Consider the following 72,089-nt stretch of genomic DNA (forward strand, 5'->3'; position numbering starts at 1 on the left):
CATTTTCTGTTTATTACTGATTTTAAACAATTTTAGTACAGTGTGCCTTTATGTAGCTTTTTGTATGTTATCAAGCTTGGGTTTATTAGACTTCTTAGACCTGCTAGTTTACAGTGATTATCAAAAATGAAATAAACTTTTAAAAAGGTATGGATTAATGGGAACAGTTTCCCTGAACTTGTGTGTAGACACTCAAATTTGGAGCCTCCCTCCCTCTCTCCCTCCTTTCCTTCCTTCCTTCCTTCCTTCCTTCCTTCCTTCCTTCCTTCCTTCCTTCCCTCCCTCCCTCCCTCCCTCCCTTTCTTTCCTCCCTCCCTTCTTTCTTTCTTTCTTTCTTTCTTTCTTTCTTTCTTTCTTTCTTTCTTTCTTTCTTTCTTTCTTTCTTTCTTTTCCCTCTTTATTCCTCTCTCTGTCTCTCTTACTGAAGTGTAGTTGATTTACAATACTGCATTAGTTTCAGGTGTACAGAATAGTGATTCAGTTAATTTTTTATTTTTATTTTTTGAAGATTATATTTCATTATAGGTTATTACAAGATAATGAATATAATTCCCAAGTCTTTTTAAAGGTTTCTTTTAAAAACAATGTAGTTTGTTTTCTTAATAGAGTTTTGTTAGTTTCTTATTAAGTTTTCCTTTAGGTGTTTTATACTGCAACCATGATGCAACAAATTAACTCTTTTTTCCCTAATAGGTTGCTGCTGGTATTAGAAACTTTCAGTTTTGTTATTTAATATCAGCTGCCACTGAATTATTATAATTCTAATTGTTTTTATTTGGCTATGCTTTTCCCTAGGAAAACAAAAGTATCAGAGGTATAATAAGTATGAATTTATGTTATTTATAATGCTCATTTTTTCCTCAAAATTTTTTTAAAAATTGAAAAAAAAAATTTGGCTATTTCTTCAAATATTTTTTTCTGTATGCTGTGTCACTTCTTCTTCAGGGACTGCAATTACAGGTAAATCAGAAGTTTGAAGGTCACTGATGCTTGGTTTTTTCTTTTCTTTTTTTTCCTGTCTTTTTCTCTGTTGCTATGTTTTCAAGTTCACTAATCTTTTCTTTCATTGAGTCTAATCTACTTTTAATCTTATCCAGTGTACTTTTCATCTCTCACATTGTAGTTTTATCTCTAGAGGTACAGTTTGGGTCTTTTAATATCTTCCTTGTTTTTGTTTAACATTCATGATCTCTTCTACCTACTTGAACAACTAGAAAATAGTCATAATAACTGTTAATATCCTTGTCTACTAATTCCATCATTCATGTCATTTATACATCTCTTTTCATTGACTGATTTTTCTCGTCAGTATGGGCTTTATTTTTTATCTTCTTTACATGTCTCAGAATTGTTGGTTAGATGACAGCAATTTTGCATTTTACCTTTTTGGAATTCTGTGTATTTTCATATTTCTATAAATATTCTTGAGCTGTGTTCTGGGACATAGTTAAGTTACTTGAAAACCATTTGATCTTTTTGAGTTATATTTTTAAGCTCTGTTAGGTGGCACCAAAGAAGCTGTTATCTAAGGATGACTTTTCCTCCATTACTGCAGCAATACCCATGTGAATTAAAAGGTTTTTCTACTATAGTGGTGGGAATGTGAATTACTTGTGGCCATGTGTGAGCTCTCAGAATTTTCCTCTCTATTCCTTTTGGGTGTGTCTTTCCCCAGCCTTGGGTAATTTCTTTACATGCATACTCTGATTAGTACTCAGCTAAAGACTTGAGGCAGACCCTTTGTAGTTCTCTTTCAGTGAAGATTTCTTCTATTCAGTACATTGCCTTTTGAACTCTGGTCACATTGGCCTTCCTAGTTTCCCATCTGAATCTCCTCAACTCAAGGAAATTCCTGGGCTTGGTCTTGGTTTCCCCTCCCTTGCCCTGCATCTTGGAAGCTCTCTCCAGGCAATAAGGTAGAACAATTGTAGTTCTCCCCTCATTTTTTTCCCTTTTCTCATGATCATTATCTTCTACTGCCTGATATCCTATAGCTTGAAAGCCATTGTTTTATATATTTTGTGCATTTTTTAGTTGTTTCAGGTAAGAGGGTGAATTCATCTTATATTACTTCATATTGGCTCATATGGATGTATATTTTGATATAATTTCAAATGTACAGAAAAGTTTTAAAAATATTGTCAGGTAGTCTCAGATACCTTTTACTCATTTCCACCAAACATTTATATTTTATCGATTTTCTTGATCTCTCTCTCACTGTATATGTTTGTTCCTGGAAAAAGTTTTTGAACAAGATCAAAACATCATGTTCTTTTATACTTAAATATGTCAGTGTGCATATACTAAGAAAAATGGCATTGTCTTACATAAACAGATTAGAGTTATAAAAACCAGGAAATTTGATATTAATACAATACTGTCATCTTATCCTTTTTATCAATTGTCCTAATAATGTCCTGAATAGCAATTGATTGCTTCTAGTCCAGGATTAAATCTAGGGTCCTGCATTACATTTAGTTGTCACATCTCTTTAGTGTCTAATTTGGAATCGTTCTTCAGCCTTTATTTGTGCTTTTTGACCTTGATATTTTTGAAGACTTTAAGCCATCTGCTTTGTAGAATGTTCCTCAATTTTGATTTCTCTGATGTTTCCTCACGATTAGATTCAGGATATGCATTTTTGGCAAGAAAACTACTGAAGTGATAGTGTATTCTCCTCAGTGAATCTTATTAGGAGGCACATAATGTCAGTATGCTCCCAAATTGGCTGTGTTAGCTTTGATGACTTGGATAAAATGGTGTTTTCTAAGTTTCTCTACTTAAAAAACTTCCTCTTTGTAATTAATAAATAAGTTTGGTGAAATATTTTAAAAATATATGAATATACAGCTATCTTCAAACTTTTACCTGCAGTTTTAGCATATAATGATAATTTCCTAACTCCATCAGTCTTCCTATATTTTTTAGTTGCATTTTACCATAAGGAAAAAATTGTTTTTGATGGTAAAAAAAAAAAATTATGATGGTAGACCCAATTTTTTTGGTTTTATTAATGGATCACAATACATTATTATCATTATTTATTTTGATACTAAAATTGTCCTAGGTTTAAAAAAAATTAAAAACCATAGAATTATTTATTAATGTCATCATTTGATTAGCTTTATCTTCTTGTTTTGTCTTCCTCTCCTCCAAAATGCTCTCCACCTCCCTGTATCTAGTCAAACTTCATCCATAATTGAAGGTGCATAGCTCAGGCTCCATCTTACCCATGTAGCATTCTTTCTCTGATCATTAAAATTGTCCCAGATTTGACCATTGGAGAATCCCTCTATCTGCTCCTGTGATCTTTTGATATATCTTCATGTTTCTTTGAGTATTTTCTTAGTTTCTGGTACAATGAGGTACTCTGGGGTTTGTTTGTACTTTCCCTGCATTAGCCCTGGAATCATCATTTCTCTAAGAGGTTTTTGGTTTATAGTGAGGATAATAGTATTTAGAAACAAAAATTGGGCACAGTGTGTGCTTATTGTTACTGATGTGTCATCACTTCTAGGCACTCCAGGTAAACATAGACTGGGATTGTACATACACTCCAGAAAAAACTGAGAAGGTTCTAAGCCTTTAGCTCTGGTCTTTTGGATCCTTTATAAGCAGAAAGTGAAGGTTAAAGCAGAGATGTAAACTATGTGGTTGAGTGTCAAAGGCATGTCCTAACACTTTCAAAGAGCCCATCTGTAAGCCTGGGAGGTTTTTTCAGGTAACACACATTTGAGGAGAACTCTGTCTAATCACTGTATGGCCACTATGCTAATGGAACAGAGACTTCAGTGGCCACACATGAAGAATACAGACTTTACAAAATTAGTTCAGAAAAGTCACTAAACAAGCGACCAAGAACAAATACAACAAACAGCAATGGCAAGAAGGGGGAGAATCTGATTTTCATAGTTGCTATATCATATTAAAAATGTCCAGTTTTCAGGCTTCCCTGGTGGCACAGTGGTTGAGAATCTGCCTGCCAATGCAGGGGACACGGGTTCGACCCCTGGTCCGGGAAGATCCCACATGCCATGGAGCAGCTGGGCCCATGAGCCACAATTACTGAGCCTGCGCATCTGGAGCCTGTACTCCGCAACAGGAGATGCCACGATAGTGAGAGGCCTGCGCACTGTGATGAAGGGTGGCTCCCGCTTGCCACGACTGGAAAAAGCCCTCACACAGAAACAAAGACCCAACACAGCCATAAATAAAAATAAATAAATAAATAATTAAAAAAAAAAAAGTCCAGTTTTCAACAACTACAGGGTATGCAAAGAGAAAGTCTTACCCATGCACAAGAAAAGAAAAGCAATCACTGAGAACCGTCTCTGAGGAAGTACAGACATTGACCATACTAGACAAAGACTTTAAATTAGCTATTTTAAATAGGTTCAAAAAGCTAAGGGGAACCAATATGTAAAGAATTAAAGGGAACCATAAGAATGATACATCAAATAGAGTACATCAGTAAAGAGACAGAAATGTAAAAAAAAGAACCAAATGGAGATTCTGGTATTGAAAAGTACAACTGAAATGAAAAATTCACTGGAGAGACTCAACAGCACATTTTAGTAGCATAAAAAAAGAATCAGTGTACTTGAAGATAGGTTCGTTGATATTATCCAGTTTGAGGAATAGAAAAAAATAATGAAGAAAAATGACCAAAGCCTCAGAGACTTATGGGATATTATCTAGCATACTAATTTATGCATAATGGGAGGACTAGAAGGAGAGGAGAGAGAGAAAAGAGGAAGAAAGGACATTTGAAAAAAATGGCTGAAATCATCCTAGCCTTGATGAAAAGTCCAAACTTTACATCCAAGATACTCAGTGAACTCCAAATAAAATAAAATAGATCCACACTGATACACATTATAATTAGCCCGTTGAAAGACAAAGAGAGAATGTTGAAAGCAGCAAGAAAGAAGCAACTGATCATAAACAAAGAGTTCTCAATAAGATTATCAATTGATTTCTCATCAGAAACCATGGAGGCTAGAAGGCAGTGGTATGATGTGTTCAAAGTGCTTAAAGAAAAAAAAAAACCTGACAGCCAAGAATTTTATCTGGTAAAACTATCTTTCAAAAATGAAAGAGGTGTTAAAATATCCTAAGATAAACAAACACCAGGAGAGTTCATCACTAACATGTAGTAACTTGAATACACACACAAAAATAAAGACCACCAGTAATGGTAAGTACATCTGAAAATGTAAAAGTTGTTTAATGTATTTTTTTATGTTTCCCCTTTTTCACAAACTTATTTAAAAGACAGCTGAATAATATAATTTAAAATCTATGTTGATAATTGCACAATGTATAAAGATGTAATTTTTGACAATAATAACATAAGGACGGGGGGCAGACCATATAGGAGGAAAGTGTTTGTATACTATTGAAAGTGAATAGGTATTAAATTAGGAATTAAGATTATAATAAATTAAGTTGTTACAAATTAAGATTGTTGTAAATTAAGATATTATAATCAGGACATCTACTAAAATAATAACTCAGTACTGTATAGTAAAAGAAATGGAAAGGAAATAAAATGATACACTAGAAAATACTATTTAACATTAAAGAAGACAATAATGAAAAAATTTGAGGAACATAACTAATACGGTATATAGGAAACAAATAGCAAAATGATAGAAGAAAGTCCCTTTTTATTAGTAATTATGTGAAATGTAAATGGATTATACTCTCCAATTAAAAAGCAAAGATAAGTAAAATGGATTTTTTAAAAAAGCATGGTACAACTATATGCTGTCTGCAAGAGACTCACTTCAGATTATGTTTGAAAATAAAAGGATGGATAGTGATAGTCATAAAACAGTATACAAAAGAAAGCTGGAGTGCATACATTAATGTTATACCCAATGGCCTTATGGAAAAGTTGAGAGACAAAGAAGCACATTATATAATGGTAAAGGGTCAATTCATCAAGAAGACATAGCAATTATAAACATAAATGCACCTAACAACAGAGCTACAAATATATGAAGCAAAAACAAACAGCATTGAAGGGAGACATAGTTTAAAGATAATAGTTGGAGGCTTCAATACTCCACTTTCAATAATGGGTAGGACAAATTGACAGGAAGTCAGCAAGCAAAGAGTCAGCAAGGAAATTGTACTGTACTATAAACCAACTAGACCTAACATTCATCTATAGAATAACATTTCACCCAGCAAAAGCAGAATACACATTCCTCTCAAGTGCACGTGGAGCTTTGTATACAACCAAGAGAATTGAACACATATGTTTACATAAAAACTTGTACTTGAATAGTCATAGCAGTATTATTTACAATAGCCAAAGTGTGGAACTACCCAAATATATCCATCAATTGATCAATGGATAAGCAAATAGTAGTACTTTAGCATGAAGTACTAATACATGCTGTAACATGGATGAATCTTGAAAACGTTATACTGAGTGAAATAATCCAGACACAAAAGTCTGTATATTATATGATTCCATTTATATGAAGTGTCCTGAATAGGCAAATACATAGAGACAGGAGATTAGTTGCTGCTACAGACTAGTGTAAGGATGAAATGGGGATGGCTACGTCATAGGTACAGGGTTTCTTTTTGGTGTGATGAAAATATTCTGCAAATATACAGTGGTGACAGTTGAATAACATTGTGAATATACTAAAACCCACCAAAGTTTACACTCTAAAATGCCTAAGTTGTGAATATTATATTCTGTAAAATTTATTTCAATAAAAATAAAATATTGAGTAAAGGAAAAATAAAATCTTTTCTATTTACAATTTTGTTTTGTTTGTTTGTTTGTTTGTTTGTTTTGGCCACACTGTGTGGCTTATGGGATCTTAGTTCATTGACCAGGGATCAAATCCAGGCCCTTGGCAGTGTGGAGCCCTAACCACTGGACCACCAGGGAATTCCCTCTATTTACATTTTTGATGGTCCTCATTTCTTTGTGTAGATCTGTTTTTCCATCTGCTGTCATTTCCCTTCATTCTGAGGAACCTCTTTTATTGTTTTCTCTAGTATAGTTCTGCTAGATATGATTTATCTCAAAATTTTTTTTCTTTTTGAATATTTTGCCACATATTTGAAGGACATTTTCCTTGGATTTAAGATTCTTGGATGTCAATTTTTTTCAGCACTTTAAGATTTTATCTGAGCTTTAGTCTTTCTAATGTGAAACTAGATGTAGTTTATTTTATTGTATTCCTGCATATTCCTTTTCCTATTGTATTCCTGCATATTCCTTTTTTCCCTTAGTCTGATTTTAAGATTATGTCTTTGTCTTTTGTCTTCACTAGTACGATTATGATATGCCTAGATGAGATTCTGTTTGTGAGAGTCTATATTGGCATTTGTGGAGATTCTTGATTCTGTCACTTGATATTTTTCCTTAAACTTGAGAAATTTTCAGCTATTATTTTTCAAGTACATCTTCTTTACATTTTATATATCTTTTCTTTCTGAGATTCCAATGACAAGAGTATTAAGCAGATTAATATTTCCCTACATGTCACATTGTCTCTATTTATGTCAATTTTTTTCTTTCTGTTCTTCCTACTAGATTATTTGTATTGATATATCTTCAAATTAACTGCCTATTTTTCCTTTCTCTCAAATATTCTGGTAAGAATTTCCATTAAATTTTCATTTTAGTGATTGCACATTTTAATTCTGGTATTTTAAATATTTTTACAATTTCCACTTTTTTTGCTGATATTCCTCATATGATCATTGATAATTATCACAAATTCTTTTTAGTCCTGAACACATTTAAAGTAACTGATTTAAAATTCTTATTGCTATTTCTACCATTTGATTCTTTTGGGTATCAGTTTCTATTGAATTCTTCCTCTCTTGGCTTTGGGCATATTTCTCTGATTTTTTTTTTAAGTCTAGTAATTTTTTTTCTAAACTGGACACTGTTTCCATGATAAGTTGTAGAGAATTGAATTCTGCCATTTTCTTCTCTTGAGTGTTGATTTTCTTTCTAGCCAGAAGTTAATTTGGCTGGATTTAAACTCTAAACAGTATCTTTCCTATGGTGGTCAGCAGCTGAACTATTCTCTCATACCTTTCAACTTCTGTTTTCACCAGGCAACCTGAAGTTTTCCCCAAGAATGTGTATTTCAGTAAACAGCCAAGCACTGGACAAAATTTATTTTAAGATATAGGGGCTTAGCCTACCACCCACCCTGCCCCAGGGCCTCATTCTTCATACTGTTTTTCTTCTAACCCTCCAGGTGCTTTGCCAGTCCTATTTTCTTCCTCAAGCCAGTAAGACCACAACTTTCTTCTACTCCTCACCGTACATACTAGGAAGTGGCCTTGGATGAAAAGCCATGTTTATATAAATCTAACATAGTGGACTTTGCTCTTTCAAGGGTCCTTTCCTCTAAATTTTCTGCCTGATCTTGGTCACTATATCAGTTTTCTAGAGCAGTTGTAAGAAAGTACCACAAACTGGGTGACTTAAAAAATAGAAATTTATTGTCTCACAGTCCTGGAGACTAGAAGTTTAAGGTCAATGTGTTAGAAGAGTTGGTTCCTTCTGAGGGCTGTGAGGGAAAATCTGTCTCATTATGGTTTGCTGGCAATCTTTGGCATTGCTTGACTTATAGGTGTATCACCCATATTCTGTCTTTGTCTTCACATGGTGTTGTCCCTTAGTGATTGTGTCCAAGTTTCCTGTTTTTATAAGGACACCTGTCCTATTAGATTAAGGCCACTCTAATAACCTCATTTTAACGTGATTACCTCTGTAAACACCTTCTTTTCACATAAAGTTACATCCTGGGATACTGGAGGTGAGCACATCAAATGATCTTTTCTGATCAATTCAGCCTGTAGCAACCACTCTCCATTGCCTTTGAATAATTGTTTTAGAAATATCTTGTCCAGGTTTTATAATTTTTATTTGTGGATATTCTGCCATTATTGGAAGTAGGAATTGAATGAAAATTTTTGATGGTTGGTAGGCATTTTAGGTAATATGTAGAGGATAGTCTGCTTTACTTTGTCTTCCTTTATACAGTGTTAATTTTGTCCTGGCAGACAGTTAACTGCTGGATCTCCTTTTTGAAACTTTCAGACATTGTTTTATACATTTCTGGGGTAGGACTCTTTCTAATTTTTCCATAATTTGGATCATGGGCCTAAATCTAGGCCAAGAGTCTGCAAACTATGACTCATGGGCTTAACCTGACTTGCAAACTGTTTTTGTATAGCCCAAAGTTAAAAATGACTTTTCTTAAAGAATAGGAAGAGGAGGAGGGAGAGGAGGGAGAAAGATGACTATATGTGGCCTGCAATCTCTAAAATGTTTACTATCTGATTCTTTACAGAAAATATTTGAGACCCCTGCTCTGGGGCTTGGTCCTTGCTTCTAAAGTGTACTCCTTTTTGGAGTCACAAATGAATAAAGAGGTGCTGAGTGAGGTCTCTCCACCCTGGCTGGGCTGGCACTTCAACATCTCCCAGCACTGCATGACTTTTGGTTTCTTCATTCAACTTTTCCCCCTGTTGCAGCCACTCTCTGATAGGCTTCATGGAATTTTACCTTGTGCAAACTCAGTCCAGCCCTTGACCAGGAACTGAAGGGGAACCTCCCTGCAGATCTTGGGATCCTAATATCTGTGTAGGTTTTCCTCTTTTATAACATGGTCTACAAACTTCAGCTACCTCAACTGCCATAAATTCTGATCTCAGCCTCCTCAGCAGTAAGACCTTTCCTCTGCTTCAACTGCACCACTCTGCATCACGGTTCCCCCTGCAGAGCTGTTGTGAACACAGGCTCAATTAAAGCATTCCCTTCTTTCACAGTTCTTCTCTATTATTTGTGCCTATAAACAGTTGTCTCATGTATTTTGTCGAGTTTCATAGTTATTTGGGTTGGGATGGTTAGGTCAATCCTAGTTACTCTAACTTGACCTAATGTGAAAGCCCGTGTTTTAACTGTTAATATTCACGCCAGTTAAAAAGATGAAGCCTTGGACCTAAGAGAGGTAAACACTTAGAACTAACAGCAACACTTCCCCAACACACATGTACACATATAAGTTGAAAGCCTTAAAATACTATAGCCTCAATGAAAATGTAAATTTTAAAAACAACCTCCCTAGGATCACAGGGAGATTACAAGGACATCTGTATGTCTCAGACTGGCTTCTGGGTGGAAAAAAGGCTTTCCTGATTTATTTCAAGCCTAGGTCTATGAATCACAGGGGTAGTGTTTTGAATTTACACTAGCTTCTTGTCCTGAGAGATGCAAAATTGAGAAATTAACATAAAATTCAGTCCCATGCTGCTGATATTTTGACTGACAGATACAAATATAAAACCATTCTTGAGAAATAAAGCCTCAACCTTGGCTGCACTGACTTTCCACAGATAAAAGTGTATTAAAGATTAAATAAAAAGTTAAATTAAATAATACAGGGAAACATTCTATGATATGCAGGAGTCAGCAGATACTACAAACATCAGGGAATTGGGTTGTTAAGAATTTCAGATTATTGAACAATGTGAGAGGTATGTCTGAAATGATTAAATACATGAAAGAAATAAGAAATTAAAAATAAAGAAGAGCAAGATGCTACAAAAAGACTAAGCAGTTTCTAAAAGGCATTAGTTAAAACTTACAAATAAAACTAGTTATATAAGATAAAACTTAATTGTTTGGTTAAAACAGCATATCATGTTCAGCCAAAGAAATAATAATAATCATTATTATTTTTAATTGAAGTGTTGTTGATTTACAATGTTGTGTTAGTTTCAGGGGTACAGCAAAGTGATTTAGATCTATCTGTCTATATCTATCTATCTATCTATCTATCAACTATCTATCTATCTATCTATCTATCTATCTATCTATCTATCTATCTATCTATCTATCCTTTTTCAGATTCTTTTCCATTATAGGTTATTACAAGATATTGAATATAGTTCCCTGTTGCTATACAGTAGGTCCTTGTTGTTTATCTATTTTATATATGGTAGTGTGTGTCTCTTAATCCCAAACTCCTAATTTATCCCTCCCACATCCCCTTTCCCCTTTGGTAACCATAAGTTTGCTTTCTATGTCTGTGAGTCTATTTCTGTTTTGTAAATAAGTTTATTTGTATCATTTTTTTTTGATTCTACATGTAAGTGATATTGTAGGATATTTATATTTCTGTGTCTGTCTTACTTCATTTACTATGATAATCTCTAAGTCCATCCATGTTGGTGCAAAAGACATTATTTCATTCTTTTTTTATGGCTGAGTTATATTCCATTGTGTAGGTACCACATTTTCTTTATTCATTCATCTGTTGAGGGGAATTTATGTTGCTTCCATGTCTTGGCTATTGTAAATAGTGCTGCTCTAAACACTGGGGTGCATGTATCTTTCTGAATTAGACTTTTTGTCTTTTATCAATATATGCCAAGGAGTGGAGTTGCTGGATCATATTGTTAACTCTGTTTTTAGTTTTTAAAGGAACCTCCATACTGTTTTCCATAGTGACTGTACCAATTTACATTCCCCCCAACAGTGTAAGAGGGTTCTTTTTCTCCACACTATCTCCAGCATTTATTATTTGTAGATTTTTTGATGATGGCCATTCTGACTGGGGCAAGGTGATACCTCGTTGTAGTTTTGATTTGCATTTCTCTAGTAATTAGTGATGTTGAACATCTTTTCATGTGTCTTTTGGCCATGTGTGTGTCTTTTTTGGAGAAATGTCTACTTAGATCTTCTACCCATTTTTTGATTTGGTTGATTTTCTGTGACATTGAGCTGTATGAGCTGTTTGTATATCTTGGAAATTAAGCACTTGTCAGTCGCATCATTTGCAAATATTTTCTCCCAGTAAGTAGGTTGTGTTTTCATTTTGTTTATGGTTTCCTTTGTTATGCAAAACCTTTTAAATTTAATTAAGTCCCATTTGTTTATTTTGCTTTTGGTTCCATTACTTTAGGAGATTGATCTAAAAAAATATTGCTGCAACTTATTTCAAAGAGTGTTCTGCCTATGTTTTCCTCTAGTTTTATTGTATCCAATCTTACATTTAGGTCCCTAATCCATTTTGAGTTTATTTTGGTTTATATATGGTCTTAGAGATGTTCTAATTTCATTCTTTTACATGCAGCTCTCCAGATTTCCTAACACCACTTATTAAAGAGACTGTCTTTTCTCCATTGTATATTCTTGCCTCCCGTATTGTAGGTTAATTGACCATAAGTGCGTGGGATTATTTCTGGGCTTTGTATCCTGTTGCATTGATCTATATGTCTGTTTTTATGCCAGTATCATACTGTCTTGATGACTGTAGCTTTGTAGTATAGTCTGAAGTCAGGGAGCATGATTCCTCCAGCTCTGTTCTTCTTTCTCAAGATTCTTTTGGCTGTTTGGGATCTTGTATTTCCATATAAGTTTTAAAATGTTTCGTTCCAGTTCTCTGAAACACGCCATTGGTAATTTGATAGGGATTGCATTGAATCTGTAGATTGCCTTGGGCAGTATGCAGTGGTCCCCAACCTTTTTGGCACCAGGGACCAGTTTTGTGGAAGACAGTTTTTCCATGAACTGGCATGGGGCGGATGGTTTCGGATGATTCAAGCGCATTACATTTATTGTGTACTTTATTTCTATTATTATTACAGTGTAATATATAATGAAATAATTATACAACTCACCATAATGCAGAATTAGTGGGAGCCCTGAGCTTGTTTTCCTGCAACTAGATGGTCCCATCTGGGGGTGATGGGAGACGGTGACACCTGAAGTGTGTTGCTTATGTCCAGTCTACTCCGTAATCTCATTTTGGTGGCTGTCACTGCAGAAAACCCTGCTTCACAAAGATAGGATGTTGGAAATGGAAGCAGGCTTTTCAGTACTTTTGTGGCAGTCTCAGGATATTCTGCCTTGGCTTTAATCCAGAATGTATGGAGATTTGAAGTTGTCTCAAACATACTTTTAAGGCCACTGCCTTAAAAGTTAAAAGCAGTTGATCCTCTTCTAGCACAGACAAAGTTGATTCACCTGGCTTATTCACAAATGGGTCGCAGATCCATTCCTTTCCAGTTCTGGGGTATTTTGTGGTTGGGAAGTAATGCTCAAACTCTTTTGAAAGCTGAGATAGGTGATCATGTACCAGCTAAGAGAAAGAAGGTCCTGGCTCAGTCTCTTTCAAAATCTCTGCTAATGTTTGAAACATGTCAAAAATCCCAATGTTCACTCATTGCTCCCATAATTCCAGTTTGGCTTTGAATGCAGCCACTTTATCTGCCGACTTGAACACCGTTGTCATTCTCCCCTGAAGTGACAGATTGAGTTTGCTGAGCAGGTTGAATATGTCACACAAGTAAGCAAGTTTTGTGACCCAGTCTGTGTCACTGAAATATGCTGCCAGTGGTGACAGTTTTTCTAGAAGAAATCTCTGGAGCAGCTCTTGTAACTCAAAAACTCTGGCCAGTGATCTACCTTTAGAAAGCCATCTCACTTCTGTGTATAAGAGAAGACGTGTGTGCTCTATGTCCATCTCTTCACAGAGCTGTGTGAACAGACGTGAGTTAAGGACATGTACTTTAATGTGGTTGATAATATTAATCACATCCTGCAAAATGTTGTTAAGTTCAGGTGACATTTTTCAGCTAGCCAGCATTTCTCTATGGATGACACTGTGCATAGACTTACATTCAGAAGTGACCTCTTTGACCTGAGTAGTGAAACCAGAAAGCTGTCCAATCATGTCAGCTGCTCTGTCCATGCATATACTGACACAAAATGACCAATTCAGTTTTCCTGATATGTAATCATTCAAAGACTTGAATAGTTCTGCAGCTGTGGTGTTGGTCGGCAACAAAAGTGCACATAACATATCCTTACGCACATCCTCCTGAAAAATATATCACACAAAAACAAGCATTGTCGCCTTGTTGTCAACATTGGTAGACTCGTCAACCTGGGTTGTGTACCACAGTGACTCATTAATCGTCTCTGACAATTGTGCCTCAGTAGCCTCTGCTATTTCATCAATTAGTCTAGTTATGGTGCTAGCCAAAAGAGGAACACGTGCCACCTTTTGAACTGCAGCCTCTCCTAAAAGTTCATGACAAATATCCTTAGCAGCAGGCAGGATCAACTCTTCACAAATTGTAAAGGGCTTCTTAGATTTAGCAAAGTGGTTAGCCACTAAGAATGCTGCTCTCAGTACCAACACATTTGATGAAGTGGTGGCCTTCAATAATTGCTTCTGTTCTTCATGTTCATGTTTTTTTTTCTTTTGAAAAACTCCAAAGGCATATTTTTTAACGCAGAGTGCTTGGTCTCCATGTGGCAAAGCAGTTTTGAAGGTTTCATGGCTTCCTTGGATTGCCGGTCACCACATATTGTACAGAGCGGGCTTGTAGAATGTGAATCACCTGTTGCAATGAAGTAGGACTCTCAGTATTTTCTTTTAAATGCAGCTTTCTTTTTTGTTGGCAGTCTTAGAGTCTTCTGCTGTCTCATCATTGGGTCTTTCTCCCTTTTTAAAAAAACTCTCCAGCGACATTTGTTTTTTACTCATTTTGGTTAGGGTTAGCTTGTGGACTTAACAAAACTGTGACTGAGACAAGTGTGCAGTGTGGGAAAGAGCCATGGATGGAAGTGATAAATAAAATAATGGACAGGTCATGCACAGACTGAAATAAGTGTTGGATTCTGACTTAAAGCCTGCCACTAGATGCAGTTGTTCAACTGAAGTACATCAACTCACTTGCCACTATAAAGCCTGCCACCAGATGCAGCTTAATTGTCACTTGCCACTCACTGACAGGGTTTTGGTATGAGTCTGCAAGCAATTGATTTATTATGGTCTCTATGCTGTCAAACCTCTCTGATAATGATAATCTGTATTTGCAGACACTCCCCAGTACTAGCATCACCAACTCAGCTCCACCTCAGATCATCAGGCATTAGATTCTCATAAGGAGGGTGCAACCTAGATCCCTCACATGCACAGTTCACAGTAGGGTTCGCACTCCTATGAGAATCTAGTGCTGCCACTAATCTGACAGGAGGCGGAGCTCAGGCGGTAATGTGAGCAATGGGGAGTGGCTGTAAATACAGATGAAACTTCGCTCGCTTGCCCACCACTCACCTCCTGCTTTGCGACCCGGTTCCTAACAGGCCACGGACTGGTATCAATCCATGGCCCAGGTGTTGCGTACCCCTTCAGTATGGTCTTTTTGACAATATTGATTCTTCCAATCCAAGAACATGGTATATCTTTCCATTTTTTGTGTGTCACTTTCAATTTCTTTCTTCAGCATCTTGTAGTTTTCAGAGTACATGTCTTTTATCTTCTTGGGTAGGTTTATTCCTAGGTATTTTATTCTTTTCAATACAATGGTAAATAGGATTGTTTTCTTAATTTCTCTTTCTGATAGTTCATTGTTAGTATATAGAAATGCAATAGATTTCTGTATATTAATCTTGTGTCCTGCAACTTTACCAAATTTGTTGATGAGCTCTAGTAGTTTTCTGGTGGTGTCTTTAGGATTTTCTATGTATGGTATCATGTCATCTGCAAACAGTGACAGTTTTACTTCTTCTTCCTTTCAATTTGGATCCCTTTTATTATTTTTTTTTCTTTGCTGTGGCTAAGACTTTCAAAACTATGTTGAATAAAAGTGATTAGAGTGATCATCCTTGTCTTGTTCTTGATCTTAGAGGAAGTGCTTTCAGCTTCTCACCACTGAGTATGATATTAGCTGTGGGTTTGTATTATATGTCCTTTGTTATGTTGAGGTATGTTCCCTCTATACCCACTTTCTGAAGAGTTTTTATCATAGTTGATGTTGAATTTTATCAAAAGCTTTTTCTGCATCTATTGGGATGATCATATTGTTTTTATACTTCAATTTGTTAATGTGGTGTATCACGTTGATTGATTTGCAGACATTGAAAAATCCTTGCATCCCTGGGATAAATCCTACTTGATCATGATGTATGATCCTTTTAATGTATTTTTGCATTCAGTTTGCTAGTATTTTCTTGAGGAATTTTGCATCTATGTTCATTAGTGATACAGACCTGTAATTTTTTTGTGATATCTTTGTCTGGTATTGGTATCAGGATGATGATGCCCTCATAGAATTAATTCAGAACTGTTCCTTTCTCTGCAAATTTTGGAATAGTTTGAGAAGGATAGGTGCTAAATATTCTCTAAATGTTTGGTAGAATTCACTTGTGAAGTCATGGTCCTGGACTTTTGTTTGTTGGGTGTTTTAAAATTACTGTTTCAATTTGATTACTGGTAATTGGTCTGCTCATATTTTCTCTTTTTTCTGATTCAGCCTTGGGAGATTGTGCCTTTCTAAGATTCATTTCTTCTAGGTTGTCCATTTTATTGGCATATAGTTGCTCTTAGAGGTCTCTTTTGATCCTTTGTATTTCTGTAGTGTTGGTTATAAAATTCTCCTTTTTCATTTCTGATTTCATTGATTTGGGCCCCCTCCCTTTTTTTCTTGATGAGTCTGGGTAAAAGTTTACCAATTTTATCTTTTCAAAGAATCAGCTTTTAGTTTCATTGATCTTTTCTATTTTTTTTTTAGTCTCTATTTATTTCTTCTCTGATCTTTATGATTTATTTCCTTCTGTTAACTTTGGGTTTTATTTATTCTCTCTCTAGTTGCTTTAGGTGTAAGATTAAGTTGTTTATTTGAGATTTTTCTTGTTTCCTGAGGTAAGATTGTATGGCTATAAACTTTCTAAGAACTGCTTTTGCTGCTTCCCATATATTTTGGATTTTTGTACTTTTATTTTCATTTGTTTCTAGGTATTCTTTGATTTTCTCTTTCATTTCATCAGTGATCTATTGGTTGTTTAGTAGCATATTGTTTAGTCTCCACGTGTATGTGTTTTTTGCTTTTTTTTTTCTTGTAGTTGACTCTAATCTCAAAGCGTTGTGGTCAGAAAAGATGCTTGATATGATTTCAACTTTCTTGAATTTACCGAGGCTTTTTTTGTGGTGTAGCATGTTATCTATCCTGGGGAATGTTCCATGTGTACTTGAAAAGAATGTGTATTCTGATCCTTTCAGATAGAATGATCTATATATATCAATTAAATCCATTTTGTCTAATGTGTTATTTAAGGCCTTTGTTTACTTGATTTTCTGTCTGGATGATCCACTCATTGATATAAGTGTGGTGTTAAAATTCCCTACTATTATTGTCACTCTTGATTTCACTTTTTATGTCTGTTAATATTTGCCTTATGTATTGAAGTGCTCCTATGTTGGGTGCATAAATATTTATAATTGTTATGTCTTCTTGGATTGATCTCTTCATCATCAGGTAGTGTCCTTCTTTGTCTCTTGCAATAATCTTTATTTTAAAGTCTATTTTTCTGACATAACTATTGTTACTCCAGCTTTCTTTTGATTTCTGTTTGCTTGGAAAACCTTTTTCCATCCCCTCACTTTTAGCCTATATGTGTCTCTAGATCTGAAGTGAGTCTCTTGTAAGCAGCATATATACAGGTCTTGTTTTTGTACACATTCAGCCAGTCTACCTTTTGATAGGAGTATTTAGTCCATTTACATTTAAGGTAATTATTGATATGAGTGTTCTTATTGCCATTTTCTTAATTGTTTTGGATTTGTTTTTGTAAGTCTTTTTTTCCCCTTCTTTTGTGATTTGATGACTATTTTTAGTGTTATGTTTGGATTCCTTTTTCTTTTTTGTGTTTATATCTATTATAAATTTTTGGTTGGTTATCATGAGGTTTTTGTATTGCAGTCTATATATAAACATGATTGTTTTAAGTTGCTAATCACTTAATTTCAAATGCATTTTAAAAAACATGCATTTGTAGTCACATCCCCTCATTATTACTGTTTATCTAACTGTTTTCTGTATCCCTTAACTCCTTATTGTGGATGCAACTGTTTTTACTACTTTTGTCTTTTAACCACCCTACTAGTTTTGTGTGTGGATGATTTCCTACATGTACTATATGTTTGCCTTTACCAGTGAGCTTTTACATTTTGTAATTTTCTCATTTCTAATTGTGGCCTTTTCCTTTTTGCCTAGAAATGTTCCTTTAACATTTGTTGTAAATCAGGTTTGGTGGTGCTGAATTCCTTTAGTTTTTGCTTGTCTGTAAAGCTTTTGATTTCGCATCAAATCTGAATGAGAGCCTTGCTGGGTAGAGCATTCTTGGTTATAGGGTTTTCCCTTTCATTACTTTAAATATATCTTGCCACTCCCTTCTGGCCTGCAGTTTCTGCTGAGAAAGGGAGTTCCCTTTTATGTTATTTGTTGCTTTTCCCTTGCTGCTTTTAGTATTCTTTCTTTATCTTTCATTTTGTCATTTTGATTACAATGTGTCTTGGTGTGTTCCTTTTTTGGTTAATCCTGTATGGGACTCTCTGTGCTTCCCAGACTTGCATGCTTGTTTCTTATTCCTGGGTAGGGAAATATATCTATCTTCAAATATTTTGTATTTATATCTTCAAATATTTTCTTGGGCTCTTTCTCTTCTCTTTCTGGGACCCCTATAATGCTAATGCACTCGATGTTATCCCAGAGGTCCAAACAGATAATTATTGAAATGCACAAAAGGTTTTCAGGGGACTGAAAAATATGAAAAAGAGGTCAAGAGATACAGAGAGAATATATTCTGTTAAAAAGTATAGGTCCAACACTCTTGAAAGTAAATAAAATTCCTGTAAGTTAAATTTTAAAAAATGGCAAATCTAAAAGAACAAATAGATTTGTGGAAGAGATGATTGGTAAAAAGAAATAGCAATAAAATTTGAAAAAATGAAAAAGATAAATGAGTTTTAATTATTTTAGCACTCTAGAGAAAGGCAATGTGTAACTAAAGCAATTGGAGTAAGTCAAAAAGAAGGAAGACTATTGACACCACAGGATCTTGGAACATGTTTGGCATTGGAGGTATAGGTATGCCTGAAGGCTGAGTGGATGTCAGACTGAAACCAGGAAGAGATTGCAATATGGAAAGTCTGGACTCAGGAGTAAAAAGTGCAGATGAGGTTGGATGTGCATGCTGTACAGAACACATTGTTATTAAGTGAAAGTCAACATAGTGAATAATGAGGCTCCAACCTCAACTACCAAATTGCTAGCTGTTGGGTTCATATACTCTGTGGAAATACAGTTGATGTTCCTAGTCTGTATGCCCTCTGGCCCTCAGCTGTTTGGTCACTGAAAGGTCCTGCATGTATGTCCTGTGTATCATCTCCTAATACCCTCAGTTGTTTCAGCCTCTCCTGAAGTGAGGGTCGAGCTTTAGCACCTTTCTACATGGCAGTTGTCAGTAACTCCAACACTCAGTTCCAATACAGTCAGGCTCAGAGAGGCTCTCCACAAAGTCTCTGGCTTTTTCTTCCTCTTCTTGAATGATGATGGCTAGTAGATCAGAGTGTTCCTAGGGATGAGACAGTTGGGCAGCTTACTATGGTTTTACTCAGCTGATGAATAGAAGTTGAGTCTTGGTAAGCAGAAGGAAAAGGTAAATCAGTTTTATGAATAAAACTGCTGTGAAACATGTGGTAGCATTCTTATTTTTGGATATATGTTTTTATCTTCTGTTCTTTTGTTCTTCCTCAGAGTGGAATTTTTGGATTATAAGATGGATGTATGTTAACATTTATAAAACACTGTCAGATCTTTTCCTTAAGTGGTTATACCAGTCAGTATTCCCATCACCGTGTATAAGAATTTAGGGTTGCCAACATTGAATGTTGACTGTCTTTTTAATTTTTAACAACTCTAGTGGTTGTATGCTTTTATTTCATGGTGGTTTCAGTTGCATTTCCTTGAGGACTAATAATATTGAGCACTTTTTTGGGGGTTTATGGCCCTTTTGTACATCTTCCTTTGTGATGTGTCTGTTCAGATCTTTTGCCCGTTTCTTACTAGGTTGCTTTATTTTTCTCAGTGAGTTGTAGAAAAAATTTTGCATTAACTAAATACTAATCCTTTGTTAAATATAAGTTTTGCAAATATTTTTTCCCAGGCTGTGGCTTACCTATTTTTTAAATGGTTTCTTTGGATGAATAAAACTTTTTAATTTTGATGAAGACTGATTTATTAATCCTTTCTTTTATGGTTATTTATTTCTATGTTCAGTTTAAGAAACCATTGCTTACCTCTAAGTTACAATGATATTATCTTAATAGTTTCAGCTTTTACCTATGGAATTAGGAGTCATTGTAAAGTAATGTTTATATATTACATGAAGTAGGGGTCAAGGTTCATTATTTTCATATATGCATACCCAGTTGTTCATTTGTTAAGAAGACCTTCTTTACCACAGTGGATTGCTTTGACATTTTGCCAAAAATTAAATGACTATATAACTATGGGTATATTTCTGATCTCTTTTCCATTGCATCAATTTATTGACTCTTATGTTTGACTGACTAATCATTCTTGATTATATTGTCTTTAAGTCTAAAATCACCTGGTGAAAGTTGTGTAACATTATACTTTTTAAATAAAGTTTGTCATTATTCTTTTAAAATAAAGTTTGATGTTTAAGTCTTTTGCATTTCCATAGTTACTTTAGGGTCAGGTTATCAAATCTTTAAATACATGCTGGGATTATGACAAAAATTGCATTAGAACAATTTTGTGGAGAGTTGTGGAAACCAGTTTGTGAAGAATTGACATCTTAATAATATTTAGTCTTGCAATCCATGAACATGTCTGCTTATTTAGATCTTTAATTTCTCTGTGATGTTTTGTAGTTTTCACTTTACAGATATTCTTAAATTTGTTAGGTGTTTTATGATTTTTGATGATTTTAGAAGTAGAGTTGTTTTTTTAATTAATTTTATAATTGCTGTTACTATGTAAAATATAGTTGATTTTTATTAACTTTATATTCTACAATTTTGCTAAATACACTTATTCTATTAGATGTTTTTCAAATTCCTCAGAATTTTCTGTGTTTACAACCATATCATCTGCAAATATACATTTTTACTTCTTCTGTTCTGATTTTCATAAATTTTATTTTTTTCTTCACTTACTGCCCTGGCCCTCACCTCCAGGAAAATATTGAATAGAAATGGTGGGAATTGGGAATCTCTGCCTTCTATATAATCTTAAGAAAAAAAGTGTTTAGTCTTTAATCTTTAAATATGATGATATTTTTTGTTTTTCATAAATTAATTGAATTGGATCAATTAATGAACTAAATTAATTAATTTCTCTTCTATTCCTAGTTTAATGAGAACTTTAAAAAAATTATGAATTGGCATGGCAGTTTGTCAAATGCTTTTATTCTGCATCATTATCCTATTTATATATTACTGGATCCAAGTTAGTTAACATTTTGAAAAGTATTACTGCATTCTATTCATGACCAATATTGGTGAGTAATTATTTCTCTCTCTCTCTCTCTGTGTCTCACTCTGTAACGTCTTTTTCAGGTTCTTGTATTAGTGTTATTCTGGCCTCACAGAATTAGTTAGGAAGTGGTCTCTTTTTTCTCAAAAAGGTTGTGTAAGTTTGGTATTATTTTTTTCCTTATATGTCTGGTAGAATTCACCAGTAAAACCAACTGAGTCTGGAATTATTTTATGGAAAAGTTTTTGAAATTAAGTTGAATTTCTTTAGCAGATATATGGCTCTTCCAAATTTCTGTTCATCTTATGTCAGTTTGGTAAAGTGTATTTTTTGAGGAATTTGTCCATTTAATTTAAGCTGTTGAATTTGTTAGCATAAAGTTGTTTGATAATAGTCCACTATTATTGATGCGTGTACAGTCTTAGTAAGAATGTTCTTCTTATTCCTGATATTGGTAATTTGTGTTATCTCTCTTTTTTTTTTCCTTGTCCAGGATTTTTATCAGTTTTGCTGGTCTTATCTAATACTTACTTTTAGCCTTATTGTTCTTTTCCTATAACTTATTTTCTATTTTCAGTTCTCTTTTTTATTATTTCCCTCCATCTTAACCTTATGACCAAATTTCCCTAACTATACTGTTGTAAACATAGAAATAAATATACCTCAGAATTATAAGAGTTAAATGAGAAAATGTTTTCTCACGCATAATACTGTAAAAGTGGTATTCATTCTAATTATCATAGAGACTACCCTGGTACTTCCTGTGAGATTTCTCTAAATTTCTAGTTCAGAATAATTAATATTAAGTACTTTGTTTCTGTATTTTTACAGGAGAAATTTTAACCAAGTGGAGATCAATAGCTTAATATTTTAAGGTCCTTATTGAATAAAATCAATAACATTTATAAAGCTGTATTCCCTTCAAAATGAAAACAAAACAGGGATTTTCTCTAGCTGAGTGAAATAGTTTTCTCCTAAACTATAACTTCAGTGGCTCACTGTCTGATGAGAACATTTTCATAGAACTGCACCAAGTCAGCATTCAAGTTCCATTCATGTACTTTGAATGAGATCAGTTTGGGTTAGAAAAGAGGTAGGGATTTGTAGAACCCAGTAACTGTGGCAGCTTTGAATAACACAAAAGTGTTGTAGAGGATGAGAAGGGGGAGGTGTGATGGAATTACTTCCCATTGAAACCCAACTGTGTGACAGACCCATGCTAGACACTTTATGTACTTTATCTCTAATGCTCCTAATATTATGTGATATAGATTATCCATTTTAAGAATGAGTATATCTAAGTTTACAGTGAATTATAAGTTGGAATTCAAATTTAGGACTGTAAAATCCCAAAACCTATTTCTTAACACTGCATAAAACTTACACATAACCCTCCAAAGTAGAGAGCCATACACTGTTTCAAGCATTGGTGTAGCATCAAATAGTGGTGTCAACTGGAGTACTGATTAAGCAAACTTGTTATTACTTGTCTGAAACCCCTGGCTTTAAAATCTGCCATGATGCAAAGTGGGGGAAAACTCTACAGAAACTCAAAGATTTCTTTTTTGAAGGGGATGCAGAAGGGCTGTATACAGTAAAACATCTGTAGACTTTCCAATTTACGTCTTGTTGGAAGGTAATGAGGGCTGAGGGAGTTTTAAAAGTCCCAGGAAAGTAAAAGTTAACCTTGCTTTATGCACTAAACGCATTACATTGGATAAAAAGCTAATATTTGTATATGTAATCTCTTTTGACATAATTTGGAAGCTTATAAAAACAACTCTTAAGCGTCCTAACGTTCCCTTCAAAGGAGCATGTTGTCCATAAATATGCAGTCTTGAATGAATTTAATTCTCTGGGAATCTCCTGTGAGCAATTGGCTCAATGGGTAATCAGTCCATCTGATCTTGCCCAGTTCAATTAAAGAAAGCACAGACATTGCCTCCCACAGTGCAGATGGCAAGTGGGACTGCTAAGTGGAAGCTTCCAGCCCAGAGGTGGTATGCCCTCTTCCCCCACTTCCCCAGTGGCATGAAAGGTAAGAAAGTGGCATCGGACAGCCCATTTGCCACTTCCTCACATGCTGAGTCTTCTCTTTCTTTTAATCATGTGCTGTATTTCTCATTGCACGTTGACTCCTCAGTGGTTTTGTCTCTTCGTTTCTCTTTTACCTTCTCTCCTCCTCCCCTCTCTCCTTTTTTTCTAAGCTACCTTTGGTTCTTTTGATGAGATTTCTCAATAAATGACATTAGATATTTATTAACTATATTGGTTATAATTTTACTCTAGAACCAATTACCAAAAATCTCAGAGACTGGAAATTCTGCAAGAAGGTGCTTTATTAGGCTCTCTTTTTCAGAGACAGAATGAGCCATAATTATCATTCATTCATTCATCAAGTATTTTTTTTCATATTACACACTGTCCTAGGTTCTGAAATAGAGAAGTAAAAATAAAAGGAAAGGAAAACATACACACATTCACAGAGCTTTCATTCTTGGCAGGAGATGGAAAGACATATATAATTTTAAAAGTAAATTATACAGTATGTTGTAGGTGGTAAGCACTGTGGAAAAATAGAGGAGGGCAAGAAGGATGGGAATGCTGTAAGGCTGCAATTTTAAAAAGGGTTTTAGGGCTGGTCTTGCTGAAATGGTAACATTTGAACAAAACTTGATGGAAGAGGAGGTGAAAGAGTAAGTTTTATGTCTCTCTGGGAGGATTTGTAGAGGAAACAATTGCAAACTCCCTGAGATGGGAGTACTCAAAATATTTGATGAAAAGCAAAGAAGTCCATATAGTTAGAATGGAGCGAGCAAGTCTGAATTTTCCAGTAAAGTTGCTATTGAACTTTAAAGTGTAATTTCTCAGGTGTCCAATAATCATTTCTTGATACTAATGACTGATTAATTGATTTCAAATAGATTCCTAGATTATCTCTTACAAGATCCAAAAGTACCCAGGCTGCTAGAACCAAAAGGAGGACTTGACAGAGTGTCATAATTATCATAGAAAGTTTAAGCAAGTGAACATATCAGGCTGATCACCAGCATTTTATCAAATGTCTGCACACCAACTCATGGAAACCAAGCTGCATGTAATACCACATACCTCTAGTGGGCGAAAAGCAGACAAACTACTAGACTTATCAAGGTCAAGAACACATTTCCTATATTCCATACCTTCTCTGTTCTCTTCTTTTTCAAACTACTTTCAGCCAATACCTCCAAGCTTATTGAGAAGGTCAGAGCCATCTGACCTTAGCTTCCTTACTTTCACCTCCACTATAGCTGTTCCCAAAGGCATTTCTTCCTTCTCTCACGACCACTCAGTATGACTTCCCCCCACCAGCCTTCTTTGTGTTGCTTTCAAACTTCCCCTACTCTCCAAAGAAGCTGCAGATTTTCCCATTTGATGAAATCCCTTCTTCTGCTTTCAAATGATAGCAGGTTTTTGTTTGTTTCTTTACGTTGCTCACTATTGGATACTTAGAACTTGGCACTTTCTTGTATCAAGTAAACATTTCAGAAATATTTGTGAGTGGAAAGAATGGTAGTTTTCCCTTGTCTTAAAGTGAAAATAATTCCCTTTAATTATTTAATTATTTGTGGATGAGGAGCTCCTTTTCCTTTCTCCACCTCTCTCCTAACACCCACTTTTCTCTTTTCCTAAAAAGCAAACCTTCCTAATGCCCTAAACCTCAAAGCTGCACATGTGTCAGTTACCCGTCTTTTCTCTTCCTCAGTCAAAACCCCATTCCTTCAACTTCACTGAGAAAAAAGGAGGAAAATAATCTATTGAAGTAATTTACTTTGATGTCCCAATAATTACATCAGAGCCATCGTTGGGGTGTCTGAATGTTCATTAGAGGAAACCTGTACATCGACATGATATTTGGTCTCAGGGATGCCACGGGAAGAAAACTGTCAGTGATTTTAGAAGAAGTCAGGTATTTTGGGAAAAATATTTTCTGCTTCCCTTTATGAGAGATATCCCTTAGAATTGTTTTTTTGTGAACCTGTCTTTGCCCCTTTTAAACTTTCTAAGTGTGCTGTTTCTGGGTATCATCATGGTTATTTTCAAACATCCATTTTGAGATGCTTCTCTTGCAGCTGAGGCATTTCTGAGTGACATTTCCCATCAGGACTGCAGGTACATCTGACCGACCTCCCTGATTGTCCCACGTCAGTGCTATGAGGGTCAGACCAGGCTCTGTGATTGTTGGGTAACAGGCAATCCTGGCCAATGGGATTAGCTCTATTTCACTTAGCATGCCCTTCAGCTAAAAACTCTTGTTTTAAGGGCCAGTCAAGGGGCAAAAGACATAGATACAAAAGTGTAGCTTGGCAAATCGGCAATCCTATTATTTGGGAGAGAACCATTTTCAGTGGTTTTGGAATCAGGGAAAGATATATCTGTCCTGAAGGACCTGACATGTCTGAAGTAACTGCAGTAGCTCTCTAAATAGAGGAAACATTCACAAAATAAGGCTGGGTGGATAGAAAATATAGACACTTTCAAATTACTTTAACTTCTCTGGTTTCTTGCCAGATTGATTTCTTTCATTAGGGGAAGTTCCATCTACATACCATTCTAGCCTCAGGAGGTAAGAGACTGATTTAGTGGTATTAATTTAGGAGCATCCTGAATTTTCAGGAATTTATTGTTTAATATTTGAATGCCCATATGTGACATTTGGATTAATCGACTTGATTTGGGTATAAGTCTTTTGTGAGTTATGCCTCAAGTTGAATTTAAAACAGTTTCCAATTGGTGGTGCCACCGTCTTGGACATCCAGCCTAGAGGTAACAGATTTGAACACTATTTTCAGCACAGTCTCCATTTAAGGCCTTCAGTAGCTTCCTATTTCCTATTTTCTCTCCCTTACCCTCCCTAGCCTCACATCAGGACCCTACATCAAAGGTTTCCTGACAACTTTTCTGACCTCATCTCTCTTTATTCTCTGGCCAATGCCCTTAACAGAGGCACTACTGCTCTATCCCTTTCCCAGGAGGGAGATTTGGGAGTATGGGGGAATTTAAAAGTCACTATTACTTGGGGGTAGTACCCGCATTTGATGGGTGTGGTTTAGGGATGATAAAAGTCCTGTGATGTGTGGCAGTCCTATAAATAAAGAACTGTTCCTCTGCTCCCAATGCCAAAAGGACTCTCATTGATAAATGCCATTTGTTTGATTACTATCTCCCTCCAGCCTCCTTATAATTATCTCTCTGCCCTTGATCATATTCTTTTTCCACCTTCCTCATTTGTATTAATGTTTACCCTCTCTTTATACCTATCCCACCTGAGATATCCGCTCCGGTACTTCTATCTCTCTGAATCCTCTCTGATTCTATCCTTAAAGGCTCAGCATTATTTCTACATCTTCCTTGAAACCTTTCCCAATCATGCCACACTGAGCAACCTCTCAACACCATAACTCCCCTTCCCATCTATTTTATGCCTCACCCCTAGGAGAATTAAGCACATTCTTTTGTTTTTAAACCTTTTATGTGTGCCTATCCTCCTTCTCTAAGCTCCTTGAGAGCAGTCTTGTGTCTTACACTTTCCCATCTTTGATTTCACCTATTTCTCTAACCTCTTCTACACCAACCAATTAGGTGTACTTTCTTTCTCCCAAACATGCTGTGGCAGAGACTGCTATGTGTTCACCCCAGGCCACTGCCATGTCCTCCTGGACACATTACGTGGCCTCCCTTGCAGTTAGGTGTGGTGTTTGGACTGAGTTCTAGCCAATGGAATGAGGGTTAAATTGAGGTGTATCCATCACATCTACACCTGCCCTGTGAAAATTTTCCATATTCAATCAGTCTTCCTTACTCCTTCTCTTTCCCACCCATCAGCTAAAGGGAGGGGAACTCTACACACCTAGAGGACAGAACAACAAGATTAAAAGAGTCAGGTCCTCAAAATAACTGGGCAGATGCTCCTTCAACTCACTGGGAACATCTGAATTTGAGCCTATATGAGCAAGGAATAAATTTTAATTTTGTTTAGCCATTGAGATTGTTGCATTTTTGTTAGAGTAGCAAGCATTACTAACACACCTGCCATATACTTTCTTATCTACATGAATTCATGTGCATGGTTCCCATTGCCTGCAATGAGTTTTCTCTTCACATTTAAAAATTTTGTGCTTCGTCTGATACCTAGACCATTCCTACCCCCTCCATGAAGCTTTCCACTATTTCATCAATCCAGAGTGACTTCTTCCTCCTCAATTTCTTGAAAATCACACATACTGCTGTCCCACTCACTCAACAAATAATATGATACTGCACATATTTTTATTTAGCTTTAATGTGCATATACTGTCTTCTCTGGAAAATTTTAAGATCTTTCAAGATCTTATGCTTCACAGTATTAGGGATGTTGTAGGTGCCCAGGAAATAATTATAAAATGAGTGAATTGACTTATTTTACACAGGCCCTTTTTTTACATCTCATCCTTTTTTATTGATACATCTTACACTGTAATATCTTGCTCCTTCCATGGATGATTTTGATGTCATTTCTTGTTTCTGTGCCTGCTTCTCAGTTGGAAATGCTGTGGAAAGAAAATTATACCTTCTCCGTATTCCTTCTCTTTCACACTATTTACTTTAGCACCACTTATTTGTTTGTGTTTAATAATGCTAGTTGAGTAAATGAATCTAATTCTTTTCTCTGAATTCAGGAAAAAAATAAAGGTAAAGCATCTTAATCCTCCTGCTTTTGGAGATATCAAAACATTGTATCTTATTCCTTTATTTTCTTTGTTGTCATGGGAGTAATCACATAGGGCTGGCTGACTGTCGTGAATGAGGTCAATCATTACTCTGTTGACTTTTTGTCTAACAAAAGAAAAGCTACTTCAGTCTGTGACTATAGTGTGATCATCGCTTTTGCTGGTTTCATCTTTGAGGTAACGTATCCTCATGCATATGGTATTTTTCAAACTGGTGGGGTATTCCAGTGAGACTTTGCCTGCAGGGATTTGTTTGGGGAAAAGCCTACTGAGGCAAAGGCTTTGCCAACAAATCAAAGTTGTTGGCTTTGCTATTCTTTCTTCCCCACCGGGACTTGAGACCCCAGTCATTAGTGGCCATAAAGAGCAGACTCACAGTTCAAGTGTCCAGAGGCCTGACCTCTTATTCTAACAGCTTGATCCTCAGCAACCCACTTCTTTCTGCACAGGAAAATGGGTCGATATATTTGTCATGTCCTTTTCGAGTCAATGAGGCAGTATTAATAACCGTATAGGTAATTTCTGACTAATGGACAGATAATAGGCAAAAATTCCCATACTACATTGGTGTTAGAATCTGTTTGAATCTATACTAAAGAGATGGCTTAAGTCTCTAACTAGTCTCAGTTACTTGGATGTATCAACTGCAGCCCTAATAACAGGTCTCTGTCCTTTGCTTAGATCCCTGAGTTTCTTTTAACCCTGAAGGGAGCAGATGTTGTATGGGAGGGAGAAGGCCAGTGACTGTGAAATTCCTAAGTAGCAAAATGAGAAGGTTCTTTCAGTGAGGAAGTGACCAAGCAGCTAAACCAAGCCTCCAGTGGCTGGTCCTGTCAGGGAGAGTAGTGGGGGAAAGAGACATGTATGGCAGAAGAAAGGAACAGTGGCGAGGGCGGGGGGGGAGGGTAGGAAACATCCAGTGGCTCCAGGCAAGGTGATACAAATTTATTAACTAATTAGAGTTTTAATTTAAAGACCACCAGTACTTTCCTATCAACTGTCTCATTCACTAGGTATTTAATATGTCTACTCATCTTAAGTGCCTGCTTACTATGGGCAAGGACCAGACGTGTTTTATGTTGACAATTGTGTTCATCAGGGGACAGAGGAAATGTTTGGTACACACCTACTAGAGGATTGCTATCTGGCCTTAGTTTCTGTTTGGTTCATTCTCTTTTGTTTCAGATTGTGGGATGTACCTTCATCCCCTTATTCATTCAATAATTTTGTATTAAATGCCCAATACTATTCTAAGTGCTAGAGATATAGACAAAGTTCATACCCTCACAGAGCTTACATTCTTGTGGGAGGAGAAAGAGTGTATGTGAGTATATATATGTTACATATATGTGTGATTATATATATATTAAATCATATATTTATAATTATATTTATATATTTAAAATTTAAGAAGAGTCCTGAATGAAGTGAGTGAGGAAGCCATGCAAATTTCTAGAGGGAGATCATTCCAGGAAAAATAATTGCTTAATCCCAGAGGCAGGTATGATGTTTTTGCTGTGTTGGAGGGGCAACAAGGAGGCCAGTGTACGCAAAATGCAGTAGCACGGGGAAGAGGAATAGGAAATGAGGTCAAATAGTTAGACTGGAGCCAGATTACTTAGCACTTTTAGGCAGTGGTAAGAACTAGGATTTATTCCAGGTGAAATGAGAAGACATTGAATCGTTTTGAGCAAAGGGGAGACCTGATCTGATTTCCTTCTCACAGGGATTGTTCTGGCTGCAGCATGGAGCACAAATGGAAAAGGTCAGGGGTGCAAAGAGTCTCTTACTTTGTCCAGAGAGGAATGATGGTGGCTTAGAATAAAGTGTAGTGGTGGAGGTGGCCTTCTCCCCAATCACTGTCAGAGTAGAAAGATGATACCCTATTTTACAAGTCCGAGTGCCTGACCTACAATATGTATTGAAATTAGAGCACCCCTGATCTTGATTTTGAAATTATGATCTTGTTACTCTAGGGCATTAGACACTGATCAGAGTTGTATCTGGAACCTAGGAGTACAAAGGAAGTCAGAGCAAGAGAAGTTGGTGGAGAAGCAAAAGGTGGAGCAAGAAGAGTATGGGATATGGTTTTTGGTGTCACAGGGATCTCTGACAGTGCCCTAGTCAGACCTGAGGACACAATCCAAAATGGATGCTGAAGGCTCTGCTCTCACATCCCATTTCCTTCTCAGCCCATTGGCTTCCATGCCCACCCCTCCATTAGAAGCCTGCTTTGCCTATGTGGTCAGTGACATCTAGAAGGACATTCAACTCTGCATTTCAGTTGTCGCCTTCCTCGTCTCTCTGCAGCACTGGGCACCATGTCCTCTCTTGGTTTCCAGAGCACCACACTACTGTTCTGCCTTCCGCTCTTCTGATAGTCCTTCTCCGTCTCCTTTACAAGTTCTTCCTCTGGTAGCTCTTCAAATATTGCTGTTCCCCAGGGTTTTATTCTCTGCTCTCTTACTTTCTCACTCTTTCCACTGTTCGTGGGGCTCTCATCCAGGTCTGGGGCTTAAACTATTGTGTTTATGCAGATGTCCCCCTCCCCACTACTTGTCTGTAGCTCTAACTTCTAACTTGAGCCCCAGATTCCTGTATCAGCTGCCCACTGGGCATCGCTACCTGTTGTCCCACAGTCACCTTAAATTGAGTAGTTTCAAAACAGAGTTTGCAAGTCTCAACCTTCTCTGGGATCAATCTGCTTTTCTGTCTTTATTCTGCTTCTTGGTTTGTGGAGCCATCCTGCATTCCTCCTTCTTTCTACCCAACCCCTTACCCTATCAGTCATTCATCCAATCTTGGTGATTTTGCCTCCTAAATATATTTTAATCCCTCCTTCCCCCTCCATCCCTGCTAGCACTGCCCCAGCTAGGTTCTCCTCATCTCTTTCCTGGACTCTTACCTGATCTCCATGCCTCTCATCCATTCTCTTCGCTCTCTTAGGGATCTACCTATCCTGCAATGTGATCATGTCACTCCTTTGCCATAAACTTCAAAGGATTCCTGTCTCTTATAGTATACTGTTTGGTTCCACAGGGGATCAGGTAGGGCTGTCCCTGTGATGAACGTAGAACAGTGACTGGTGCATGGAAGACATATTCATTAATAGCTGTAATAATAATAACAATAACATTATAATGTAATAATTATAATAATTATATAATAATTAATATTATTGATAGTTCTTTTATTACGATAAAATTATTTATTATAATAATTAGCATATTATTGATGAAAAGGACCCCCCTAAGCAGTGCCTCTCTACCTAGCTGATCATTATGCAATTTTTTTTTTTGATATTCACTCTTTTGTTTTTTTACAACAATGAGTGGGAATTTATTTAGGTGCAGGATTCTCAATGCCATAATTTTTTTTTTAACATCTTTATTGGAGTATAATTGCTTTACAATGGTGTGTTAGTTTCTGCTTTGTAACAAAGTGAATCAGTTATACATATACATATGTTCCCATATCTCTTCCCTCTTGTGTCTCCCTCCCGCCCACCCTTCCTATCCCACCCCTCTAGGTGGTCACAAAGCACCGAGCTGATCTCCCTGTGCTATGCGGCTGCTTCCCACTAGCTATCTATTTTACGTTTGATAGTGTATATATGTCCATGCCACTCTCTCACTTTGTCACAGCTTACCCTTCCCCCTCCCCATAGCCTCAAGTCCATTCTCTAGTAGGTCTGTGTCTTTATTCCCATCTTACCCCTAGGTTCTTCATGACGTTTTTTTTTTTCTTCTTCTTAGATTCCATATATATGTGTTAGCATACGGTATTTGTTTTTCTCTTTCTGACTTACTTCACTCTGTATGACAGACTCTAGGTCCATCCACCTCACTACAAATAACTCAATTTTGTTTTTTTATGGCTGAGTAATATTCCATTGTATATATGTGCCTCTCTACCTAGCTGATCATTATGCAATTTTAAAGTGCTCTCACAAAGTGGACTTGCCAGAAATAATATGAGTTTCTCTACTTTGTAAGTTAGTCATAAATAGTTTTGGTCATGGGAAAACATGAACAACAGTTTGAGATAAAAAACAGAATGCATTCAGCCCCTGGCTGCAGCATAAAACTCCTGGCGCAGTAATGTGAACGGCCATAATTTTCCAATCATGTTGCACAATCTGCAGCATCACAACAAGTTAAACAGATATCAAAACAGACTGAAATTATTGACCCTGAAGGGCTCTGTGTCCTAAGAATAAAGGCAATATCATATAGCAGAAAATATTCTGGACCAAGAAAAATGTGGGAAGGGAACAGACACTTATTAAGCAGCTATTATGCACTAAATGTTTTACATATACCTGCCCATTTAACACTCACAAGTCAATGAATTAACAAACATTCTCCTGTTTACTGCTGAGGCACAGAGAGGCTTATAAGTTGTCCTGCATTATAGAGCTAATTAGTGACCCTGAGCAGACCACTTCACTTAAGTAACCAGTTAATCCCTGCTTGCCTAGTTTGTTCAAATCCTTCAAGTCTCAGTTTAAGTTATTTCCTCAGGAAATGTCCATACCTGGCCACATACACTATTATAATTGCACCCTGGGCTTTTGCCTTTTATCACTCTTCCCCTGCTCAATTTGTAAACTTCACAAGGGTCCATATCTCTCTAGTTCCCACCTTTAGGACCAAGAACTCGTACAGTCCCTGGCTTGAAGTAGGTGCTCAGTAAATGCTTGTTTAATTAGCTTTCTCATCTTTAAAAAGAGATGTCTGCAGCAGGGGACCTGTAAAGTTCCTGCCAGTTCTGTGTTTCTGGTGATAAGGTTCTGACCTGGCATAGTCAGAGACCTGAGAAGAACTTTGTGTTTCCCGGCAGCTGATGTTGTAGGAAGAGCATGAATGCAGATGCTGTGGATTTTAGTTCTTGTCAGACATTCTACCCAGGTCTTTCCATTTCTAAGCAGGAGCCAGCTGGGGCTTCTCATCCTCTCATTCCTTCCTTCCAGCAGGGCCTGGAAAAAGCCTACAGCCCTTTCTTCTTTAGCACTACTGCCACTCACTCCTCCCTGGGAACTCCTTCTCTCCCCAGACGTGGGTCGGAAGTGGGGTATAGTCTTCCTGCAGAGAGATGCATACAGCCCATTTTACTGTATAGAGTTTTACTATAAATCAACACAAAGCCACAGTTGGGGGACCAGAAACAGTAAATATGGAGAAGTTATAAGGCTTGAAATAATCCTTGTTAATTGTCAGAGACACTATTCTTGGTTTCTAGTTCCTGTCCATGACTGGCCCCTCAGGAGACCAGGCAGGGCTATTCACCATCTGGTCCTAAGGCTGCCTGGGTTCTAATCCCAGCTTTTGGAACTTCAAATATTCATGTTTAAAATGGGGGTAATGGTATCTGTTAGATTGAAACCTATAACATTGCCATTTTGGTAGGTCACACGGGTCAAATATTGACAACTTCATATAACTCAACTTAATACCTCATAGGATTGTTGTAGGTGAAATGAATAATTCATGTAGAGCACTTACCATAATGCCTGTCACAAGAGTACTCAATACATGCAAGCTGTGATGATCCTAATGATTTTTTATCTGAGATAGTAACTGAGGTCTTACTGGACTTCTGCCCTCAGTTCAATTTTTCTAAGTGGCACCAACAGAATGCCTAGCTTTATCTGACCATTGCCTAAAGGTAAAGAGCAAGCAGGCAGCCACTGGAGCCCACTCTTCTCAGTATGTTGCCTTGGATATGATACTGGACAAGAATGACAGTGGTCTCATGTCCCAAATAGATGCGTTCACGCTCCAAAGACTTCTTTACTGAGAAACCTGTTTCTGGAACCTCTCCATATACTGACTGGTCACCTTGAAGTCTTGTCCTCACACTGCCTGCTTAATATTGCTGTGACCCAAGTTGAGTCATTTAATATTTGAGTGCCAGATAATTCATTTGCATTTTCAAACAAATTTGAGTATTTGCTAGGTTTTAGACAATGACATGCTGTTTTCACCAACAAAAATTTATCCTCATAATAATGTCATTCATTTTTAATTCATTCCACACATATTTATTGAGCATCTATTAGATGTCAAGGATTATGTTCATCAATGGATAAAATGGTGGCCAAATCAAATATAGTTCATGGGAACTAAGGCAGACATTAAAAACATAACCTTATACAGGTAAATAAAAAATTGCAACTGTGGAAGTACTATGAATGATATTATGGCAACAAGAAATACAGAGCTTTGACCTAGTCTAGGAACATAGGACACAGGCTGATAACTAGCACTCACCACATCTTTGAGAGGATTACATAAAGATGTCCTAGAACATGCAGTTCTGTGCCAGAATATAGGGATTGGTGAGTGGAGTGTGGCTCACTTCCACCCATCACTTTCCCCTCAGCCAGATGCTCTTGTGTAGGGTGCAACCTGCACAAATGTACAGGAAAGCCTGGTTCAAGGGGCTTTCTGGAGGAAATAATGTTGGAACTCTTGTTATCTGAGATGGGTAGAAACTAACTGTAAATATGAGAAGATGCGTGTTTGTATTTGGTAGAGGTGAAAGTTGGGGTAGTGCTCTAGACAAAGAGAATTGTGTGTGCAAAGGCCCTGTGGCAGGAAGAAACAGAATACACTTGAAAAACAAATCCAGTGAAACTAGAGTTCATAGAGTAATGAAGGGCAAAGTGGGAAGTAAAGCTGGAGAAATAAGCAGAGATCAGAACTTGTGGACCTTGGAAGGGATTTTGGTCTCCATCATGAGAGCCATGAAGAGTCACTTAACTGTTTTAAGTAGATGACAGTAACAGAATTAAATTTTTGTTTGTCAGGATTACTTTGGATGTTAGGAGGAAAATGGATTGGAGAAAGATGACAATGGTGAATACAGGGCAACCAGTTAGGAAGTTGTTGAAGGTGAGAAATGGTGATAGTTTGTAATAGTGTGGCATCCAAGGAGATGGGGAAATGGTACATATTCGATAAATATTAAGAGGTAAACTTGACAGAGTTGCTGATGGATTGAATGTTGGGGACAAGGAGAGGAAGCAGTCACAGATATTGAAAAAGTTTCTGGCTTATGGAATGGCATGAATGGTGAAGTCATATCCTGAGATAGAGAACGCTGGATGAAGCACATGTTGGGCAGGAGAGAGGCCAAGTTGTGGTTTTATTTGTGGCATCCAAGTGTAGTTATCAGGTAAGCAGTAAGACATATCAGCAAATCAGAGGAGAGAACTGTGTCAAAGGCAGACATTTCTGAGGTGCCTTTACAAAAGTAGCAATCAAAGCCATAGGCGTGATTGAAATCACCAAAGAATAAAACATAAATAAGACAAGAAGGCTTAGGAATGAGACTTAGGAATTCCAAATTTGCTGGCCAGGTGGAGGAAGATAACAGTTCTTCTTATATTCATTTTCCAGACCAAGGTTCCAAAGATTTGAGTAATTTGTCCAAGGTAAGTAGCTAGCAAATGGTAAAAGTGGAATTTTTTTTAATTGAAGTATAGTTGATTTACAATGTTGTGTTAGTTTCAGGTATACAGCCAAGTGATTCAGTTCATATATATATATATATATATATATATATATATATATATATATATGTATGTATGTGTGTGTATATATATATATACATACATACACATACATATATATATATATATATTCTTTTCAGATTCTTTTCCATTATAGGTTATAACAAGATATTGAATATAGTTCTCTGTGTTATACAGTAGGTCCTTCTTGATTATCTATTTTATATATGGTAGTGTGTACCTGTTAATCCCAAACTCCTAATTTATCCCTTCCCCCATTTGCCCTTTGGTAACCACAAATTTGTTTTCTATGTCTGTGAGTCTATTTCTGTTTTGTAAATAAGTTCATTTGTACCGTTTTTTTAGATTCCACATTTAAGTGATATCATATGATATTTGTATTTCTCTTTCTGACTTATTTCACTTGGTAGGATAATTTCTAGGTCCAACCATGTTGCTGCAAATGGCATTATTTCATTCTTTTTTTGTGTCTGAATAATACTGTATGTGTGTATATTGTGTGCATGCATATATGTGTAATATATATATACATATATCTCACATCTTCTTTATCCATTCATCTGATTATGGTTAGATTGCTTCCATGTCTTAGCTATTGTAAATAGTGCTGCTATGCACAACTGGGTACCCGTATACATATTTTTTTTAACAACTTTATTGGGGTATTATTGCTTTACAATGGTGTGTTAGTTTCTGTTGTATAACAAAGTGAATCAGCTATACATAAACATATATCCCCATATCTCCTCCCCTTGTGTATCCCTCCCAACCTCCCTATCCCACCCCTCTAGGTGGACACAAAGCACCGAGCTGATCTCCCTGTGTTATGTGGCTGCTTCCCACTAGCTATCTATTTTACATTTGGTAGTGTATATATGTCCATGCCACTCTCTCAATTTGTCCCAACTTCCCCTTCCCCATGTCCTCAAGTCCATTCTCTACGTCTGTGTCTTTATTCCTGTCCTGCCCCTAGGTTCTTCAGAAACATTTTTTTTTTTAGATTCAATATATATGTGTTAGCATACAGCATTTGTTTTTCTCTTTCTGACTTCCTTCACTCTGTATGACCGTCTCTAGGTCCATCCACCTCACTACAAATAACTCAATTTCGTTTCTTTTTATGGCTGAGAAATATTCCATTGTATATATGTGCCACATCTTCTTTATCCATTCATCTGTCAATGGACATTTAGGTTGCTTTCATGTCCTGGCTATTGTAAATAGAGCTGCAATGAACATTGTGCTACATGACTCTTTTTGAATTATGGTTTTCACAGGGTATTTGCCCAGTAGTGGGATTACTGGGTCATATGGTACTTCTATTTTTAGTTTTCTAAGGAACCTCCTTACTGTTCTCCATAGTGGCTGTATCAATTTACATTCCCAACAGCAGTGGAAGAGGGTTCCCTTTTCTCCACACCCTCTGCAGCATTTATAGTTTGTAGATTTTTTGATGATGGCCATTCTGACTGGTGTGAGGTGATACCTCATTGTAGTTTTGATTTGCATTTCTCTAATGATTAGTGATGTTGAGCATCCTTTCATGTGTTTGTTGGCAATCTGTATATCTTCTTTGGAGAAATGTCTATTTAGGTCTTCTGCCCATTTTGGATTGGGTTGTTTGTTTTTATGATATTGAGCTGCATGAGCTGCTTGTGTATTTGGAGATTAATCCCTTTTCAGTTGCTTCATTTGCAAATATTTTCTCCCATTCCGAAGGCTGTCTTTTCATCTTGTTTATGGTTTCCTTTGCTGTGCAAAAGCTTCTAAGTTTCATTAGGTCCCATTTGTTTATTTTTGTTTTTATTTCCATTTCTCTAGGAATTGGGTCAAAAAGGATTTTGCTGTGATTTATGTCATAGAGTGTTCTGCCTATGTTTTCCTCTGAGAGTTTTATAGTGTCTGCCCTTACATTTAGGTCTTTAATCCATTTAGAGTTTTTGTGTGTGTGTATGGTGTTAGGGAGTGTCCTAATTTCATTCTTTTACATGTAGCTGTCCAGTTTTCCCAGCCCCACTTAATAAAGAGGCTGCCTTTTCTCCATTGTATATTCTTGCCTCCTTTATCAAAGATAAGCTGACCATATGTGTCTGGGTTTATCTCTGGGCTTTCTATCCTGTTCCATTGATCTATATTTCTGTTTTTGTGCCAGTACCATATTGTCTTGACTGCTGTGGCTTTGTAGTGTAGTCTGAAGTCAGAGGGCCTGATTCCACCAGCTCCATTTTTCTTTCTCAAGATTGCTTTGGCTATTTGGGCTCTTTTTTGTTTCCATACAAACTGTGAAATTTTTTGTTCTAGTTCTGTGAAAAATGCCATTGGTACTTTGATAGGGATTGCATTGAATCTGTAGATTGCTTTGGGTAGTATAGTCATTTTCACAATGTTGATTCTTTGAATCCAAGAACATGGTATATGTCTACATCTGTTTGTATCATCTTTAATTACTTTCATCAGTGTCTTATAGTTTTCATCATACAGGTCTTTTGTCTCCTTAGGTAGGTTTATTCTTAGGTATTTTCTTCTTTTTGTTGCAATGTTATATGGGAGTGTTTCCTTAATTTCTCTTTCAGATTTTCATCATTAGTGTATAGGAATGCAAGAGATTTCTGTGCATTAATTTTATATCCTGCTACTTTACCAAATTCATTGATTAGCTCTAGTAGTTTTTTGGTAGCATCTTTTGGATTATCTATGTTTAGTATCATGTCATCTGCAAACAGTGACAGCTTTGCTTCTTCTTTTCCGATTTGGATTCCTTTTATTTCTTTTTCTTCTCTGATTTCTGTGGCTTAAACTTCCAAAACTATGTTGAATAAGAGTGGTGAGAGTGGGCAACTTTATCTTGTTCCTGATCTTAGTGGAAATATTTGCAGTATTTCACCATTGAAAATGATGTTGGCTGTGTTTTTTTTTCATATATGGCCTTTATTATGTTGAGGAAATTTCCCTCTATGCCTACTTTCTGCAGGGTTTTTATCATAAAGTGGTGTTGAATTATGTCAAAAGCTTTTTCTGCATCTATTGAGATAATCATATGGTTTTTATCCTTCAATTTGTTAATATGGTTTATCACATTGTTTGATTTGCATATATTGAAGAATCCTTGCATTCCTGGGATAAACCCCACTTGATAGTGGTTTATGATCCTTTTAATGTGCTGTTGGATTCTGTTTGCTAGTATTTTGTTGAGGAATTTTGCATCTATGTTCATCGGTGATATTGGTCTGTAGTTTTCTTTTTTTGTAGTATCTTTGTCTGGTTTTGGTATCAGGGTGATGGTGGCCTCATAGAATGAGTTTGGGAGTGTTCTGCTCTCTGCTATATTTTGGAAGAGTTTGAGAAGCATAGGTGTTAGCTATTCTCTAAATGTTTGATAGAATTCACCTGTGAATCCATATAGTCCTGGGCTTTTGTTTTTTGGAAGATTTTTAATCACAGCTTCAATTTCAGTGCTTGTGATTGGTCTGTTCATATTTTCTATTTCTTCCTGGTTCAGTCTTGGGAGGTTGTGCTTTTCTAAGAATTTGTCCATTTCTTCCAGGTTGTCCATGTTATTGGCACATAGTTGCTTGTAGTAATCTCTCACGATCCTTTGTATTTCTGCAGTGTCAGTTGTTACTTCTCCTTTTTCTTTTCTAATTCTATTGAGTTGAGTCTTTTCCCTTGTTTTCTTGAGGAGTCTGGCTAGTGGTTTATCAATTTTGTTTATCTTCTCAAATAAAACAGCTTTTAATTTTACTGATCTTTGCTATCATTTCCTTCATTTCTTTTTCATTTATTTCTGATCTGATCTTTATGATTTCTTTCCTTCTGCTAACTTTGGGGTATTTTTGTTCTTCTTTCTCTAATTGATTTAGATGTAAGGTTAGGTTGTTTATTTGAGATGTTTCTTGTTTCTTGAAATAGGATTGTATTGATATAAACTTCCCTCTTAGAACTGCTTTTGCTGCATCCCACAGGTTTTGGGTTGTCGTGTTTTCATTGTCATTTGTTTCTAGGTATTTTTTGATTTCCTCTTTGATTTCTTCAGTGATCTCTCGGTTATTTAGTAGTGTATTGTTTAGCCTCCATGTGTTTTTATTTTTCACAATTTTTTTTCCTGTAATTGATATCTAGTCTCATAGTGTTGTGGTCAGAAAAGACACTTGATACAATTTCAATTTTCTTAAATTTACCAAGGCTTGATATGTGACCCAAGGTATGATCTATCCTGGAGAATGTTCCATGAGCACTTGAGAAGAAAGTGTATTCTGTTGTTTTTGGATGGAATGTCCTATAAGTATCAATTAAGTCCATCTTGTTTAATGTATCCTTTAAAGCTTGTGTTTCCTTATTTATTTTCATTTTAGATGATCTGTCCATTGGTGAAAGCAGGGTGTTAAAGTCCCGTACTATTATTGTGTTACTGTCGATTTCCCCTTTCATGGGGTGTTAGCATTTGCCTTATGTATTGAGGTGCTCCTATGTTAGGTGCATAAATATTTACAATTGTTATATCTTCTTCTTGGATTGATCCCTTGATCATTATGTAGTGTCCTTCTTTGTCTCTTGTAATAGTCTTTATTTTAAAGTGTATTTTGTCTGATATGAGACTTGGTACTCCAGCTTTGTTTTGATTTCCATTTGCATAGAATATCTTTTTCCATCCCCTCACTTTCAGTCTGTCTGTGTCCCTAGGTCTGAAGTGGGTCTCTTGTAGACAGCATATGTACAGGTCTTGTTTTTGTAACCATTCAGCCAGTTTATGTCTTTTGGTTGGAGCATTTAATCCATTTACATTTAAGATAGTTATTGATATGTGTGTTCCTATTTCCATTTTCTTAATTGTTCTGGGTTTGTTATTGTAGCTGTTTTCCTTCCCTTGTGTTTCCTGCCTAGAGAAGTTCCTTTAGCATTTGTTGTAAAGCTGGTTTGGTGGTGGTGAAATCTATTAGGTTTTCCTTGTTTGTAAGGTTTTTAATATCTCCATCCTTATATTTTAATATCTCCAGCAAGAATGAGGTCCTTCCTGGGTAGAGTAATCTTGGTTGTAGGTTTTTCTCTTTCATCACTTTAAATATGTCCTGCCACACCCTTCTGGCTTGCAGAGTTTCTGCTGAAGGATCAGCTGTTAACCTTATGGGGATTCCCTTGTATGTTATTTGTTGCTTTTCCCTTGGTGCTTTTAATATTTTTTCTTTGTATTTAATTTTTGATAGTTTGATGTGTCTTGGCGTATTTCTCATTGGATTTATCCTGTGTGGGACCCTCTGCACTTCCTGGACTTGATTGACTATTTCCTTTCCCATATTAGGGAAGTTTTCAACTATAATCTCTTCAAATATTTTCTCAGTCCCTTTCTTTTTCTCTTCTTCTTCTGGGGCCCCTATAATTCAAATGCTGGTACGTTTAATGTTGTCCCAGTTTTCTCTGAGACTGTCCTCAATTCTTTTCATTCCTTTTTCTTTAATCTGCTCTGCAGTAGTTATTTCCACGATTTTATCTTCCAGCTCACTTATCCTTTCTTCTGCCTCAGTTATTCTGCTATTGATTCCTTCTAGAGAATTTTTAATTTCATTTATTGTGTTGTTCAGCATTGTTTGTTTGCTCTTTAGTTCTTCTAGGTCCTTGTTAAACGTTTCTTGTGTTTTCTCCATTCTATTTCCAAGATTTTGGATCATCTTTACTATCATTACTCTGAATTCTTTTTCAGGTAGACTGCCTATTTCCTCTTTATTTGTTAGGTCTGGTGGGTTTTTACCTTGCTGCTTCACCTGCTTTTTATTTCTCTGTCTTCTCATTTTGCTTAACTTACTGTCTTTGGTGTCTCCTCTTCACAGGCTGCAGGTTCATAGTTCCCATTGTTTTTGGTGTCTGCCCCCAGTGGGTAAGGTTGGCTCAGTGGGTTATGTAGGCTTCCTGGTTGAGGGGACTGGTGCCTGTGTTCTGGTTGATGAGGCTGTGTCTTGTCTTTCTTTTGGGCAGGACTGTGTCCGGTGGTGTGTTTTGGGGTGTCTCTGACCTTATTATGATTTTAGGCAGCCTCTCTGTTAATGGGTGGGGTTGTGTTCCTGTGTTGCTAGTTGTTTGGCATAGGGTGTCCAGCACTGTAACTTGCTCGTTGTTGAGTGGAGGTGGGTCTTCATGTTGAGATGGAGATCTCTACGAGGGCTTTGGCCATTTGATATTATGTGTGGCTGGGAGGGCTCTGGTGGACCAATGTCCTGAACTTGGCTCTCCCACCTCAGTTGCTCAGGCCTTACACCCGGCTGGAGCACCAAGACCCTGTCAGCCACATGGTTGTTCAAAATGAGAGCTGGTCAGGTCAACATCTTGGTTGGTGACTTTATTACTCTTGAGAAGAGCTTCAACAGGGGCTGCTCTCTAAACACCACAAGGAGCTGTCTGGATGTCTTCTTTGAATATGCCTCAGGGACCAGGAGGGAAGTGTCCCAGCAAGGGGCTCCCAGACTGTGTGTGGAAGAGGTTCATTTGCTGTCTTGGAGCATCAACCTGAGACACAGCCATCTGCTTTGACTCACATATGGGGACTGTTGAGGCAATCTTTGGGAGGGAGACTGGCAGACGCCATCCTTGCCCCTGCCCGTGCCCCCAAAAGTGGAATTTGAACCTGTATTTCATATATTTCAGAATTCTTACTCACCTAGCATATCACATTTTTCAATTTTTAAACAATTAGTCTTTGAAAACTCTGAGGAATACTGCCATTATTTCATTTAGCATTGAATAACTCTATTTTCTTCAATACAGCTTTTTAAAAAACGTGGCCTAAAAGTTCCATACAACTGAGGGTAAGGAAAGAAAGGCAAAGTGGGTGCTGTAAAGAAGGGTAAAAAACAAACTCTACCAGCCCCTGGGAGCCTAGAGTTCACCAACCTGACATAATTAGGTGTTCACTTAACACTCAGTCATTAAATGACTTTACACCAACTTCTTTATGAGAGAAATAGTTAGTGTGAGGTGCAGCAAACACCTCCAGGCCCTTTCACAAAACCTGCCATTATGACGGGATTCTGCAACTGGCTCCTGCTGAGTTACTAACTGCACTCTCACACTTCCATGGAACATGCAGGCACTCCTCTCTCTTTGCCTCAGATCAAAAAGCTGAGAAATGTGTGCCACCAAGTTCTGGGAATGAGGTGTTGAGCTTCTACTGGGTATATTTTGTGCAGGTTCCCTTGGCAGTGGATGACATGGGAATAAGTCCAAGAGTTCTATGAAATAAACTGGAACTTAGAAAATTTGGGGAAGAGCTTTCTAGGTCAATTCTGTCCTGAGATGACTGGGTGGCATGGGTTGCATCTTGTAGGTTCCTTCAGATTTCTCTCCCTTTATAATTAGAGGTCAGGAGGAGATTCTGACTTGGAAACAGCAATAAAAGGAAAACCAAAAAGGCTTAAAGGACATGGCTCCATAGACTCACAGGCCAGGAGGACTGAAAATTTCACTTTAATTTTTTAAGGGCATAAAAGTGGTTTAATAATCTAAATGCCAGGAAAACCCAGACAAATTATTCTCACCTACCTACCCACTTAAACAAACAAGCAACAAACACGGTTTTAAAATGTCTTACCTGGAAATGGAACCTTTGAAAAGAGTGCAAGTTAGGCAAAATTTGGGGCTGCACAGAAATTAATTGAAGATGCAGGCTTCCCCTCTGGGATAGCCGCTTCATATTCCTTGTTTTGCAGAAATTTTAATTAATATTTAATCACCATGGAACCGTCTTCTTCCTCCAAGAGCTCATTGGGAACCAGAAGCTGCCTCTGCCTAAACTGATTACTTTTCATCTGGTAATGGTGACTCTCATTGGCTTACCACAAAAGCATTAAATTGTAGACCTCAGAACACGGAAGTGACAAGGAGCATTGGACTGTTCATAGCTTTTAGATGCTTGTGACATCTCTGTTTCTCTAATATGATGGTGTGGGCGGGATGGAGCAATGAAGAAAGCACTGGGCATGGAGTCCAAGGATCTTGAATTTCAGTCCTTGCCCCACCATTTGCCAGGTGTGTGACCTTGGCTAAGTCATTTAATTTAGTTAAACAAACATGGATTGAGTGTGACTAATGAGATTGGCCACAACCCAATAATAAGTCTTCTAAGCTATGTCAAAGAATTTGTATTTTTTTCTAAGGGTAATGGTGAGCCAGGGGATAATCTTGAGCTGGAAAGTAACATTATTAAGTGAGTATATTAGAAAGATCTCCCTGGTGTCAGGTGGCTTGGGTAAAGATGAGGATAGATACAGAAAACCAATCAGGAAACTTCTGCAATTGTCTAAGCAAGATATATGAGTGCAAAAATTAGGGAAATGATAACAAACATGGAAAAAAGGTGACAGATATGGGACATAATAAGAAAGTAGAAAAAGAAAGACATAGTGAAAGTTGAATATGAGCCTAAGGGCGGAATAGAGAATGACTTACAGATTTCTGATATGGGCTACTCAATAGATTAAGCTGCCTTCACTGAGTCAATAAGCAAAGGAAAAGTACCAGGTTTTATGCTTGATGACTATGAATTTCTTTTGGAGAATGCTCAGTTTGAGGTTTATATAGAGAATTCTAGATGGAAATGTATTGTGAACAGCTCTGATACAAAGCAGGAGAGAGTCTGAGTAAGAGGTAAGGATTTTGAAGCCAAATATTTATACATAGTAGATGAAGTTGTGAACACAGATAAAATCATGCAGAGAGAGCATTCAGAATGAAAAGAGAAGAGGAGTGAGAACAGTGGGAACATTAAGCATGTAAGGGGCAGATTGTGGAAGAAGAGCTATGAGGTACAGTACGTAGCTATCAAAGCAAGTAAAGGAGAATCAGAAGAAAGAGGTCATAAGGAATCCCAGACAGGAAAGAGCTTCAAGAAAAGCACGGCCAACAGTGTCAAAATCACTAGAGAATTCAGGTATGATAGGAACTCAAAAATGGTTGCCTTAGATGGGTTGAAAAGATGAAATAAAACCTATGTGGAGATATAAGTTCTCTGTGAAGAGAAAAAAAAAGATTATAGATAATAAATGGAGGGATAAGGGATTTTTTTTTTCAGATAGAAGAGACTTGAGCCTATTTATATCCTCACAAGCTAGGAAGAAATGGCCAGAATGAAAGAGAAGTTGGATAGAGGAGCCTATCGATGGGGTCAGAGTCTTAGAGGTTGAGTGGCTGGAACCTTGTTTAGGGAGGAAGGCTAAACTTTTGACAGGTCATTTTCTTCCTGTGAGACCAATAGGAGGGAGATAAAAATGGTTGTGTTTGATTATTTATAATAGGGTGGGTAAGAACTCATAGAAATTCTCATTCAGCGACCATTATTTTCCTTGTGATGTGGGACGTAATGTCAGATTCAGAGAGTATGGGAGAAAAGGGACAATTAGGAGTTCAAGGAATGTGGTGAATTAGACAGACCTAGACCAGGGAAATATGCAAAGATTAAAGAACATCAATGAAGATCCAGCTGAAGTTGAAGACCTTATCTTAGGGGTGGCATCAATCCAGAGAATAGTGAATTTTCTCCATTAGTACACAGCTACTAAAGTGTAAGAATGCAGAATGTGAACGTTTAGATTGATCTATGTTAGGGATTTGCTTTAAGGTAGATAGCTAAGGAACCAAGGTGGAAGGGGTTCAAATTACAATTACAGGGAGATGTTGATTGATGAACCATAGAATAGAGGGTCTATATGAAATGATGAAAGTCCACAGGCCTGGTAGACTTGGAGAAAAGTGAGGACGTAAGAGAGCTAGATATTTTGAGGGTTGAGGTTAAAAAATGGAATTTAAAATTTGGCATGGGGCAGAGCTGGGTTGTGTCAGGGCAAGGTATTAGGAATGGGTTGCTAAGTGAAAAAGAGGGCTCTTGGATTTAAAGGGATCAAGGACATCATCTGGAGTGAGGTTATTGAACTGATTGTCCACAAGTGAAGGAATATAGGATCATGGAGGGGCATGGGTGAAGAGAAAGATTGCTGAGATGTTACATGGAGATGGGGGTGTTACCTGCAAATAACTGAATTATAATATTAGAGTTTTATGGGACCCCATAAATAGCATCCTTTATTCAATCTCAGTTTGAAACCAATTAAGAAAGAGACAAGAATTAAAACAGGTGGGGATCAAAAAGGCAATCTTTATTACTGATAAAATTAATTTTGGACAATGTAGCTTATATCTGCACATAAGTCTACTGTCTAATATTGAACCCTAGGCTTAGCCACCCAGGCTTAGGAAGCTCTGAACCTCTACGGGCTTCTTCTAGGGAGTGAGAGGCAGAACCCTTTCATATTATCAGAAACCAGGAAAGAAGATAAGCTCTTTGAAGCAAGATGAGCTTCTGAAAGGAGGGGGACAGAAAGAGGCAGATCCATGCATGCCTACATCCTTAGCCAGTCTCATGAATCATTTAGGTCATCCCACCCCATGAAGGGAGAAGAAAGGGTCTAGGAGTATAAAGCTAGTGATACTTCTTCCATATGAAAGGAAGTGTAAGTATTAGAAACAAAGATTTTCTCCCTCTAAAATATTGAGTCAGAAAAACACATCATTCTAGGTGTTCCAAGTAGAAAGACTTTTTCTTTAAACTGAGGCATACATTTACATACAGTAAACGTGCAGAATAGGATTCTAGGAAATGTAGTAGCAAACTTCTCATCTGCCTTGTAGAAAGGAACAACGATGGTGAGATACTATAGATCAATTCAGCACATGAGCATATGCCCCCTAATATACAGCACCAAGGAAACTGATGCAGGTGGTTGATTTATATGTCAAAAGAAAGTTCTATGGTATAACACTGAAGATAGGAGAACAAAGATTCCTTCTCAGGGCCCCATGGCACATATGGTGTGAGAGAGTAAGTACCTTCTGTTTTGAACTGAAAGTGAAAACAGGGCTTTTGAAGACAGCCTTTTTTCCATTTAGCAAGAAATTGAAAGGCTAAAAAGGTAGAGATTTTCATTTTCCATGAAATATGGGATCCATTGTGCACAGTGAAAAGAGGAAGGTGAGGAGTGGAGAGAGTACATGTCAGTGATTTAAAAAAAAAAAAAAAAGCAGGAGGTGGAATAGAAATAGCAAGTTTTTAGCTTTTACCACAGGTTGGGAGGGTCAAGGCTGGTCCAGCTTGACTCCAGTCAACAAAGGGATGCTTGTAGGGCATCAATGTGGCTCCATTGAAAGGGGGATCTATATCATCTTTGTCAGGGATGTCTTGGTTGTAAGAAATAGAAACCCTCTCAAGCTAAAGAAAGGGATCAGAGAAAACTTATAAAACCCAGGCACTAAAAGGAAAGTTTTGACACAGGAACTGGAAAAACTAAAGCCTAGACTACTCTGTCCATCTCTCTCTGCAACACATATACCCACCCACACTGTGGTCAGCACATCTGCTTCATTCTTTTCTCTGTGGAGACAAGTTTTATCTGCCTTGGCATGAATGAGGTAGGAAGTGGCTTCTATAGCCCTTCTTTTTATAGCTCATACTTGACTTCTCAGATCCCATGCCCAACATCCTTTAACTAGATTCTCTATGTCCAAACCTAAAATTCCCAGGAGAGATAATACAACTGGCTCACTTTGGGTCAATAATCTATTCAAGATGCAGTCAGCTGTGTCCTGGGAGAGAGAGGGTCACATGGTCCCAACATGGAAGGCTGGTACTTGGTCCACACTTCAGCAGGGGCCATGGGTGGTGGCTAGTTCTCAGAGAAGAAAGCATGGGATAGACATGCATCTAAGAAGTTCCTGCAACACAGACAAAGTCTAAAAGAAAAGTATAGATCCTGGGACAGTGAAGACATAGGAAAAAGCAAGACAAGAGGTAAAGTCAGAGAACGTATCTATTCTGTTATCTCTAAATCCTAGGATGAATTTATCAGTCTTCTCTGTCTAGGATTGTTATGAGAATCACGTGAGAGAAGTTTTACACAAGTGGGACATAAATATAAGGTATCTCTTGAAACTGGATCAGGTAATTCTCAATCCAGAAAATTTGAATGCTTCTAGCTGTGTTCTAACCTGAGTTGCTTTTGAGTTTCTAGTTTTTTTCTTGGCCTCAATTATTGGGAATCTTTTGGAGTCACATATTTTACATCCAAATCTGTTTTTTTGGTCTTCCTCTCCATGATAAATATGTCTTGATTTTTACACTCTAGCTTTGTATGTGTACTTCCAGACTCAAATTAGATTCTTATTTAGGGCCATTAACCAAGATGTCTACTGTACTGTGAGTGTGGAAGGACCCCTGCTTTCTCTACCACCAGGTAGAAGAAATGATCCTCAATGCCCCACTGACCCTCATGGTGGAACTTGGAGAGTCTTGGGCAAGTAGTTGATAGGCCTAACCATGCAGTGGTTCACAGGGTGAGGCCACTGATGACCTCCATGCTCCCCCACCAGCCCCATGCCTGCCAGAGCCCACATGGTGATCAGGGTCCTGCCTGATTCCTGAACAGTACCATTTCTACCTTTTCCACACTGCACATATTAGAGCTCCGACGGAAGTTTAGGCAACTCTTTTTATGAAGAATGGGGAGGTATCCTGAGATAATGCAAAGTGAGTGGATCAAGAATTGGGAAACTTACATCACTAACTCATTCTCCTAACACACAAGGGATGGATGGTCTCTGCCTCGTAGTTTGGATGTTTGGAGAGAGATCCACATGAATACGCCCTCTCTTGACACCTCTCTATTTCCCCAATTTACTCTTGTCCTCTTTATGTGTCACTCGTCAAGTCTTTCTCCCCAGATGTGGGGAAGCCAATCTGCTGTTTCAGAAAACCCATGAGAAAGGAATCTAGAGCCTCTATGTCTACTTGAGTTTTGGAAACATCAGTATTCCAGATTTCAGGTGGATAAGTAGATTATTTCCGTCACCCTGGGGTTTGCTGACTCTAAATAGGGACAGACTGAGCAGAGTGACAGCAAAAAAGATGATTTGCTTCCAGTTCCAACTCTCCACTACTGAAGACTGGGATCAGTTTCTTTCTGAGTTTCCCAAATGCAAACATTTCTTGATACAGTGAGTTGAAGAAAATCAGTTTATTCCCTGAAAGAGGAAAGCATGTTCTTCCTGTTGACATGACTTTAAACCTATATCTTGAGAAATAAAAACCCTGATAGTATTGTGTAAGGAATATTTGATTCCTTTTTGAGCCTATTTTTATTACAAAGAGCCATCACACTGGCGGAAAATAGCATCTGAGTCTTATGTGATGAAAATGCCACTCCAGGTAGATTCTTTTTGACCCCCAAATTTCTTCTCTGATAAAAGAAGAAAGATTCTTCCACATTAAGATTCATTCTTTTGAAATATCATATGTATGTGTGTATTATCATCAAATATCTCGATCTGCCCCCAACAGGTGCGTCTTCCTGTGTGGGACCCCATCGTGTGGCTTTGTAGCACAAAAGATAGAATGGCCTCTGTGGCACTGAATGAAGCCATGGTTAGTTAGTTCTGAAAAAGCCTGATCCTCCCAACACTACTCTAGATGATGTATTTTCTCACGTTATGTCTCTGTTCCTCTTGTGGTTAAATAGGGTAAATGTGCTCTATATTCAGTAGTGTCTGGAATACTCTCCTTCAATCTGTTGGAGTAATCTAATGGATAGATGGAAGAGATAAGAAGAGAAGAAAGCAGGGAGGGAAGAGGAAAGAAAATTAAAGACCTCAGGATTTGAGTTAATTTCTCACTAGGAATTGCATTCAAATTGAAGGAAATGCAAGCCAGTGTCGAACTGAAAGAAAATTTACTTCAAAATACAAAGATAATATGCCTCATCATAGAGAAAACAATATGTGTTATTATGACCTGAACATTTTATGAGAAAGATAGGTATTTGAGGAGGGACAAGTTCCTGCCCACAGACATGTTAGATATTAAAATCAGGCTTGAAAAATTAAATGGGTAATTCAGTTATGGCCCTAAAGAAATGTAGTTCTAAAGACTAGATTTATTAAGAAGACATACAGAAAACAGCACAAGTGGGTCATATTAGGTTTATGTTATCAGGGGCCAAAATACGGAGTATAAACTGTGGAATGACAGGAGAGAGCAACTCAGGTAGAGGTGGCCCACTGCTTTTTTTTTTTTTAAGATGCAGGATCATTCATCAGAGAAACACATCCTTCTTGATTCAGCTGTGGGTTCATTGATTCCTTCTCCTGTGGGCCAGTTGTTCTGTTTTTGATGTGTCAACTGCTGTTGCTGTTAGAGAGATGGTAGCCAAGTCCCATGGGTAACTCCTCCTTTGTAAACTCCACTCTTAGCAAGAATACTAGATTTCTGACCCTTTTCTTTTTTACTAACTTGCTTCCTATATATTTTCAGCCATTTCAACTTCTTGTTCTTTTTTTGTTTTTGAACTGTTTACTCCAGGGCTTATGATCAGCAAGATCATATCAAAGAAAGGATAAGAGAGAGAAAGAGAGAAAACTAAAGTTCAATGCCTTTGCATGTAAGCTCCCGAATACAGTTCCAGGGTATTTAGAATATTCTATTCTGAACAGTGTGTGATAGTAATTGATAATGGTGAAACTGTATAGTAGTTTTAAATGGATATCAATAATATGAGAAGATATTATCTGCTCCCTATTCAGTTTCTAATTCTCTATCAGTACTGCTCTCTTGGTTGTGCCAAAGCTGCTATCTCCTCCAGGTGATGTTTAAGCCTGTCCCTCTCCTCCTCTCACATGCCTTATGAAAAATGTCTTTGCCATCTGCAGCTGTCAGGAGGCTGTGGAGTAGGGAGTATGGCTCAATGAATACACAAATGTGCAGCTGGACCACAGCCCCTTCCAGAAGGTAGCTGGAATATAAATCAGTGAGCTCTCACTTCTTAAGTAGCTGGCTGCAGTTGGAGGGTTGCCATGCACAAGGGACGGGAAGAAAAAGAAGGATGTGAGAAAAGTCTCAGTGGAAATAGGTCCTGCAATATGTGGAGATGTTGGCTAGGAGGATAGGACAAAGTGTAGCATGAAAAGCAAATCATGGAACAAAGCTAAGCACAACATGGGGTCTATTGAGCTTTAATATGCTTGTTTCCCTTTGAGTGAGGGGAGTCTCTATTTTTCTCTCTTTCAGCACCTCCTATTTGCCAGGCAAGTGCAAGGTGGTGTATCCACAATCTTTGTTTTTGAATTAAACAAAATCTCTGCCCTAAAATTTAGTGGTGGTGGGGTATGGGGGCTGGCATTTGTGATGGGGAAACAGAGTTTTCTTTGATGGGGTAATGGAATTTTTTTTTAATGAAGTATAAATGCCATATTAAATATATATTATATATATCATTATATATATGATATACAATATTATATTAGTTTCAGGTGTACAACATAGTGATTTGATATTTTTACACATTATGAAATGATCACCATAAGTCTAATTGCCATCTGTCATCATACAAAGTTATTACAATATTATTGATTATATTCCCTATGCTGTGCATCACATCTCTATGACTTATTTGTTTTATAACTGGAAGTGTGTAACTCTTAATCCCCTTCCCCTAATTCTACCCATCCCCTCACATCCCTCCCCTCTGACAGTCATCCGTTTGTTCTCTCTTTCTATGAGTCTGTTTCTGTTTTGTTTGTTCATTGTTTTTTCAGATTCCACATATAAGTGAAATCATATGGTATTTGTGTTTCTCTGTCTGATGTATTTCAGAATAATACTCTCTAGGTCCATCCATGTTGTCACAAATGGCAGGATTTCATTCTTTTTTGTGGTGAGTAATACTTAATTGTGTATATATACCACATCTCCTTTATTCATTCATCTATCGATGGACACTTCTGTTGCTTCCATATCTTGGCAATTGTGAATAATGCTGCAATGAACATTGGGGTGCATATAGCTCTTTGAATTAACATTTTCATTTTTATTCAGATAAATACCCAGAAGTGGAATTGCTGAAATGTATGGCTGTTCTATTTTTAACTCTTTGGGGATCCTCTATACTGTTTTCCATAGTGGCTGTACCAATTTACATTCTCACCGACAGTGCTTGAGGATTCCCTTTTCTCCACATGCTCCCCAGTGCTTGTTATTTCTTGTCTTTTTCATAATAGCCATTCTGATAGGTGTGAGGTGATATCTCACTGTAGTTTTGATTTGCATTTTCCTGATGACTAATGATGTTGAGCATCTTTTCATGTACCTTTTTGCCATCTGTATGTCTTCCTTGGAAAAATATCTATTCAGATCCTTTGCCCATTTTTTAATTGGATTGTTGTGTTTTTTTGATATTGAGTTGTATGAGTTCTTTGTGTATTTTGGGCATTAACCCTTTATGAGACATAGCATTTGCAAGTACCTTGTCCCATTTAGTAGGTTGCCTTTTCATTTTGTTGATGGTTTCCTTTGGTGTGGAAAGGCTTTTTAGTTTGATGTTGTCCCATTTGTTGGGACAACCAGTTTTTGCTTTGTTGCCTTTGCCTGAGGAAATAGATCCAAAAAAATATTTTAGGACCAATGTCAAAGAGCTTTCTGGCTCTGTTTTCTTCTAGGAGTTTTATGTTTTCAGTCTTACATTTGTCTTCAATCCATTTTTAGTTTATTTTTATATATGGTATAAGAAAGTTGTCTTGTTTCATTCTTTTGCAGATAGTTGGCCAGTTTTCCAAACACCATTTATTGAAGAGGCTGTCTTTTCCCCATGGTCTATTTCTGCCTCCTTTGTCATAGATTAATTGACCATATAAATGTGGGTTTCTTTCTGGAATCTCTATTTTGTTCTTTTGATCTATGTGTCTGTTTTTGTGCCAACACCATACTGTTTTGTTGACTATAGTATTATAGCATAGTTTGAAATCAGGGTGCTTCATACCTCCAAGTTTGTTTTTCTTTCTCAGGATTGCTTTGGCTATCTGAGGTCTTCATAGTTCCATAGAAATTTTAGGATTATTTGTTCTAGTTCTTTAAAAAAAAAAAAGTCATATTTATTTTGATAGGGATTGCATTGAGTCTATAGATTGCTTTGGGTAATATGGACATTTTAACAATATTAATTCTGCCAATCCATGAGCACTGTGTATCTTTCCATGTGTTTGTGTCTTCTTCAATTTCTATCATTAACATCTTATTGTTTACACAGTACAGGTCTTTCAACTCCTTGGATAAGCTTATTCCTAGATATTTTTAATGAAATTATAAATTGTTTTCTTAATTTATCTTTCTTATAGCTTATTATTAGTATATAGAAATACAACAGATTTCTATATATTAATTTTGTATCCTGCAACTTTACTGAATTCATTTATTAGTTCTAAGTTTTTTTGGCAGAGTCTTTAGGGTTTTCTATATATAGAAAATAGCTATAAATAGTAACAAATAGTTGCAAATAGTTACAGTTTTACTTCTTTTTTTCCACTTTGAATACTTTTTATTTTTCTTTTATTCTGATTGCTATCATGAGGACTTCCAGTGCTATGTTGAATAAAAGTGGTAAATGTGGGCATCCATGTCTTCATTCTGATCTTAGAGGAAAAGCTTTTAGCTTTTTACTGTTGAATATGATGTTATTTGTGGATTTATCATACATGTCCTGTATTATGTTGAGGTATGTTCCCTCTATACCCACTTTTTTGAGAGTTTTTATCATAAATGGATGTTAAATTTTGTCAGAAGCTTTTTTTTGCATCTACTGAGATGATCATATAATTTTTATTTTTCATTTTGTTAACATGGTGTATCACATTGATTGATTTGTGGATATTGAATCATCCTTGTATCCCTGGAATAAATCTCACTGGATCTTGGTGTGTGATCCTTTTAATGCATTGTTGAATTCATTTTGCTAATATTTTGTTGGGGATTTTTACATCTATGTTCATCAGGGATATTGGTCTGTAATTTGCTCCTTTTTGTAGTGTCTTTTTTTGGTTTTGGTATTAGTATAATACTGACCTCATAGAATGAGTTTGGAAGTGTTCCTTCCTCTTCAATTTTTGGACTAGTTTGAGAAGGATAGGTTACCCATTCCTGATTTAGATGAATTAGGATCAACTTTTAGTTTCTTTGATTTTTTTCCCCTTGTTTTCAATTTCATTGGTTTATGCTCTAATTTTTGTCATTTTTCCTCTTGCTTTAGTCTTGAATTGCTCTTCTTTCTCTGTTTTCCTAAGGTGGAAGTTCAGGTTATTTATTTTAGATCTCTCTTCCTTTATAATATATAAACTTAATGCTACAAATATTCCTCTAAGCACTGCTCCCTCTGCACCACACAAATTTTGATAAGTTATGTTTTGATTTTCATTTAGTAAAATATGTTTATAATTTATCTTGAGATTTCTTCTTTGACCCATGTGTTATGTAGGAGTATGTGGCTAAGTTTCCAAAATATTTTGAGATTATCCAGCTATATTTTTGTTATGGATTTCTAGTTAAATTTCATTATAATCTAAGAATATACTTTGTATAATTTCTATTTTTGAAAATTTGTTAAGATGTTTTATGGCCAGAAAAGTGTCTATCTTGGTGAATGTTCCATATGTGTGTCTGTAAAATGTATATTCTGCTGTTGTTTGATGACATATTATATAAATGCCAATTATAAAGTTGATTTATGGTGTTTAGGTTAACTATATCTCTACTGATTACCTGCTTATTGATCTCTCAATTGCTGAAAGAGGGGTGTTAAAGTCTCTAACTGTAGTAGTGGCTTTGCCTACTTCTCCTTTGAGTTATATCATGTTCTGACACTGTTGTTATGTCCATGCGCATTTAGCATTTCCCTGTCTTATGGAGAATTGATCTTTTTTTCATCATGAGATGCTCCTCTTTATCAGTGATAATTTTTCTTATTTTGACGACTGGTTTGACTGATATTAAAATAGCTACTTCTGCTTTCTTTTGATTATTGTTAGCATGGTATATATTTATTTCCACTTCTTTATATCATTTTGAGTGTTTATATTCAAAATGGGTTTCTCGTATATAACATACAGTTGTCTACAAGGTCTCTATATCTTTTAAAAATTCCTTCTGACAATCTCTGTCTTTCAATTGATTTATTTGCTCCATTCACATTTAAAGTCATTATTGATATAGTTGAATTAATATCTACCATATTTGTAACTATTTTCTGTAAGTTGCATTTGTTCTTTTTTTCTTTTTATCTGCTATCTCAGTTTTAAATGAGCATTTAAAATGATAACATTTAATTTCTTAGCATATTAATTATACTTATTTTAAAAATTAGTGTTTGCCTAGACTGTGCAATATACATTTTTTAACTAATCTAAGTCCACATTCAAGTGGCACCATGCTATTTCACATGTAGTGTAGATACCTTGTGACAGAGTATTCACAATTCCTCCCTCCCATCTGTTATGATTGTTGCCATTCATTTCACTTACCCATATGCTACAATTACCCAATTTATTGTTAGTATTATTACTTTGAGCAGTTAACTTTCAGATCGATTAAGAACAAAAAAAGACTTTGTTTTACCTTCATTTATTCCCTTTCTTATGTGCTTCATTGCTTTATGTAGATTTCTGTTTTTGATGTATATAATTTTTCTTCTCTCTGAAGAACTTTTAAAATTTCTTTCAGGGTAGGTGTACTGAAGGTGAATTTCCTCTGTTTTTTTTTATTATTAAAAAAAAAGCTTTTATTTCTCCTTCACTTTTACAGAACAGTTTCACTGGCTATTTAATTTTAGGTTGGTGTCTTTTTCTTTCAACACTTTCTTCTTCTTGCATGGTTTGTGATGAGAAGCCCACTGTAATTCTTAGGTAAGGTGATATTTCTGATTTCTTTCAAGATTTCCTCTTTGTCTTTGGTTTACAGAAGTTTGAATATAACAGGCTTAGGTGTAGTGGCTTTTGTTGCTATTGTAGTTATTTATCCTGTTTGGCATCTTCTGAGATGATTTGATCTGTGGTTTGGTGTCTTTATTTGGAAAGTTCATTATTTCTCCAAACACTTCTGCTCTCGTCTCTCTTTCTTCACCTTGTATTTTCATTACACATATGCTACGTCTTTTGCAGTTGTCCCACATTTCTTAGAAAGTTTTTTGTTGTTCTTCTTTTTTCTTTGTATTTCAGTTTGGGAAGTTTCTATTGACCTATCTTCAACCTTACTGATTCTTTCTTTGGCAATGTACAGTCTACTAATAAACCCATCAAAGGCATTATTTATTTACGTTACAGCATTTTTGATTTCTCACATTTTCCTTTTGATTCTTTCCTAATGTTTCCATCACTCTACTTACATTACCCATCTGTTCTTGCCTACAGTTTATTTTTACATTTGAGCCCTTAACATAGTAGTCATAGTTATTTTAAATTTCCTATCTGGTAATTCTGATATCTGTGTCATAATTGAGTCTAATTCTGATGCTTGCTTTATCTCTTTAAAGTTTTCTTCTTCCCTTCCTTCCTCCCTTCCTCCCTTCGTCCCTTCCTTCCTTCCTTCCTTCCTTCCTTCCTCATGCCTTGTAATCTTTTGTTGAAAGATGTACATGTATCAAGTAACCAGTGTTGATGTATAGAGGACACTTATATGAGAATCTATGTTAATCTGGCTATAAGTTTGTGTTCAATGTTAGCTGGAGCTGTAGTTGCCAGAGAGTTCAAATTCCTCTGGTGTCCTTATTATTATCTCTCCTCTTGATTTTTGCATGCCCTTCTTATTCTTCTGTGGAGAGAGTCTATATCTTGCAACTGTTTAAGCTATAAGCCACTGTACTCTGAATCCCCACTGGGGCTGTGGTCAGATGTGGGGGAGAGGAAGAATTCTACGATCCTGTGACTAAATCTCAGTTTTTTACTAAGCTTTTGGCTCTGGGCTGTGGCTCTTACAAATGTTTTCCCAATGGTATAGTTTTTTTTACCCTTAAAATGAGACAGGAATTGTAGAGTGGGTGAGAGTGGGAGAAATGTTCTTCCTCAGCTGGGATAAGGATTTGGTAAAGTTTTTTTCCCTGGAGGGTAGGTCTTCCTAATGGAAAATGCTCTGAGTGCCTTTTACAGTGATTTTTCTCCCATCTACAACCCTGCCAGAGCCACAAGTGTTTTCTTGAATCTTAACTGTGAGAACATGGTGAGATGTATGAACATGTGATGAACCCCTTAGACTGTGATCTCCAGAATTTCCTCACTCTCATGCTAGTCCACACTCTGAACAGTTCACCAAAATTACTATTTAAGTGTTCCTATCAGTTGCTCCAGCAGCTTCTGCTCTAGGTAAGCAGATCTTGGATGTCTCTCTGAATGAGCCTGCATGTCCAGATTGTGGAGTGGCAGTTAGCCCTCCCTACAAACTCAGCTCTCTGATGCGTTCAACAAAGTCATTGATTTTCAGTTTATCAAGTGTTTTCTTGTCTTAAGGACAAGTGTGATAAATTCTCAACTTTTTACATGTTGGAGCTCAAACTGGAAGTGTTATTCTTGTTTTTATTACTATTATTATTCCAACTTTTACAATAATGTGGGCATATTGGTTTGAGAGAGATGATGTCGAAGCTGCTTATATATTTCTCAATGGTCAAATTGTTTTTTGCACTTAGTGTGCTAAAAAGAAAAGATCAGGTCTTGACCATTTATTCTCCTATAAGCATTAATTTGAACCTGATTTATCTTCAGAATGACTACACACACTGAAAGAAAAAAATATATGGTTTTGCTTTGCTTCTCTGGAAGTCAACTATTTAGCAATCCCATCTCTTAAGAGTGTAGCTGGAAACCAGTAAATAAGCAAAATAGTTCCCTGAACACTGAACCTAAATGTCACAAAATGCAGGTGCTAAACTTCTTAAAGTATAATTTTAATATAAGCAAAACTATACGTAATACATCACTATGAAGCACAGTGATATAATCATCAACTATGAATCCACCACCTGTCATAAAAGCTAGATAATTGCTAATACTTTCAAAGCTATCTCCCATCTGCAGGCCTGCTAATCTTCTGGAGTGAATTACTCTCCAAATTTTTGGCCATATAATGCACTTATTCTTTGAAAATTTTTTCTTACATATATATCCCTAAACAACATAATCTTGAGCATTGTTTGGTTTTTAGTTTTAGTAAAATAAACTATCATTCTGTATGTAGTCTTCTGGACTTGCTTTTTTTTAAATTTAGTTTGTTATACATACTCTCTGTGTCCAGTGTCCTTCTCTGCAAAATGGAGGTAATAATACTTCACTATTTCACTGTATTTTTATAACAATTAAACAAGTTAATATTTGGAAATAACTTTGAACAGTTCCTGGCATATAGATCATGCTTTATATATTTGTTAAAGAAAATACATATTCATCCATTTTTACTGCTATATATATTATATTTTACATACACGTGTTTCCCCTTATGCATAGTTTTGATTTCCACAGTTTCAATTACCTGTGTTCAACCACAGTCTGAAAATATTCAATGGAAAATTCCAGAAATATACAATTCATGTTTTAAATTGTTCGTCATCCTGAGGAGTGTGATGAAATCTTTTGCAGCCTTGCTTCATCCCACCCAGGATACTCAATCATTGACATTGTTTGCTCCTGACATCAACCATCCACATCATCAGGTCTCAGTGATCCAGGATCACCTGAAGAGGATGCTCCTCCTTTTGAGGTGTCATCAGAAGGTCAGTAGTAGCCAAATGCTACATTACGATGCATATGTCATTCACCTCACTTTGTCTCATCACGTAGGCATTTTATGATCTCACATCATCATCATCATCATCATCATCATAAAAAGGATGAGAACAGTATATTAAGATATATTGAGAGAGAGACCATATTCACATTACTTTTATTACAGTATATTAATTGTTCTATTTAAATATTAGTTACTGTTAATCTCTTACTGTGCCTAATTTATAAATTAAACCTTGTCATAAGTATATGTATAGAAAAAAACATAGTTTATATAGGGTTCAGTACTATCTGTGGCCTCAGGCATCCACAAGGTCTTGGAACATATCCTCTGCGGATAAGGGTAGACAACTGTATAATTTATTAATCCATTCTCCTGTTGATTGGCATTTGGTTGATATCCAGGTTTCTGTTGTTACAAATAATACTGATTTGAACATTTTATTCATTTTCTGTCTTATACCTTTGTGAGTTTCTCTAGAGAATATACCACCAGTAGAATTGCCATATCATAGAGCTTGAGCACATTCAGCTTCACAACATGGTTGCACACATTTACACCTCTATTAGTAGAAAATAAGAGGTCTTGCTGTTCACATCCTTGCTATCACTTGGTATTGTCAAACTTGTAGATTTTTGCAGTCTAGATGGGGTAAAATATGGTTTATTTGTGTGCATTTCCAGAATTTCTAATAACATTGAGCATTTTTCAAATGTTTAACCTTCAGGTGTCTTCCACTATAAAATAACTCTTTATATCATTTGCCCATTTTTTGAGTTGGTATATACATATATATTATATATATGTACCATATATATGGTACATATATATGCAGGATATATACATACATATATATATGCAGGATATTGCAAGATATTGTTGTACTTTGTATGTTTTTATACTAATCTTTTGTCAGTTAAATATGTTGTAATAAGTTCGTACTCTATGATTTGCCTTTTTGCTTACTTTGTGATTTTTTTGAAATAGAAGGTATTAATTGTAAAGTGATCAAGTCAGTATTTTTCATAGGCTTACTGCTCTTTGTGTCTTGTTTAGGAAACTCTTTTTAGCCCAAGTTACATATTTATTCTCCTATGTTCTAAAATGTTTAAAGTTTTGAGTTTCACATTGAAGTCTTTGTAAGTCATCTTATATATGGTATGAGGTATGGATCATATTTTTTTTCTAAGTGAATATGCATGTATCCTAATATCCTTGAATCCCTGTATTGATTGACTCATTCATTCTTTACACATTGATTTGCAGTGATACTTAAGTCATACATAAAGCTTTCATATTTGCATGGGTCTATTTGTGAGTTCTGTATTCTGTTCCTTTAGTTAAACTATCAATTTCAACACCAATACCACACCGACTTAGTTACACAGCTTTTAAACACATCTTGATATTTATATTTTTCTCTTCTACAGGCGTGTCCTAGCTATTCTTCAGTCTTTGTTCATCTGTATAGATTTTATTTTTTTAATTTTATTTATTTATTCATTCATTTATTTTACAGTAGGTTCTTGTTGGTTGTCTATTTTAAATATAACAGTGTGTATATGTCAATCCCAAACTCCCAATTTATCCCTCCCCCTCACCTTTTCCGCCTGATAACCATAAGTTCATTCTCTAAGTCTGTGAGTCTGTTTCTGTTTTGTAAATAAGTTCATTTATACCATTTTTTTAAGATTCCACATATAAGCGTTATCATATGATATTTGCCTTTCTCTGTCTACTTAGTATGATAATCTCCAGGTCCATCCACATTGCTGCAAATGGCACTATTTCATTCTTTTTAATGGCTGAGTAATATCCTACTATATGTATGTACCACATCTTCTTTATCCATTCATTTGTCAGTGAACATTTAAGTTGCTTCCATGTCTTGGCTATTGTAAACAGTGCTGCCAAGAACACTGGGTGCATACATCCTTTCGAACCATTTTAGAATAGACTTTCTAAGAACTTGAATATTTTATTGGAATTACATTGAATATAAAGATTAATTTGGGGAGAATTGATGTCTTATTATATTGAGACTCCTATTTATGGGCATGCATACACACACACACATATATATACACACATTTATTTAGGTCTTTTAAAATATCTTTCAATAAAGTTTAAAATTTTTTTTCCATAAATATTTTACAAATCCTTGATAGACACTTTTTTTGCTAGTGTTAAGAGTAAAAGATTTAAAAAACACAATTGTTGCTGCTGCATAGAAATCATTTTTTTTAGATATTAATTATACATTTGGCAGATTTGTTAAACTTTTCAAAAAATTCTAACCATTTGTCTATAACTTATCATGGATTTTTTGGTAGATAGCCATATTATCTGTGAAATGTTTGTTTTGCTCCTTTTCCAATCCTTATATTTTTACCCTCATTTTATTGCACTGGCTCGAACATTCAGTAGAATATTGAACAGAGTCAGGTGTAGTTGCATCTTTTTCCTGGTTTATAATAAAATTCTTCCAACCTATTTATGACATCATATTTTTATACACTTCTGGGTTAATTTTTTCCAATATTTTGTGGAAATATTTTAACTACTGATATAATTTCTTTAAAGGATATAAGCCTTGCAGGGTAGATTTTCATGTTATATTTTCCATGATCTTGCCCAATTCAGCTAATTTTTCAAATTTTAATTCTACTTTTTTGTTATTAAGTTACTCATTCAACTTTCTTTTTTTAAATTGAAATATAGTTGATTTATTGGGTTGACCAAAAATTCGTTTGGGTTTTTCCGTAAGATGTTACTGAAAAACCCGAACGAACTTTTTGGCCAGCCCAATACAATACTGTATAACTTTCAGGTGTCCAGCAGTGATTCAGTTATATATATATATATATATTCTTTTTATTAAATTCTTTTTTATTTTAGGTTTTTACAAGATATCAAATATAGTTCCCTGTTCCTTACAGTAAATCCTTGTTGTTTACTTTATATATAGTGTTATCTGTTAATCCAGTACTCCTAATTTACCCTCTCCCCCTTCCCTTTTGATAACCATAACTCTGTTTTCTATGTCTGAGCCTACTTTCTGTTTTGTAAGTAAGTTCATTTCTACCATTTTTTAGATTCTACATATAAGTGATATCATAAAATATCTGTCTTTCTCTGACTTACTTAGTATGATAATCTCTAGCTTCATTCATGTTGCTGCAAATTCTTTTTTATGGCTGAATAATATTCCATTGTATATATATATATACCACATCTTCCTTATCCTTTCATCTGTTGATGGACACTTAGGTTGCTTCCATGTCTTGGCTATTGTAGATAGTGCTGCTATGAACATGTGGGTGCATGTATCTTTTAGACTTAGAGTTTTTGTCTTTTCTGGATATATACCCAGAAGTAGGATTGCTGAATCATATGGTAACTCTATTTTTAATTTTTTAAGGAACCTCCATACTGTTCTCCATAGTAGATGCACCAATTTACATCCTCACTAACAGTGTAGGAGGGTTCCCTTTTCTCTCCACCACTTAATTGACCATGGCTGTGTAGGTTTTTTTCTGGGCTCTCTATTTTGTTCCAATGATCTATATGTCTGTTTTTGTGCCAATACCATGCTGTTTTGATGACTGTAGTGTTTTCTGAAGTCTGGAGGGTTATGCCTCCAGCTTTGTTCTTTTTTCCTCAGGATTGCTTTGGCAATTCTGGGTCTTTTGTGGTTCCATATAAATTTTTAAGATTGTTTGTTCTAGTTCTATAAAAAATGTCATGAGTAATTTGATAGGGATCACATTAAATCTGTAGATTGCTTTGGGTGGTATGGCCATTTTAACTATATTAATACTTCCAATCCAGAAGCATAGATATCTTTTCATTTCCTTGAATCATCTTTGGTTTTCTTTATCAATGTTTTATAGTCCTTAGCATAGAAGTGTTTCACCTCCTTGGTTAAGTTTATTCCTAGACATTTTTTTGATGCAATTTTAAATGGGATTGATTTTTTTACTTTCTCTTTCTGATATTTCATTGTTAGTGTAAAAAAATGCAGCAGTTCTAATAGTTTTTGTGTGGAGACTTTAGGGTTTTCTGTATATAGCATCAGGTCATCTGAATATAATGAAAATTTTACGTCTTCCCTTCTGATTTGGATACGTTTTATTTCTTTTTCTTGTCTGATTGCTGTGGCTAGGACTTCCAGTACTATGTTGAATAGAAGTGCTGAGAGTGAGCATCCTTGTCTTTTTCCAGATTTTAGCTTTTCACCATTGGGTTTTCCCGTGGGTTTGTCAGAAATGGCTTTTTATTATTTTGAGATATGTTCCTTCTATACACACTTTGGTGAGAAGTTTTATCATAAATAGATGTTGAATTTTATCAAATGCTTTTTCTGCATCTGTTGAGAGGATCATGTCATTTTTGCTGTTGTTGATGTGGTGTATCACATTGATTGATTTGTGTATGTTGAACCATTCTTGTGACCCTGGAATGACTCCAACTTGATCATGGTGCATGATCCTTCTTATGTGTTGTTGCATTTTGTTTGCTCATATTTTGTTGAGTATTTTTGCGTTGATATTAATCGAAGATATTGGCCTGTAATTTGTTTTTTTGGCAGTGTCTTTGTCTGGTTTTGGTATCAGGGTGATGATGGCTTCCTAGAATGACTTTGGGAGTGTTTGCTCCTCTTCAGTCTTTTGGAAGAGTTTGAAAGGATGGGTATAAGTTCTTCTTTGTATGTTTGGTAGTATTCCGCAGTGAAGCCATTCAGTCCTGGACTTTTGTTTGCAGGGAGTTTTGTTTTTTTTTTTAACTACAGATTCTGTTTCACGTCTAGTGATCCATCTGTTCAAATTATCTGCTTCATCCTGATTCAGTTTTGGCAGGCTGTATGTTTCTAGAAACTTGTTCATTTCTTCTAGGTTGTCCATTTGGTGGCATATAACTGTTCATAATATTTTCTTATGGTATTTCATATTTCTGTGGTATTGGTTTTTATTTCTCCTCTTTCATTTCTTATTTTGTTTGTTTGGGTCCTCTCTCTTCTCAGTGAGCCTGGCCAGAGGTTTCTCAATTTTCTTTATCCTTTCTGAAAACCAGCTCTTTTTGATTTTTTTAATCTCTATTTTTAAAAAATTTCTGACCTTATTACTGCCTTCCTTCTACTGCCTTTAGGTTTTGTTTGTTCTTCTTTTTCTAATTCTTTTAGGTGGTAGGTTAGGTTGTTTATTTGGAATTTTTCTTATTTTTTGATCAAGGCCTGTATCACTATGAACTTACCTGTTAGAATTGCTTTTGCTGCCTCCCGTAGATTTTGTATAGTTGTGTTTTCATTGTCATTTGTCTTGAGGTTATTTTTTAATTTTCTGTTCCATTTCATTGTTGACCCATTGGTTTTTTAGTAGCATGTGTTTAGTCTCCATGTAATCATTTTACCTCTTTTCTCTTTCTGTGCTTGATTTCTAGTTTCATGCCATTGTGGTCAGAAAAGATACTTAATATAATTTCTATCATATTGAATTTGTTGAGACTTGTTTTGTGTCCTAGTATGTGGTCTATCATAGCAAATGTTCCATGAGCACTAGAAAAGAAAGTGTATTCTTTTTGGTTTTGTTTTGGATGTTGTGTACTGTAAACATCAATTAGATCTAAATGTTCTATTGTTTCATTTAGGACCTCTGTTGCCTCACTGATTTTCTGTCTGGAAGATCTGTCCATTGATGCCATTGGGGTGGTAAAATCTCCTAATATTTTTGTATTCCTGTCAATTTCTCCCTTTATGTCTGTTAGTATTTATTTTATGTATTTAGATGCTCCTATATTGGGTACATATATGTTAAGAGTGTGATATCCTCTTCTTACATTGATTCTTTTATCATTATATAGTGTCCTTCTTTGTCTTTCTTTATGGTCTTTGTTTTAAAGTCTATTTTTTCTGATATGAGTATTGCTACCTCCACTTTCGTATCATTTCCACTTGTATGAAACATCTTTTTCCATTGCCTCACTTTCAATCTATGTGTGTCCTTCATCCTAAAGTGGGTCTCTTGCAGGCAGCATACTGTATGTTCTTGTTTTGTTATCCAATCTGCCAATCTATGTCTTTTGATCAGAGCACTAGTCTATTGATATTTAAAGTAACTATCAATAGTATGTATTTATTGTCATTTTAAACCTTGTTTTGCAGTTGATTTTGTAATTCTTCTTTTTCCTTCTTTTTGTTTTTCCTTTTGTGGTTTGATGGTTTTCTTTTGTATTATACTTGTTTCTCTTTTTTCCTCTTTGGTTTTTGTGAATCTGTTGTATGTTTTTGATTTGCTGTTACCCTAGTTTTCAAGTATCTTAACCCATTACTGTATCCACTTGTTTTAGACTGGTAGTCATATAAGCTCAAACACATTCTAAAAGATATATAAATTTTCTTACTCCCCTCCCCCACATTTTGTGATTTTGATGTCCCATTTTATATCTTTTATGTTTATCCCTTTGCTATTCATTTTAGTTATAATTGCTTTCACAGAGTTTTTTTAAATTGTTTTTTAATCTATGTAATGGCTTATTTAAGTGATCTTCAATCCTTTTATATAGTTACCTTTCCTATTGTGCTTTTCCATATCCTATAGATTCTTTTCTATTTGGAGACCTTTCAATACTTCTTTTAGGATAGGTTTGGTATTGCTGTATTATTTTACTTTTTGCTTGCCTGAGAAATTCTTTATGTCTCCTTCCATTCTAAGTGGTAATCTTGCTGGATAGACTATCCTAGGTTGCTGGTTTTTCCCTTTCAGGTCTTTGAATATATCTTGCCACTCCCTTCTGGCCTGCAAAGTTTGTGTAGAGAAATCAGCTGATAGTCTAATAGAGGTTTCCTTGTAACTGACTCTTTTCTCTTGCTGCCTTTAGAGTCCTCTGTCTTTAACTTTTGCCATTTTGATTATGATATGTCTTGGAGTAGATCTGTTTAGGTTCATCTTGTTTGGGATCCCCTGTGCTTCCTGTACCTGGATGTGTGTTTCCTTCTTTAGGTTTGGGGAGATTTCAGACATAATTTCTTCAAATACATTTTCAACCCTTCTTTCTCTTTCTTCTCCTTCTGGGATTCCTATTATGTGTAGATTAGCATGCTTTATATTATCCCATAGATCTCATATGTTGCTTTCCTTTTTTTTTTTTTTTTTTCATTTGTCTGCTGTCTGCTGTTCTGATTGGGTGAGTTCTGTTATTCTATCTTCCAGGTCACTTATTCGGTCTTCTACATTATTTAGTTTGCCACTTATTGTGTTTAGCTTGGTTTTCATGTTGGCAGTTGAGTTGCCTAATTTTTATTGGTTCCTGTTTATGGTTTCTAGTTCTTCATTGCAGTGACCTGCATTTCTATTGAGAGTCTTTCTTAATTCCTTCAGCATTTTTATAACTCCCCCATTTTAATTAATTTTTATTGGAGTATAGTTATTTTACAATATTGTGTTAGTTTTTGCTGTACAACAAAGTGAATCAGCTATATGTATACATATAACTCCTGTTTTTTGGATTTCCTTCCCATTTAGGTCACCACAGAGCACTGAGTAGCGTTCCTTGTGTTATACAGTAAGTTCTCAGTGGGTTCTTATTGTAGTAAGTAGTAGGTCCATCCACCTCACTACAAATAACCCAATTTCGTTTCTTTTTATGGCTGAGTAATATTCCATTGTACATATGTACCACATCTCCTTTATCCATTCTTCTGTTGATGGACATTTAGGTTGCTTCCCTTTCCTGGCTATTGTAAATAGTGCTGCAATGAAAATTGGAGTGCGTGTATCTTTTTGAATTATGGTTTTCTCTGCGTATATACCCAGGAGTGGGGTTGCTGGGTCATATGGTAGAACTCTGGGTCTGGTAGACTTGAGAGGTCTGTTTCACTGTTTGTTCTTTCTGGGGATTTTTCTTGTTCTTTAATTGGGAGTAGTTCCTCTCCTTTTTCATTTTATTTATATTTCTCTGACTCTATGAATTTAGGAGAAACAGTTATCTACTGTGGTCTTGAAGGGCTGTTTTTATGTGGGAGCAACCCTGTGTAGATTGTATGAGTCCAATATTCTTGTTGTGAGGGCTGTTATTTAGTATACATGCTTGCCATATCTTTTCTCAGTATGTGCTGGCTCTTGTCCCATTGATAAGGGGTGTGTTTGGTGTTGTGGTGACCAGAACCTGGACTGAGTGTTGGACAGGGTCCCCTCTTTGCTCTGTGGTTGTCACAACCCTTTTGAGGGCAGATCCTGCTCCCCCGTTGTTGGAGTAGGAGCCCCCAGATCTGGTTCTAAGCTGTGGTGTGATGTAGGCAGGACTGGAGTGCTCCCTCTGGGGAAGGGGCCACTGTATGTTCTTCCCCAGGAACTGTCTGCCAGGATGTGTGACTCTGTTATGCTGCCTGCCACCTGATGTGCATCCACAAAGATCACTGTTGCTGGCACTGCCCTTGGGGGCTGCCTCCATCATGGGAGCACTGGTAATCAGCTCAGAGGACCCTTAGGCATGCATGTGCACTCACACAACCAGTGGTGTAAAAACCCACTGAAGCTGTGCCCCTGCATCTGCAGTGGGAGCCAGGAAGTCACCCCACCTCCATATGTGTGCATCCACAAAGTTTGCAGAACTCATGGTGGCTGGAGCCTTGCCCACTGTGAGCACCCTGATAATGAGGCTGTTATGGTGGACCCATGCCCCTCCCTTCCTGTCTTGAAAATGGGGCTCCTATGGCAGACCCATACTCTGTCCTGCACACACCCCCATTTGCGGCCCAGGCCATACTTCAGGCCCTTGGGGCTGTCTCTGCACAGCCAAACTGAGTCCTCTCCCTGGGTCTGCCCACTGAAGCCAGAAAGTCAGCACCCAGTCACTGTGCACACCAGCAGGTGTGCATTTCAGGCTGGGCAGTGTGGTGACATGGCAAGGATCATCTATGCTGGTCTCTCTTTACCCTGTGGGGCTACAGACCAGCTCCTGCACTCTGCTCTCGAGCCTCTGAAGCTCCCTGTCTGTGCTTGTGGACCTTCCAGCCAGGGAAGGGAGTGCCCAGGGTGAGGGAACATTTCCTCTTTCACAGATCCCTCCCAAGGGCACAGGTCCCATCCCAATTCCTCTTTTTCCCTTCCTCCTATCCATTTATGTGGGGATTTTTCTTGCTTTGTTTGTATGAAGTCTTCTGCAAGCTTTCAGTAGGTATTCTGTGAGAACTGTTCTACATGTAGATGTATTTTTGATGTATTTGTGTGAGAAGGTGAGCTCCACATCCCTCTACTCTGCCATCTTGATCCCTTCTCATACTTTCTTATTGCTTTTAATGTCTGCTTTTTCTATAGTTATCCTCCACCTTCCATCTTAATATTATTTTTCTTTATCAGTCTCACCAGAAGTTTGTCTTTTTAATGGCCTTTTCAAAGAACCATCATTTCCATTTATTCTTGTTTTCTGATCATTAATATTTGTTTCTATCTTTTTTTCCTTTCTTCTAAGTATTTATTCTGTAATGTTTTTCCTGTTATTACTATTATTTTTGACAGAAAATATTTATTTTGATTTACCTAAATATGTATTTATTTCTTTGCTCACCACTACTCCTTTTCTTTTTATTGAAGTATAGTTGATGTAAAATATTATATAAGTTACATGTGTACAATATAATGATTCACAATTTTTAAGGTTATACTCCATTTATAGCTATTATAAAATATTGGCTATATCCCCCACATTGTACAATATATCCTTGTTGCTTATTTTTTTTTAAACATCTTTATTGAAGTATAATTGCCTTACAATGGTGTGTTAGCTTCTGCTTTATAACAAAGTGAATCAGTTATACATATACAATATGTTCCCATTTCTCTTCCCTCATGCATCTCCCTCCCTCCCACCCTCCCCATCCCACCCCTCTAGGTGGTCACAAAGCACCGAGCTGATCTCCCTGTGCTATGCGGCTGCTTCCCACTAGTTATCTATTTTATATTTGGTAGTGTATATATGTCCATGACACTCTCTTACCCTGGCACATCTCACCCCACCCCCTCCCCATATCCTCAAGTCCATTCTCTAGTAGGTCTGTGTCTTTATTCCCGTCTTGCCACTAGGTTCTTCATGGCCTTTTTTTTTTTTTCCCTTAGATTCCGTATATATGTGTTAGCATACTGTATTTGTTTTTCTCTTTCTGACTTACTTCACTCTGTATGACAGACTCTAACTCCATCCACCTCATTACAAATACCTCCATTTCATTTCTTTTTATGGCTGAGTAATATTCCATTGTATGTATGTGCCACATCTTCTTTATCCATTCATCTGTCGATGGACATTTAGGTTGCTTCCATGTCCTGGCTATTGTAAATAGAGCTGCAATGAACATTTTGGTACATGACTCTTTTTGACCTATGGTTTTCTCAGGGTATATGCCCAGTATTGGGATTGCTGGGTCGTATGGTAGTTCTATTTGTAGTTTTTTAAGGAACCTCCATACTGTTCTCCATAGTGGCTGTATCAATTTACATTCCCACCAACAGTGCAAGAGTGTTCCCTTTCCTCCACACCCTCTCCAGCATTTATTGTTTCTAGATTTTTTGATGATGGCCATTCTGACCGGTGTGAGATGATATCTCATTGTAGTTTTGATTTGCATTTCTCTAATGATTAATGATGTTGAGCATTCTTTCATGTGTCTGTAGGCCATCTGTATATCTTCTTTGTAGAAATGTCTATTTAGGTCTTCTGCCCATTTTTGGATTGGGTTGTTCGTTTTTTTGTTATTGAGCTGCATGAGCTGCTTGTAAATCTTGGAGATTAATCCTTTGTCAGTTGCTTCATTTGCAAATATTTTCTCCCATTCTGAGGGTTGTCTTTTGGTCTTGTTTATGGTTTCCTTTGCTGTGCAAAAGCTTTTAAGTTTCATTAGGTCCCATTTGTTTATTTGTGTTCTTATTTCCATTTCTCTGGGAGCTGGGTCAAAAAGAATCTTGCTGTGATGTATGTCATAGAGTGTTCTGCCTATGTTTTCCTCTAAGAGTTTGATAGTGTCTGCCCTTACACTTAGGTCTTTAATCCATTTTGAGTTTATTTTTGTGCAAGGTGTCAGGGACTGTTCTAATTTCATACTTTTACATGTACCTGTCCAATTTTCCCAGCACCACTTATTGAAGAGGCTGTCTTTTCTCCACTGTATATGCTTGCCTCCTTTATCAAAGATAAGGTGACCATATGTGTGTGGGTTTATCTCTGGGCTTTCTATCCTGTTCCATTGATCTATATTTCTGTTTTTGTGCCAGTACCAAACTGTCTTGATTACTGAAGCTTTGTAATATAGTCTGAAGTCAGGAAGCCTGATTCCCCCAGCTCCATTTTTCGTTCTCAAGATTGCTTTGGCTATTCGGGGTCTTTTGTGTTTCCATACAAATTGTGAAATTTTTTGTTCTAGTTCTGTGAAAAATGCCAGTGGTAGTTTGATAGGGATTGCATTGAATCTGTAGATTGCTTTGGGTAGTAGAGTCATTTTCACAATGTTGATTCTTCCAATCCAGGAACATGGTATATCTCTCCATCTATTTGTATCATCTTTAATTTCTTTCATCAGTGTCTTATAATTTTCTGCATACAGGTCTTTTGTCTCCTTAGGTAGGTTTATTCCTAGATATTTTATTCTTTTTGTTGCAGTGGTAAACGGGAGTGTTTTCTTAATTTCACTTTCAGATTTTTCGTCATTAGTGTATAGAAAAGCAAGAGATTTCTGTGCATTAATTTTGTATCCTGCTACTTTACCAAATTCATTGATTAGCTCTAGGAGTTTTCTGGTAGCATCTTTAGGATTCTCTATGTATAGTATCATGTCATCTGCAAATAGTGACAGCTTTACTTCTTTTCCGATTTGGATTCCTTTTATTTCTTTGTCTTCTCTGATTGCTGTGGCTAACACTTCCAAAACTATGTTGAATAGTGGTGAGAGTGAGCAACCTTGTCTTCTTCCTGATCTTAGTGGAAATGGTTTCAGTTTTTCACCATTGAGGATAATGTTGGCTGTGGGTTTGTCATATATGGCCTTTATTATGTTGAGGAAGGTTCCCTCTATGCCTACTTTCTGCAGGGCTTTTATCATAAATGGGTGTTGAATTTTGTCGAAAGCTTTCTCTGCATCTATTGAGATGATCATATGGTTTTTCTCCTTCAATTTGTTAATATGGTGTATCACATTGATTGATTTGCGTATGTTGAAGAATCCTTGCATTCCTGGGATAAACCCCACTTGATCATGGTGTATGATCCTTTTAATGTGCTGTTGGATTCTGTTTGCTAGTATTTTGTTGAGGATTTTTGCATCTATGTTCATCAGTGATATTGGCCTGTAGTTTTCTTTCTTTGTGACATCTTTGTCTGGTTTTGGTATCAGGGTGATGGTGGCCTCGTAGAATGAGTTGGGGAGTGTTCCTCCCTCTGCAATATTTTGGAAGAGTTTGAGAAGGATAGGTGTTAGCTCTTCTCTAAATGTTTGATAGAATTCGCCTGTGAAGCCATCTGGTCCTGGGCTTTTGTTTGTTGGAAGGTTTTTAATCACAGTTTCAATTTCAGTGCTTGTGATTGGTCTGTTCATATTTTCTATTTCTTCCTGGTTCAGTCTCGGCAGTTTGTGCATTTCTAAGGATCTGTCCATTTCTTCCAGGTTGTCCATTTTATTGGCATAGAGTTGCTTGTAGTAATCTCTCATGATCTTTTGTATTTCTGCAGTGTCAGTGGTTACTTCTTCTTTTTCATTTCTAATTCTATTGATTTGAGTCTTCTCCCTTTTTCTCTTGATGAGTCTGGCTAATGGTTTATCAATTTTGTTTATCTTCTCAAAGAACCAGCTTTTAGTTTCATTGATTTTTGCTATTGTTTCCTTCATTTCTTTTTCATTTATTTCTGACCTAAGCTTTATGATTTCTTTCCTTCTGCTGGCTTTGGGGTTTTTTTGTTCTTCTTTCTCTAATTGCTTTAGGTGCAAGTTTAGGGTGTTTGTTCGAGATGTTTCCTGTTTCTTGAGGTAGGCTTGTATTGTATAAACTTCCCTCTTAGCACTGCTTTTGCTGTGTCCCATAGGTTTTGGGTCGTCGTATCTCCATTGTCATTTGTTTCTAGGTATTTTTTGATTTCCCCTTTGATTTCTTCAGTGATCACTTCGTTATTAAGTAGTGTATTGTGTAGCCTCCATGTGTTTGTATTTTTTACAGATCTTTTCCTGTAATTGATATATAGTCTCATAGCGTTGTGGTCGGAAAAGATACTTAATACGATTTCAATTTTCTTAAATTTACCAAGGCTTGATTTGTGACCCAAGATATGATCTATCCTGGAGAATGTTCCATGAGCACTTGAGAAAAATGTGTATTCTGTTGTTTTTGGGTGGAATGTCCTATAAATATCAATTAAGTCCATCTTGTTTAATGTATCATTTAAAGCTTGTGTTTCCTTATTTATTTTCATTTTGGATGATCTGTCCATTGGTGAAAGTAGGGTGTTAAAGTCCCCTACTATGATTGTGTTGCTGTCGATTTCCCCTTTTATGGCTGTTCGTATTTGCCTTATGTATTGAGGTGCTCCTATGTTGGGTGCATAAATATTTACAATTGTTATACCTTCCTCTTGGATCGATCCCTTAATCATTATATAGTGTCCTTCTTTGTCTCTTGTAATAGTCTTTATTTTAAAGTCTATTTTGTCTGATATGAGAATTGCTACTCCAGCTTTCTTTTGATTTCCATTTGCATGGAATATCTTTTTCCATCCCCTCACTTTCAGTCTGTATGTGTCTCTAGGTCTGAAGTGGGTCTCTTGTAGACAGCATATATATGGGTCTTGTTTTTGT

The sequence above is a fragment of the Balaenoptera borealis genome, assembly GCF_965194805.1.
Source record: "Balaenoptera borealis genome assembly, chromosome: 1".
Taxonomy (NCBI): Eukaryota; Metazoa; Chordata; class Mammalia; order Artiodactyla; family Balaenopteridae; genus Balaenoptera; species Balaenoptera borealis.